This window comes from Schistocerca nitens, chromosome 4, assembly GCF_023898315.1.
Source record: "Schistocerca nitens isolate TAMUIC-IGC-003100 chromosome 4, iqSchNite1.1, whole genome shotgun sequence".
In the NCBI taxonomy this organism is placed as follows: Eukaryota; Metazoa; Arthropoda; class Insecta; order Orthoptera; family Acrididae; genus Schistocerca; species Schistocerca nitens.
The window spans coordinates 815,895,655-815,967,743 of record NC_064617.1 but is presented as its reverse complement, the minus strand read 5'-3'; positions in this window follow the sequence as shown (position 1 = coordinate 815,967,743).

Below are 72,089 nucleotides of genomic sequence, written 5' to 3'. Positions count from 1 at the left end.
ATTGTCTAACGCTTTTTCCAGGTCGACAAATCCTATGAAAGTGTCTTGATTTTTCTTTAGCCTTGCTTCCATTATTAGCCGTAAAATCAGAATTGCCTCTCTCGTCCCTTTACTTTTCCTAAAGCCAAACTGATCGTCACCTAGCGCATTCTCAATTTTGTTTTCCATTCTTCTGTATATTATTCTTGTAAGCAGTTTCGATGCATGAGCTGTTAAGCTGATTGTGCGATAATTCTTGCACTTGTCAGCTCTTGCCGTCATCGGAATTGTGTGGATGATGCTTTTCCGAAAGTCAGATGGTATGTCGCCATACTCATATATTCTACACACCAACGTGAATAGTCGTTTTGTTGCCACTTCCCCCAATGATTTTAGAAATTCTGATGGAATGTTATCTATCCCTTCTGCCTTATTTGACCGTAAGTCGTCCAAAGCTCTTTTAAATTCCGATTCTAATACTGGCTCCCCTATCTCTTCTAAATCGACTCCTGTTTCTTCTTCTATCACATCAGACAAATCTTCACCCTCATAGAGGCTTTCAAGGTATTCTTTCCACCTATCTGTTCTCTCCTCTGCATTTAACAGTGGAATTCCCGTTGCACTTTTAATGTTACCACCGTTGCTTTTAATGTCACCAGAGGTTGTTTTGACTTTCCTGTATGCTGAGTCTGTTCTTCCGACAATCATATCTTTTTCGATGGCTTCACATTTTTCCTGCAGCCATTTCGTCTTAGCTTCCCTGCACTTCCTATTTATTTCATTCCTCAGCGACTTGTATTTCTGTATTCCCGATTTTCCCGGAACATGTTTGTACTTCCTCCTTTCATCAATCAACTGAAGTATTTCTTCTGTTACCCATGGTTTCTTCGCAGCTACCTTCTTTGTACCTGTGTTTTCCTTCCCAACTTCTGTGATGGCCCTTTTTAGAGATGTCCATTCCTCTTCAACTGTACTGCCTACTGCGCTATTCCTTATTGCTGTATCTATAGCGTTAGAGAACTTCAAACGTATCTCGTCATTCCTTAGTACTTCCGTATCCCACTTATTTGCGTATTGATTCTTCCTGACTAATGTCTTGAACTTCAGCCTACTCTTCATCACTACACTAGTAATACCGTATTCGAACATAACATGTTTGATCTTCCTACTCATGCTCATTAACTTACATTTTTCCACATTTAAGGCTAGCTGCTATTCAACTCACAAACTGTAAATTTTGTCTAAGTCGTCTTGCATCTTCCTAAAATTATTCAACTTCGGCGTCTTACCGTGCATGACACCATCATCAGCAAACAACCGCAGATCGCTGCCCACACTGTCCGCCAAATAACAGGACGGGACCAGGAGAAGTTGCCCGACCGCTCGAGGGCGTCAACGGTGTTTCGCCGAAAACGACATAAGGAACTTAAGTACGGCCGCCATAAGGAAGTGCGAATAATGTGGATTATTTCGAGGTGTGCGGCTGGTGGATACTTTCAACAGCAGCAATTTTCGCATCTAAGTTCGCACTTCCACAGTCTGTCGCTGCGATTACCACTGTGACACTCTAAATTGTTTCATATATTAACTCTCCTTTGAACAGAGTGATATTTACATCTTCTTTGTTGAAGAAGAAGATGCAGCATCAAACTCCGTGATAAAGAATGCACACTAATGCAGCCATAAATAATGTGGCCGTGTGTTCCGAAGTTTAGACTCTACGGCGTATCCAGGTATCGTTTTCAGGGTGAAGCAATTTAGAAATGAAAGGAAGTGCCTCCCTTTCCAGAAGAAATATTGTAAAAACTTTTACACAAATATATACTGCTGTCTGACATACATGCAGTACGTCCACCCAGAATCACGGGCGGAAAGAGACAGATAGCTGAAGGCGAAAAATTTGATATCGTCTTAAGGAAACAATAGAATGCAGATATATATTTATCTTTCTCTTGGTATATATCTCTTTTTGTTGAGGGCATGTTTATATTGTATCCTTGCCCAGAACAGTGTTCAGGTACTTATTACATGACACGTATACTTTATGGTAAAAAAATAAGATCTATCACACACAGAAAGACAACAACAGCAATGGACGAACAACGAAGACAACACGACAGAATGACAAGTCCGGGGGAAGTGGGGCGGGGGGGGGGGGGGTCCAAATCGAGAGCCCAGACGTGGGAATGTCGGGAACCAAGCAACGCTGAGTACAATGAACAATGCGCGAGCGAATTTGGAATACGACTTGAGGTCCGGACTTTTTTTCTTTTTTTGGGGCTGGTTGTGGTACAGCGTCACCAGTGTAGACCAGTCCAAGTGTATTGATGGCGTAGTAATATTTTTCTGTCTTACAATGACGGCATCACAATGACCCACCAGGGTAGCCGAGAGCTCTAACGCGCTGCTTCTCGGACTCGGGTAGGCGCGCTGGCGGATTAACTACGAAGGCCAGTGCGCCAGCCAGTCTGGATGTGGTTTTTAGGCCGTTTTCCACGTCTCGCTAGGTGAATGCCGGGTGGTCCCCACGTTCCCCCTCAGTTACACGCCTCACAGAGATTTGAAAAACGTTCGCACTATTTCACGGTTTACACTCGTTGCAGACAGCTGGGGTTCACTGATTTCGTCCCGGGGGGTATGGGGTGGCTGCAGGAAGTACATCCCGCCACCCCTTAAAATTAACCACGCCAATTCCGTACTTAAACCTGTCGACCCTGTGCGCAATGCGGGACAAAGGCAGTAGCAAAAGAATAATAATAATAATAAGAAGAAGAAGAAGAAGAAGAAGAAGAATTACGGCATCACAATGACGTCATTGTACCGCATGTTGTAGGTGTGGCGGCGGGACTTGAAGCTGATACCATTCTCCGACGGTGTAAGATCAAGGTTGCTGATAAGGTGTGGCACTACTACAAAGGCACCTAGAGTGGTGGTCGAGCCGTTTCACAGAAAGAGTGGCCGTATTAAAACACATTATTATTGGCTGTACCGGAGTTATCACTAGCCTTGATATGAATTCGAGCCCTCGAGAACAAGGTGGCGCTGCCAGTGCCGGTGATCATGGTGCTAATGTTTTGCAGTCTACTAACCATGTCGCGCAGGGTACTACTTTGTCGTAGAGGCGCATGTCCTTCTCTCGAATAGACGTCCTTAGAGAGACCATGTTGGTCACTAATCGAGGCCCTCACAGAGGAGCCATAGGTGAGGGAAGGGTGGATAACCGTCCGGTACAGTCGGAGTTTGGTGTCTAAGATCATTTCCCTGCTGTTGAAAGGCTTTTATCAACTTCTGCCTAATTCGGGTGACGTATTCCGCATGTCGATGGAAAAGCAGTTTTTTATCCATCCAGGCACCTCGATATTTGGTGTCTGGGGACCATGGGACCCAGACGCCTGTAATAGTGATGTTGTGACGGAGGTTTGGTGAAGTAGACCCCCGTAGTTTTAGTGACATTAAGCGTATTCAGGTCCTGGCCCCTGCGCCCCTGCGCTGCCAGCTTCGCAGGGCGGCCGCGGGCGCAGATAGGCTGCCACGTGGTGCGAGGCACATAGCGCTGAGACGGCGACAGCAGCGCTCGCAAATATTAATGAGCGCCGTCTAGAGGCTGTCATCTACGTTCATGTTTTGTGGTGGGCTTTTGAACTCGGCTGGACTGGGATATCAGACGTATTGTAACAGATAAGCGGTGGTGATTTAGTGGAACTGCGTCTCTCGCTGTGTTATTTGGTTCTTTGACGATGGCGATATGGGCGTCCGTAGAAATTTATCCGAGGAGGAGAAGTCGAGCAAGTGCCTTTGTATAGGGACGCCAAATTATGAGATGAACCATTTCCAGTAATACAGCAAATGTTGGACTACCAAAATACAAAAATTTATGACTTTTTTGTTCAACCTCAATTCTCTCAACACGTTTGCGTGACTGATTCTTTGACACTCCTTGAACCAGTTCTTCATCCACTTTTTTTTCTTCTTCTTAAAATAAAGTAGTCAATTATTGCAGAAGCCGCAACATTCCGAACCACAGTGTCATTTCACGAAGTTATTGGCAATATAATTGACAATACCATTGAGTAGACTAAGGAGAACGGCAATAATATTGCACAATATTATTGAGCAAGACCATTCACCGTCCAGGAGTCGCTTAAAAAAGGAGCGTACAGTTGGGCACGGTACGGCTCTTAATATCCACAGTAACTCTTGAGAGCAGTGCGTAACGTGAATGCTCTTGCTGCTGCCACTTAGTTCCTGACGTTTCCCAGTGCTAGAGGCCTGAGTTTCGAATGGCTACATTCACTCCATACGTTATTCGTGCTCTTTACGTCACAGCAAAAGCAAACAACAAAGTTCGCAGAGCCCTAATTACGCGCAGACGAGTTCCCCGTTTCGCGAAGCGCGTTCCCGTCGCCTACGGGAACAGCGCTAAGATCCAGCTCGTGAGCGTTCCAACGGGTCGGCTTATTGTGCGAGGACGACAGGGGCGGCAGTCGGCGGGCGTGCGCTGATTTACGGGGGCGGTCGACGTCGCTACCTTTGTGGTTGCGGGGCGCGCGCGCGGCTCTCCAAAGTGGCGCTAACAGTCGCCTGGCAACGCACAACTTCCACTCGCGCCGTGAATGAGCGCCCGGGCGCCCAGTCGATACTGCGCAGCTACTGGCTGCATTCCGCTCTTCACAGGCGGCTGCGTCTTTCACGTCAGGGAGCTCTCGCAACACAAGAAGTAACAGAACACGCGAGAAAGAACCATCTTGTGGGGGAAGAACTAACGGAACATATGAGAAAGGAAGACCTTATGACGTAATAAGTAACAGGACAGAACATAAAGGCGGAATTTGCAACGCATAAGCAACGGCCCACGCAAAAAACTGGCCAGGATCAAGTAGGGTTCGTGCTCTGAGCGTTCCGTACAAAATTAAGGTATGTATTCACTGGGATGACAGATGTCATGAGACAGCGATAATCACGTGTAGAGATGACGGTGATATCGCGTATACAATGTGTAAAAGGGCAGTGCATTGGTGGAGCTGTCATTTGCATTCGGGTGATTCATGTGAAAATGTTTCCGACGTGGCTATGGCCGCTCGACGTGATGCGGAATGGTGTTTGGTACTACAAGCATGGGACATCCCATTTAGGAAATCATTACGGAATTTAATATTCCGATATCCACCTTGTCACAATGTGCCACGAATACCAAGTTAAGACATTAGCACTCATCACATACAACGCAGTGGCCGACGGCTTTCACTTGATGATCAGAAACAGAGTTTGTAACACGCCCGGGAGTACAAACGGGTGGGGGTGGTACCTTTAAACTGTTTGTCGTTTCGAGATCGTGCACCCTGTCCACACAAAAATGTTCAAATGTGTGTGAAATCTTATGGGACTTAACTGCTAAGGTCATCAGTCCCTGAGCTTACACACTACTTAACCGAAATTATCCTAAGGACAAACACACACACCCATGGCCGGCCGGGGTGGCCGAGCGGTTATAGGCGCTACAGTCTGGAACCGCGCGAACGCTTCGGTCGCAGGTTCGAATCCTGCCTCGGGCATGGATGTGTGTGATGTCCTTAGGTTAGTTAGGTTTAAGTAGGTCTAAGTTCTAGGGGACCGATGACCTCAGAAGTTAAGTCCCATAGTGCTCAGAGCCATTTGGACACACCCATGCCCGAGGGAGGACTCGAACCTCCGCCGGGACCAGCCGCACAGCCTGTCCACATCACGTACCTGATAATCCCGCGGCGGTCGTACTGTTCTGCTCCACACTGTTGTTGGCTTGCCTGAAATTATCTATCGAGATATGCGAGCGGGTTTAGGGGAGCCACTCAACGCTGAAACACAACACTGTCCTATGTCTGGTATGAACATCTATATTCTGAGACGATATGGTAACCACAGGTCGCACTGTTTACACTCTAAATCGTAAATGTTTATCCCAATTAACAATCTTGATGATTTAAGTCCAAAAGATCATTCGGACGAGCGTACGCGTAACCGACACGACGCGGGTGATTGTTGATGATGCGGAGACCGAATGATCGAACGAAAGTTCTTACGCTCGTCACACATACAGATATCTGGTACCAGTCCTCCTTGACACTAGTAATGATATAACACTGATTATAGAGTTAATTATTCAGTTCTCAGTTCTCACTTGTACGAGCGTGCGCGTAACCGTCCCGGCGTGGCTGATTGTTGATAAATGCAGAACGCGGTGACCGAACGCACGTCCTCACGCTCGCTACAAGACACTGGCACTTGAGTGCACTCTTTTATGGTAACTAATTTTTACTGATTCACATCAGTTCATTCCGGGAGACCGAACACGGCGCGGATGATCGATGCTGTGCGACACGCAACGAGAGGAAACATAAATACGTTATCGGTGGCACTGCTCATTTTTAATTACTTCTTGACGCACTTTCCTCTGAATCACTTCCATATTTCATCACTTTACTGTAATAGCACTTGTAGCAGCACTTCGACTTCCATACTAACAATGCTTCTTACATGCAGAGCTATCCACAACACAACATAACAGTTCGGTGTCTCGCGCTCGACTCTCTAGACGTGGCTGCCCGCAAAGATACTCCACAACTAAAGCAGCGATATGACACTACACTTACAAGTTGTTAGTGCTAACAGACAACACTGCGTGAAATAATGGCAGAAATTAATGTGGGACGTATGACGAACGTGTCCGTTAGAACAGCGTGGCGAAATTTGACGTTAACGGGCTACAGCCTTAGCTAACAGCACGACATCGCCGTACAGCGTCTTTCCTAGGGTCGTGGCAACATCTGTTGGGCCATAGACAACTGGAAAACTTTTGCCGGTCGTTGTGGCCGAGCTGTTCTAGGCGCTTCAGTAAGGAACAGCGCTGCTGCCTCGGGCATGGATGTGTGTGATGTCCTTAGGTTACTTACGTTTAAGCATAGTTCTGAGTCTAGGGGACTGATGACCTCAGATGTTAAGTCCCATAGTGCCCGGAGCCATTTGAACCATTTTTTAACCTTCTCCTCGCGCAGCGCTCAAGCTAAGGGTCCCAACTTCCGAAACTTGACCATTATGTACAGCATTCCCCCGAATGCCTGAATGGTCTCCGGTACTCTCAGATGATGTACCCTGTTGGTGGACTAGTAACGATGCACGTAATTTGATGCCAGAGAGACCGAAAATCCTAAGTGTGTGGAACAGTAATAATAAATTCCATTTACCTGCAAAAGTTTTACAAGCCGCTACATTTACAACAGTTACTCATAATGGCATTCCCTAGCGTCGATTCAGGTATGGCATAGTCGCACAAAATTCTGTCGTACCCGCTCTAACGTCGTTAGTGTCGTTTGAATAGTGTCGCCGGCAGCCGGCCGAAGTGGCCGTGCGGTTAAAGCGCTGCAGTCTGGAACCGCAAGACCGCTACGGTCGCAGGTTCGAATCCTGCCTCGGGCATGGATGTTTGTGATGTCCTTAGGTTAGTTAGGTTTAACTAGTTCTAAGTTCTAGGGGACTAATGACCTCAGCAGTTGAGTCCCATAGTGCTCAGAGCCATTTTTTTGTCGCCGGCAGTGAGAAATCTTGACAGAAGATCCTCTTCAGTCTCGATAGGTGTCTCGTAAAGAAGACTTTACAGGTGGCCCCACAAGAAGAAATGAAATGGACTGAGGTCAGATGAATTTGTGGCAAGGAAACAGAACCTCCTCTACCTGCTCATTTTCCAGCGAAGGTGTGATTCAGGTTTTCACGAACCCTCAATTCAAAGTGAGGTGAAGCTCCACAGCCGTTGACGAATAACAACACGAAGAGAGCCCCATAAGTTGGGATTTGTAGGACGAGCTCGAATTCCAAAACAATACCTCAGTTCGTTCTGTCTGTTTTTTCAATACGTTTCTTCCTGTGCCAGTTCCGCTTAGTTATCAACACCCTTCTGTAGCTCCACATTCCAAACGCTTCGATTGTCTTCTGTACGAGTTCTCCTGCAGTCCATGATGCACTTACATACAATGCTCTGGTCCAAACGTACATTCTTAGAAATTACTTCCTCAAATAAAGGCCAATATTTGATAGTAGTAGATTTATTTTGACAACGAATATCGTCTTCTTCTACAGTAGTCTTCTTATATGTCCTACCTGCTTCATCTGCCAGCTATTATTTTCAATTCAAGGTAGCGGAATTCCTTACGCTGTCTATAGCATGATTCCAATTGTTATATGTTTATCGCGAATCAAGTTTCTGCTGGTTATAATTACTTCCCATTCCTTCGGTTTACTTTCAGTTCATATTCTATGTTAATTAGACTGTTTATACCATTTGACAGTTTCTCTAATTACACTAGTCAACAGCCATTTTGCATCTGGGGTGTGATACATCAACTAGTGTATATTTTGGTGTGTAGAATCCGAATATACCTTTCAAAATGTTCTAGCATGTACCATTTCTGAGTTTTTATAGGTTTTTATTTTTCGTATTCATTATTTCGCTTTTTGCTGTTCTGTTTTGATGTTTAATCGTTTGTTTTTGATTTGCAGAGGAGAGCTAGAACATCCACAAATCGTTAGTAAATGGTTGGTGTGGTAATCCCGTGGTGTGGAAGGGATCCTCAGTGAGTGTTTCTTGTGAAAGATAGTGCCAACTTTTTGTGTTTGAAACTTACACTAAGAAAAATTGCAACTAGTAAACCTCGTTGCTGTCTAAACCACCCCGACAACTTTTGTTATGTGTGTGGAAAACTCACGCCAAAAGCCCAAATAAAACCAGTCACTGATTTGGTTAAGAAGGTATATGAATTGTATTTTTATTGTCCTGTTGGTGATCAAGATAAAAATGTTGCACCTCATATTGCCTGCAGAACCTGTACTACAACCTAAACCGAGTGGTTGAAAGGAAAACGCCGAGCCATGCCATTCGTTGTTCAGATAGTGTGGTGTGAGTCTAATGACCATTATTCAGACTGTTACTATTGTCTTACAAATATTTCGGGACATTCAAGAAAAATTAGGCATAAAATGAAGTATCCAAATGTATCTTTAGTGCCTTTGCCTGTGCCCTATATGAGGGGTTGCCGGTTCCTGTCTGTAACTTGAAAGTCACGGAACCAGATACCACGTCAAGTGAATCAGAAAGTATTAAATATATAGGAGAGTACTGCCCTCAATATCATGACATTTCGCCTCAGCTCTTTAATCAAAAGGAATTGAACGATTTGGTTCGCGATCTAAAACTTTCGAAAGAGCATGCTGAACTCTTGGTGTCGAGGCTGCAACAAGGGAACCTTCTAACTCCAGGGACAAAATTTTCCGGTTTCAGATCAAGAGGTGCTTCCTTCGCTCAGTATTTCGATGTGCAGAATTCGTTGTGTGTATGTAGAGATATCAATGGCCTGATGATGCAGCTAGGTGTACAACATAATCCACTAGAGTGACGACTATTTATTGACTCCAGTAAAACCAGCTTGAAAGCAGTACTACTGCATAATGGAAATGCATTTCCATCAGTACCTTTGCTTACGCAGTAGACATGAAAGAAACTAATGAAACCATGACTTTGCTGCTAGAGGCAATCAAATATAAGGATCATGAAAGGCAACTTTGCTGAGATTTAAAAGTTGTTGCACTGCTTACAGGTTTACAGGCTGGATTCACGAAATACTGCTGTTTTTTGTGCCTTTGGGACAGCCGCGATACCAAGAATCACTATACAGTCACGGAATGGACTATAAGGAAGTCATATGTTCTTGGAAACGTAAATGTGAACAATACCCCATTGGTTGAGCACGATAAAATCATTTTGTCTCCCATTCATATCATGTTGGGCCTTATGAGGAACTTTGTAAGAGCCCTAGATAAAGAAGGTGAGGCCTTCAATCACTTTAAACAAAAGTTTCCCAAATTAAGTGAGTCAAAGCTGAAAGAGGGTATATTTGTTGGATCATAAATAAGAAAATTGCTGAGAGATCCAACCTTTGATACCAAACTCACAGATATCGCGAAGGGCTTTTTGGGTAACAGGAAAGACAAAAACTATATTGCCATTGTGAATGATCTGTTGGACAATTATAAGAATATGGGTTGTAGAATGTCGTTTAAAATTCACTGTTTACATTCTCACTTTGATTTCTTCCCGGAAAATTTGGTAGCTGTAAGCGATGAGCATGCTGAACGCTTTCATCAAGACATACTTACCATGGAACACCATTACCAAGGCCATCGGAACCCTTCGATGATGGGTGACTACTGCTGGGGTCTTGTTAACGAGAGTGAAGAAACGCCAAACAAAACAAGAGCTCCGTCATCGCATTTTTCAAAAAACCAAAGACGATTTCTAAATCCAATCTATTAGTCATGTGAAAGTTTCTCAACTTTTTTTCCATTATTCCCTTTATTATTTTTGTCAGCAACTCGGGATGCATGAGCTGTTAAGCTGATTGTGCGTTAGTTCGTCCATCCTTCTGCCTGTACTACCTTCGGGATTATGTGGACGATATCGCCCTATAAGAGACCGGAATTCGTGAGGAGGGAGGTATTCAGATCCGCGTCCTGCCGCCTTGATTTAGCGTCCCCGAGGTTCCCATAACTCACTGACTGCGAATGCTGGCGCCCCTGATGGCGGCGCCGCCGACGGGGCGTTAAATTCCCATTTTCGTCGTCTCGCTTCTCCATTCTACTTTGGCCTCCTTCCCCTTAAAACTCCACAGCGTGTGTAATATTTCTGAACTTGCTTGGAGCGTGTTAGCTACAGTTCGAACGGCTCAAGCAAACGCGACGGGATTAAATCGTCAAGCCTCTGATATTTCTACATTTAACGAAATCCAATTGACCCGTTGATAACGATGGTTAATGGGGCAGTAACATGTCGCAACATGTACTGCATTTGGCCACTGTACCTGACCGTTGTCTTGTGAGGTTTTCGGGCCATACGCCAGGGGGTAACGTATATCACTCTTCCCTAACATTACTGTTAGTCCTGTCGCGTGAAAAGCGAAGTATTACACTACCGGCTACTACTCCATTAGCAGTGCACCGATAATGCTATTTCTGTGAAAGTATTTTAACTTGACCAAGATCCTACGCAAATGATTAAGGTACTGGATTGTTCTCGTTTCTCTAAAGATTTGTATTGAAAGAAAGCAGTAGCACAACAATCGGGAATCGAACCAACGTGCTATTAGCAAACACAAAAGGAAACTCGCCAGCCTAAATAGGTAAAGTTGTACCAAGTAGGAGCACGTTTCGTAAAGAAAGTTAGCTATTGTGATATAATATACTTGATAATCACATTCTGGTTTGTAAGTTTTACACTTTAGCATGCACTGTTGCAGTATGTTATGTACATAGGCTAAAGAGCCAAGTGAAAATTTGTACCGAGGCCGGGAAACGAACCCTAGTCTCCTGTTTACTAGGCAGGTGCTTTAGCCACTAAGTCATCTTGGCACAGCCGTTCACACAACTGCACGGATTATCCTGGCACTCCTTCCTCCTTGATCCAAATTCTCTCTGCGTGTTCGATTCCCAGCTTTCTTACAAATTTTCACTAGCCGCTTCAGTTTATACACATAACATCTTATTTATATGAGACAAGTAAAATCTCTGAAACTGTATTATTTCACTGTCAACGTAGTTTCGCACGATCAACGCAACAGAAATATTAACCGTTTTTGCAACCACTGGCTCTCAATAAATCTACTGTCTATATAATAATGAAGCGTAGTAATGATAATTACAAGCGAATGGAATACTTATGATGGAGCTCTACTAAGGTTCTTTTGTCAGCTGATTTATTACAAAAAAAAAACTGCTATTCAAATGGTTTTCAGATAATTATATTATTTTTACTGATTGTTATTTGTATTTTCGAGGATCTTCACTTCCATATACAGCTCAAATGAAACATGTAGTCCCTGGACCTGGTATAGTTTGAATAGCTGTAGCCAATTACTTATTACAGCACACAAATGTTAGAGAACTAACAAATGCAGTTCATTAATGCTGTGAATGTAATATGAAATTGAAATCTGGCTCATCACTTAGCGTGGGGACTCAGAAACTAATCTCTATCAGTAGACTCAGATCCAGGCTGAGCATTTTAGTCACAACATAATATGAGAAACACTATTAACTATATACACAGGAAATTATAAACACTGTTACTTCCAAACCTGCACAACAATTAATCCTTTGCTGGCCCTTCGAAGTCTATTAGCCAGTAACTATTATGAATCATCACAGATTTTGCAGGTAAGTGTAATACTGTAGTCAGATTTCAGTAAGAACAATCTTTAACCTGAATACTTTAAATATTTTCTTTGCAGTTGTAGTTCAGTCAAATTTTAAGTATCCTTTTATGAAAAATACATGGAATACTCAGAAAATTAGACACTCAGAATAATTGTGAAATCTACTACTCCACAAAGTTTATTGGGTGTAGTGAAAATTTACTGAAATTACTTTTCAGTTCAATGAAATAGGACATTCGGAAATTTCTTAGCACTTGGCATAGGACGCAAGGTAAATGACTAAGGATAAATAAGGGTGCTCATCACAGAGTTTAAAGAACACAAACTTTTTATTAGACAAGAAACCGTACAACTGGTCCATGCAACTGTGCAGTACCCACATCAGAGATGTAAGTGGCGGATGTGACGATCTTCTGTGGCTCTTCACAAAGGGCGACAAAAGTATCCATGGGTATTGCTGTATAACGAGTTCTGAATATTCCCCTTTTCGTAGTACAGAGCTAACCAACGAATTTTCGTAGTACAGAGCTAACCAACATATTCCATGAACAATGAAGCCAAAATCCTTCCTCATCCGAGGCTATGTTATATAATCCTGCTGTACTTCTTGCCTCGTTCAGTTCACAATATGCGAACACTTTGCCAGCTAGCCTCCAACTAACTTGCCAAAAAGGAACTTTGCAGGTAGAATGCCAAATACACCTTTTCTACTCCCTCCAAGTCAGTTTCATTGCAGAGGTTCTTACATAATTACAAACCTACGTCCCCTATGCATGAACCAGTGTTACAAGTCAAGTTTTAACATTTACATTCTTTTACATTGTTTATTTTAAAATTACATCCATAGATTGATTGAACTATATAAATGGTCATAAATAATTAATAAAACATTTATATACATTTTAGATGTTACATGAAAGATCTTCGTGATACAGAAGTCACGTTAAGTAAAAACACACAAAAAGGTAAGAAAAAATAGGTAATATCGACGATAGTGTTAGAAATGGACGTTTAAATAACCATTGTTCTCATCCCAGAGAGCCTAGCGTCGGTTTTTAAGGTTTTCACAACAACAACAAAAGTACAAATTTGTATAAATCCAAATCATAGATGATTATTCATATGTACCTTCTGTGTTTCAGAATGCCGGCCGCAGTGGCCGAGCGGTTCTAGGCGCTACAGTCTGGAACCGCGCGACCGCTACGGTCGCAGGTTCGATAGCTGCCTCGGGCATGGATGTGTGTGATGTCCTTAGGTTAGCTAGGTTTAAGTAGTTCTAGGGGACTGATGACCACGGCGGTTAAGTCCCGTAGTGAATTGTATGGGCACTGTTTGCGACTCGGGAAATGTCATAAGTGCATGAAATTCTTTGAGGTCACTGACACGTATCGTTCGGCAAGGCTTTGGAAATCTGTTCATTGCGTTGCCCATACGCAGGTCCGGTAAAATTCGATGCACCGAGCGAGGTGGCGCAGTGGTTAGGGCACTGGACTTGCATTCTGGAGGACGACGGTTGAACCCCGCGTCCGGCCATCCTGGTTTAGGTTTCCCGTGATTTCCCTAAATCGCCCCTGGCAATTGCCGGGATGGCTCCTTTGAAATTTGAAAGGGCATGGCCAACTCCCTTCCCCGTCCTTCCCTAATCCGATGAGACCGATAACCTCGCTGTTTGGTCTCTTCCCTCAAACAACCCCCCCCCCCCCCCCGCCAACTAATTCGATGCGGCGGTACGGAGCGGACGATTTGTGTACGTTTTCGGGCACTTCTGACTCATAGTGCCCTAAGAAACAATTATTGCGAATCTTCCTTGGAGAGATAATACAGGGCGTTACAAAAAGGTACGGCCAAACTTTCAGGAAACATTCCTCACACATAAAGAAAGAGTATCCCGTATGAAATCATGATAACGTGCTCCATTGAGCGTAGGTGGAAAAACATGGGGCCCTATCAAGACATCACCAACAATGCCTGCCCAAACGTTCACAGAAAATCTGTGTTGATGACGTGATTGCACAATTGCGTGCGGTTTCTCGTCAGCCCACACATGTTGCTTGTGAAAATTTACAATTTGATCACGTTGGAATGAAGCCTCATCCGTAAAGAGAAATGAGGATTGACACATTTTTGGATGAACCATTCGCAGAAGTGTACCCGTGGAGGCCAATCAGCTGCTGATAGTGCCTGCATACGCCGTACATGGTACGGAAACAGCTGGTTCTCCTGTAGCACTCTCCATACAGTGACGTGGTCAACGTTAGCTTGTACAGCAGCAACTTCTCTGACGCTGACATTAGGGTTATCGTCAACTGCACGAAGAATTGCCTCGTCCATTGCAGGTGTCCCCGTCGTTCTGGGTCTTCCCCAGTGGCGAGTCATAGGCTGGAATGTTCTGTGCTCCCTAAGACGCCGATCAATTGCTTCGAACATCTTCCTGTCCAGACACCTTCGTTCTGGAAATCTGTCTCGATACAAACGTACCGCGCCACGGCTATTGCCCCGTAGTAATCCATACATCCATTGGGCATCTGCCAACTCTGCATTTGTAAACATTGCACTGACTGCAAAACCACGTTCGTGATGAACACTAACCTGTTGATGCTACGTACTGATGTACTTGATGCTAGTACTGTAGAGCAATAAAGTCGCATGTCAATACAAGCACCGAAGTCAACATTACCTTCCTTCAATTGGGCCAACTGGCAGTGAATCGAGGAAGTACAGTACATACTGACGGAACTAAAATGAGCTCTAACATGGAAATTAAGCATTTCCGGACACATGTCCACATAACATCTCTTCTTTATTTGTGTGTGAGAAATGTTTCCTGAAAGTTTGGCCGTACCTTTTTGTAACACCCTGTATATCCGCTCATACAGGTCTGTATGTCTTGTATTTTTCACTCATTCAAATTCTGAAACCGCGGATAATCATGAGTAACTCTCATTACCGTGTCTGAAAGTATCCACGTTTAATATTTATACACATTTGCACACGTTCGAATCAGTTCGGAAAATATTTTTTTCCAGTTTGATGGTGGTGTTCTAAAAGCATGGTTTTGGGAGGATTCAACAGCATCTTCCTGCGATGATAGCCACTGCCTATTCATATTTTGTTTGGCAGAATCCAACAAAATGAAATTTTATAGCCAGAAATCTGATGAACAAAAATACCAAGACATTAATTAGATTCTTTCCTCCGTGAAATAATCAATTGTTGAACGGCTGTGTGACAGCTCGCATTATGTTAGTTGTGACGTATTCGGTTGTTTTTCACGATTTCGTCGACGACTAGTGGCAAAAATATATCGTTGTACATCATTAATCATTGTTTTCGGATCCTCTGAGGAACAAATGATGGAAGTAAAGCGGCTGTTTCCTTGGAAACGATTTACAAACAAACCATACTTGTCTTTATTTCGTCTTTGAACATCAAAACAATTGATAGCTACTTAGTTTTCGGTTTATACGAATATATTCAACTTTCGTCACCTACTACACAACAGTACGGATTTTGCATTTCCTCTTTCGAATATTTTGAGCATTTCCTTAAAGTAAAACGTACGAACCTGTATTGGAGTTTTTTTGAAACTGCATGACATCCATCAGTAACAGATCATTTTCACAATTAAATGTTTATGAAAAACCTAATGTCCTGCACTCACACACACACACACACACACACACACACACACACACACACACACACACACACAAAATAACTAAATCTTTGTAATACATACCAGGCCTTGACAGCTGCAGTTGATTGCTATTCTGTCTTATCAATATACAACTACAAGTATAGACCTATATTTAAGGTAGCTAAAGTCAACACACTCAACTGTGACGCACTAACATTGTAGCGCACTATTCATACAGCACAATCAATTACTTTAAGTGTATATAAAGGGTGGCTATGAAAGCTAGCATTATGTTGACAGAAGATTTTGTGGCTAGACATTTGGAAGAAGAGCAAGAAGAAATGCTCTTGTAAGCGTTTTGTAGACACTTTGGCTGAGTGGAGGGATCAGAATTACGAATGTATGCTGAGGTAATCAACCCACAACTGGTAGGGTGGCAAATAAGAAACAAAAATTCTTCCAGAAAATATTTATTAGTTTTTCGTATACTTTTCCTCACACAAAACAGTTCTTTCACATGTTTATTTGGCGTTGTTTTGACAGTATCCAGCTTAAATTTTAAGTTATAATTCAAATCCACATCAGAATCATCTGATTCTTTTTCCAACTAGTAATTTGATAAATGCAAAGGAGATACGCTCTAACATTATAGTACTATCTAATTTATTTCCTGTAAAATATCTCTTTTTATGGCTTTAACAATTAGTTCTGTTCCTTCTTACAATTCTTCTAATTGAGAGAATTCGGGGTTTTTAATGCCCTTTATTTCCTGATAACACTAATGTTAAGGCATTCCACGTCTTCTTGCGTTTATGTCGGCATCTCTTTTGTTCCGCATCCTTGGGGAATTTCTGTGTTGAATTTGAGGTTCAGAACTTTTTGAAATGGATGACTGTTAAATGTGGTTATTTCATCAGTTTTAAACTCTGCAAAGGGTTCTCTGTAGTTAGGTATACTATGTACAGTCCACCACATTTAGATCAAATACAACAATCCTTTATAAGCAGATTCAAATGGGATTGAAAGTTTATAAACAGATTTTTCATGTCTCTTTTAACACAATGAAGGTCCTCAAATCAACTGATTTTCTTAAGCACCCCAACGTATGACCACTTTCCATTGTACTTGCAGTATATCAGATAGCTTGTATTTTGCAGGCGTATTCAGGTTTTTCCGTACACTGAGTTTAAGTAATTTGTAAGCCATGCTTGCACATCTGTAGTGGCCTTCTCTTTTCCAATCGCAGTTTATATTTTTCTGCTATGAAAGCTGTTTTCGCCATATACTCCAATCTTTGTTGCCTGATCTCGTTCTCTTCCATTTCCAGTTCATGTGCTTTTCGTTGTCCTGTTCGTCCATCGTTCAAGATTTGCGACTAGTCGTGTAAATGACGTTGGCTTACTCACCAGATGTTCAGATATTCCTTTTATTTCTCGTGGAAATCTATAAATCTTGTGTGAAACCAAATGAGGGTTGGTGTTTTCATGCGTAGCTCCTTGACGTTTGAATCAATTTCAGCCAAACTAGGTACATTTATTTATAAAAGGAGGTGACTGCGGGAGTAAAATACCGATGGCAACCCTGTATTTAGTACTGGGGGTGAGGAAATTGTGACCTCCGGACGACCAGGACAAATTTTGACCGAACTTGGTACATATATATCTTTCTTCAGAAAAACAAAAGACGCCCCTGGTGGTTGGGTACTGGTTTGAAGTGGGTGACACGTACAAATAGTGGGGAATTTACCATGTCTGTGTCGAATCCAGAGTTTTCGGAGTTACTAGGCTGCCTGGTGATAGTTATAATCATCTTTAATCCCTAGACGTGGACGTCAGGATATGAAATGCGAAGCGTAACTGCCGAACGTTTGGGGTAATTTATACTAAACACGATGTACTTGAGCTGTGGCTGGCTCATGTTATGCATTGGATTAAATCTTCGTTGCTGTTCTGTGTTTAGTTCACGCGGTTATCGCGATTATGCTGTTATTCTCTCTCTGAGCGAGGTGCAGCAGCGGTGTGTATCGATATTCGCAACTTGTACTATCTTCGGCCTGGCGCTTATAGTTTTCGGCTGTGCTGCATGCGAGCAGTTGGTCGGTTGGCATGGAGCAGCGAGGAAATCTTCGCGGCGCGTACTTTGGTAGTTTGGCCGAGGCCGCTGGCGGCGTGTGGTGCTGTTCCCATTGCTACGAGGTCCGTGGGTCACCGATCCTGGATACGAAAGTTGAGTTTTGACTTAACCCACCAGCAAATCACGACTGTTCACATTGTTTCTGTAGTGGACTGACAAGGCAGCCAGTCCACAGTGAAGTAGCCGAAAGGGCACGCGTCAACTCACGCCGTCCGGCGTTAAGTCTGGAACAGGATTCGTAATGAATGTGATAAAGAAAAGAACGTAGCTACTAGAACACTTAACTTTTATATCGTCCTTTGGTATACAGCATTCTTGATGATACAAGTGAGACTATCTTGAGATACATGCAATGGTACAAATGGCGCCTTGCTAGGTCGTAGCCATTAACTTAGCTGAAGGCTATTCTAACTGTCTCTCGGCAAATGAGAGAAAGGCTTCGTCAGTGTAGTCGCTAGCAACGTCGTCGTACAACTGGGGCGAGTGCTAGTACGTCTCTCGAGACCTGCCTTGTGGTGGCGCTCGGTCTGCGATCCTGACAGTGGCGACACGCGGGTCCGACATGTACTAATGGACCGCGGCCGATTTAAGCTACCACCTAGCAAGTGTGGTGTCTGGCGGTGACACCACAGTTTCGTTTGGATTTCGTTGTCGGCTGTTGGGATATTCACACGAGTAACAACGTGTGTTTTCAAGTTGGCGAATTTTAGCCACCCTGCGGTGGAGTTTAACTGTAGTTGGTTATTTTGAATTGATATGCACCAGCGGAATCTTCTGCTCTGGCCGTTGACGTAAACTCAGGCAGTGTATTTTCCTCATCATGTTGTCGCTGTCCAGCACGGTGTGTAGTTTGACAGCTCAATGTATAATTGCTTGTGGGCGCCAATACCTGGTACGTTGTTCCATTGAACTCCCTGTTGTGTGCTGGTAGGGTGGAGCAGAGTTATCTTGTCGGTGGGTCCGATGACTGCCTGTCGGTTGGGTTTTCGTCGCATCGAGAATGGTTGGGCCGACTGCCTGTCTCACCTAAGCGAGCGTTAGTGTTTGAATTCCAGGTCGACCCTCGGAAACTCCTGAGCGCCATTGGGTGTACTGCCTTTCTTATTTGCTTTTGTTGTTTGTATTTTTATGGCTTCTAGCCGATTTTTAAATTAAGGTTATTTTGCTCTTAAGGTGTCGGATTGTTTGGGCCTTCAGCCTAATTTAAAGAACTGTTTAAGTAAGGCCTTCGGCCTTTTAAAAATTTATTTTGGTTCGAGTCTTAAGTGATTGGCCTTCTGCCGATTTTTAAATTATAGTTGTTTTGTTCTTAAGGTGTCAGATTGTTTGGGCCTACAGCATAATTAAAGAACTGTTTGAAGATAAGGCCTTCTGCCTTTTAAATTTCTGATTCTGGTTTGAGTCTTAATTTATTGACTTAGAGCCGATTTTAAATTAAAGTGGTCTTGCCCTTAAGGCATGAGATTGTATGGCGCATTCAGCCGGTAATTAAGTTCCAAAAATTAATACTGTTTTTTTTTTAAATTTTCTTGGCTCTTGTAATGTTTAGTCAAATAAATGAAGTTGTATGTTCGAGTATAACTGACAGCCGCTTATTTTGGCCCCTTTCCACAATTTAAAAGACCTGTCCTGTCCTGATTAGAAGGGAATTTCAATACTATTTTCAATTTAATTTTATTGGCCTTGTTCTGGAATGATGCACGAGTGGGATAACTAAGTACATGGGCTACGTCGGGTAGATATCGTTGTTAATGAACTAAAATTCAAGGTAGTTCAATAAGATCAAATCGCCTTTGATAAAACGAATGATATTAAACTTAACAGTGAAAATAATCGTTGCTCGCTACGTTTCGCAGCTGTGAGGAGAAAATAAGCATTTTCAGTTTATTATCTACTGCTCTTTTTTGATTTTGATTTCGAGGAAGTGAGGTATAATCACAGTTTAACATATACATTCGCGACACTTGCTGCAGTGAAAATTGTTACTGTCTGGCAGTTTGAACGACACTAATGCCCCTAGCGGCGAAAAATGAGCCACAAGATAAATGTTTGTTTTTAATTATTTTTCAGTTTAATATAGAGAAAGTTTATTATATTTTTTGCGTTCCGAACACCGGTCAATGATTAAGATACATGAATGGTGGTGAAATGTGAGGGGGAGACAAATGAAAACGCTGCTTAAGATTCACTGGCAATCCCTTACACATCTCCCATACTGTCCCGATCTCTCACCACGCGATTCCTATATGTTTGGACCTCGAAGAGAAATATTCATTGCCGTTTTGCCCCGGGCCGAAGAGGTTCATGCCCGTGTCCAGTCATGGTTCCACAGGCAACGTCAAGCATTTTTCCATGGAGGCATTGGCCGAATGTCTCACGGTGGGGTTAAATAGTATGGTTACTGCATTCCATACAAGCTTCCTAAGCTCCACTTTCACTGATCTGACTGGGAGTGTAGTGAAGGAAACTTCACGTTGTCGTGTTGATATGCGAGATCTTTTTACACAATTTTAGGTCTTCTGCTGTTTACCTGTCCTTTTTTTTCTTAAAAGGAAACGCCATTTTACAGTAAACATGTGCAACTTACAACATAATCGTAAGGAAACTGTCCTGTAAAGTATTGTTTCATGCCTCACAGGGTTCTCGAAAAACTAATGAAAGATAGATGTGGTGCCATTTTTTACTTACTGCTGATTTTTATAGCTCTACCTTATTTTACGGACTAAAAGACTCTACGAACAATTAGAGGCACCTTAATTTTTAAGAACTTTTCAAATAACATTTTTACCATTTTTATTATTCTGCAAAGCCAGACTAAAAAATTTCTTAGTTTATAAAACCTAAATGACATTTAAAGTCCCTGAAAATCATCTGAACTTCCTCCTTCTTCCTCTTTTTCCTTCTTTCTCTTCGCGTCATCGATGACCTCTTCATATATAAGATGGTCTTCACTGCCATCGAGAATGTTACTTATGCCGCACTTCTTGAAAGATTTAACAATGTCTTCCTTCACTCTAGACCACGACTATCCTGTCCACTCACACACTTGTTTGATTGCAGGTCGTTTTAAAGCTCCATTTGGCGTGAATTCGTGTTGGGTTTCATCATTAATTTGTCCCATTTCTCTCTCTAGCTACTAACAAAGATATTGTACTGTTACTGATAGCAAAAAGTACTTTCAATTGAAGTTCACTTGCACTGTAGACTGCAATGATGCATCATAGGCTAGACAGTGTTCTGGGTTTGTAATGGCTATGCGGGAGAGAGGCAGTGTTAGCAAGCTTGTGAATCCCCGCAACTCATGCTCTACGGTACATACATTTCCTATTGCAACAACTATGCTACAAACCACATAAACGATAGTGTTCACACCCATCCAATATCATATTCAGAAGTTTGGCTTTCTGCCCACTTGGAGCGCTGTTATCGCAATGTAAACAACACTGGGCAGAAGAGTCATGATTGTTTGTGTTAGTCTGTTGCATAATCACGTCTAACTCAGGTAAAATCTTGACATTAGTCTTACTCACACGGGGCAATCGCATCAAGAAAAGCTCATGTACACTCCTCAAGTTCATAAATTTCTACAGACCTACACAACTTTAAATTCTTTTTTTTTACCCCAAGGAGTGGAACAGGCTGTTCGAGATCCGGTCCATTACAGGATCGCGACTCTATTCAGCCAATTATCAGACAAGCGGATAGTAGGGCAGACGGGGGATTCCAACTGGGAATAAGTGCGAGAGACTTAACAGTTGCAACATACGCCTTACAAGCAAGGCAAACCTCTCGAAAATTTTGATCGGAACCAGGAGACTGGAACCATTTAAATATATTTCTGGGACATCAGCCTTCGTTGAGACAGTTATCCCAGCCATAATTTAAAATATTGTTTGTATGTAAAGTGTGTGTGTGTGTGTGTGTGTGTGTGTGTGTGTGTGTGTGTATGTGTGTGTGTATGTGTGTATTGAACTGGGGACCTAGAAACGACGGAGACGCTTCGTCCCGCCGTAGCCCTCAGTGATTCACAACCCCACAACAGGACACAGCAGTCCATCCACCCCACTGCCGCCCCACACCGAACCCAGGGTTATAGTGCGGTTCGGCCCCCCAGTGGACCCCCCTCCCTCCCTGGGAACGTCACATACCAGAAGAGTGTAATCCCAAATGCGTGGTAGATTATGGTATACGCATACGTGGAGACCGTGTTTGCGCAGCGGAATAAGGGGAACCAGCCCACATTTGCCGGCGCAGATGGAAAACCGCCTTAAAAACCATCCACAGGCTGGCCGGCAAACCGGACCTCGACACTAATCCGCCGGGCGGATTCGTGCCGGGGACCGGCAGACCTTCCCGTTCGGGAAGCAGCGCGTTAGACCGCGCGGCTATCCGGGCGCGCATGTAAAGTGTGTATATGGTGAATATGTTCGTGTATGTGTTACTGGACGAATGTTGTGATGTAGAATATATTTAATGATTGCTTTAGAATCAGTTAGTGGAAAATCGACTGTGAGGAAATTTGTGCGATTGCTGCAGTAAGATATTTGATTTCTACGTATTAGCTTCCGTTTACATGTGGCCGAAACAACACTGTGCGGCTAGGGAATGAGCAGCAACGTATCTTAATATATATGAAAAAAGTGCACACACACTACAGAAGGAGAAACATTTGTGAGCCGTGAGGGTTATCGCACTCCACCGAGACTACATTCAACTAAATCTGTTTCTACATACCACAATTCACTTAATAGTGTACTTTGGGTACTTTCGGTAGGACTATCATTTCCCCACTTACATGTTCCACTCGTGAACACAAAGTGGGAAGGACGAGTGTATGTTAGATTCAGCATAGACAATTTTTTATGATTTTCCTGCTGTGGTCCTTTAAGGAATTTATGTGGGAGGAAATCGTATTTAGCTTGACTCTTACTGGAACGTACTTAAAAATAACAGTAAATTTCTCCTTGAAGCACAACGTCTGTTTTCTGTAGTGTCTGCAACTGGAGTTAGATGAGCTCCTACTTGGTGCTCTTGCACTTACTAAACCAGAGAACGTTAAATTGAACTCCGATTAAAAGTACTTCACACTTGACTTCTGTCACTTGCCGCTACAGTGTTGCTACATTCTGCTGGCTACATATCGGTTATAGGTGACACACAAACATGGTCACTTTACAGGAGCTGTTATTGTATACTAATGCACCACAATAAACACTTGGCCTTTGAGGGGAACATGCGGTGACGTGACAGTAAACAAGTTACAGCTGAGACAAAGGAAAACGCATGGCATTGTCAATGCTTTCAGGTTAGTTGTGCATCAACCCCGAATGAGCACTGACTCACGATAAGTGCTCCGAATTGCCCTCACTCCCAGTTGCAATGATATTGTCGTCGACTAATAACGCGGAGCAACGTTGGAAGCGACGGCCGCCAGGTATGACGAAAATGCGAGATGATCTGTCGATAGCTGATATAATCAATGACTGAACCACGGCAGACGACATGTTTTGTACGGGAACCGAAAACATTTGATCGCAAGGTCATAGGTCAACCGATTTCTCCGCAGGAAAACACATCTGATATATTCGATACGACACTGGTAACGGCATGTGCGTCACATGACAGGAATATGTTGTCGACCCACCTAACTTGTACACTTGGCGAATGGGTAAAAAGATTATTCTACCTTGCCCGATTTAGGTTTCCTTGTGGATGTGATAATCACTCCCAAAAAAGTGATGAAAACACAATAGTTTGTCACATAAACTGAAAATAAAAAATTAAAGTTTTCACTCGATGGAGGATTTTAACCAAGGACCTCTCGTTCCGCAGCTGCTCGCGTTACCACGAGACCACGGCGCTCCTGTGTTCTTAGAGTCCTTGATGTCGCCTATCTTCCCATGAACTACTCAGTTTGTATATTTTGCTTATTTTTTCACAGTTCCACACAACTTCTTCCTGTTTTCTCAATTGATCTGTGTTCAGTTTTTCAAGGCCTATCCACTGTGCCAACTTATAACTAAATCTGAGGGGGGTGCGATGGGGAGGTTCCCTTGTTAGTCCCCACCTTTAGCGTTGTGTGTTGGCACTATCAGTCCTTCGAGGAAGCCTCAGGTGGGCACGTGTTTGGAGACACTAATTCTCCACATATTCAGTGAAACACGATATCAAAAGCAGTTGAATAATCCTGTAAAACTCCAGTGGGAGCCCGTCGGGTCCTGGCAATTTGTTAGCAGCCCCTTTACAGACGTCGTCGTGAACGTCACCTTCTGTCATTTCCTGCCACGTACGGTGGAACTGTACTGTGGAGTAATAGGGAAACGGTGGATACCGTTTTGGATGTGCATTCTCTGATGCATAGAGGCGCGAGTAATGCGCGTGGGAGGCTCCTGCAATGTTCCGTTGCACCTCTAGTAGTAGGTCGCCCTCAGTAACCAAGCGATGCACCAGCGCTCTGAAACGCTCTTTAAGCTCCAAGTTAACGTGCTGCATTGCATCGAAGGTCAGTCCTGATGTACCCGTCACGACCTCTCGCCGTTATCATGGGACTGTGTAGTTGAAGTCTTGTCAGGGAGTGGCTGTTCAGCATCTGGTGACCTGGTGTGGATGGTATAGTGGAACATTCACATAGTAGGGTACGGTAAAAGTCTACCAGTTGTTCTCTACAGGTTACTGCGTCCCTGACATATGCTATCAGTGTCTTCCGGAGAGCACTTGGTACATTTAATCCACCTAGTTGATGCCGAGCCATAGTGCTTGCGACGGCTGACAGCTTGGTACCAAGTCGTCTCCATTGCATCCATGCATACCTGTGAGGCGATATGGTCAGTGTTCATATCGACTCCTCCGTATGCGTATGGGACGGACGGCAATAACACAGATATGTCATGGTTGGCCGTGAGCCATGCTTTCGTACCACTAACCACCGCTCTTAGTGTGCGTCTGCTGTCGGAGCACAAAGAATGCGAATACATTCACGGTTATTTAAAACACTCTGAAAAGTGGGGTACCAACTGCCACATGCTATCTTCCTCAGTACATTCAAAAATTTGGCATGAGAACATATTTGTGGTTTTTTTTAACATGCAACTCCCTTCAAAGTCCCACAATCACCCTAACTGTAACTCACTCAAGCCCACTAGTCCATCACTATAAGTCGGTCATACCCATCCACTACCAGTTACCCTTCCTCACTCACACATTCAGCCCAACTCATTGTAACTGTGTCTCCCTGTCATTGTCTCCAGTGTCACAGCCACATTCCTTTCGTCCTGTCCTACTCCTTCAGTCCCCTGTCGCTATTACTGTCTCCCCCTTGCTCTCGGTTATTGCTAATATCTCATTGCTCCCTCCCTACTGATGATTTCTCATCTCATTGTCACTGTCTCCCTCTTCCTCGTCATCATTGTCATGTGCTCTGTCTTTCATTATCGCTGGTTCTCACCCGCTTCCACTTTCTCGTTCTCTTTAATGCTCCCCACCCGCTCCCCCCTTACACTCTTTTCTTAGCACTGTTCTGTCACTGTGAGCTATGTTGCACTGCCACTGTCTTCCTGTCTTTCTCTCACACTGTCATGGTCTCCTTCACTCTTTTATCTATAACAGAAGCACCGTCTACTGTCTTCCAGCATTTATTACTTTTCCGTCTCTTTGCCGCTGCCACTGTCTTCTTCGATCACAGAATAAAAAACTATGAATATGTTAGCATGCCAAAATTTTTGGGAAAATTTTTGATGGTGCTTAGGAAGGTAGAACGAAGCAACGTGTACCCTGCTTTCCAGTCAGTCTTTTAAACAAACATGAACGTATTTTTTGTGCTCCAGTAGCAGCATTTTTCCGCTTGTTCCTTTCTACCCATGGTGCAGCAGGGCATGTAACTCACATGAAAAAAAATGATTGGTCGGTAAAATTTAATTTACTTACGTGAAATTGAAATAACACAAAACTAATTTCACACCTCAGGCCGGATTTTACGAGCAAAAATGTTTTCACGGGCTTGGTACTACTCGTACAACATGTGATTCCCATAATCCTTTGATGATAAGGGACACACTTCACAGGGTATTTCCCCGTTGCTACGTCACGTTTTTGCCAGGCACCGGATTTGACGTGCATATTTTACGTCTACAAGTAGCGTACCTTTGAAGCTCTGTATTCGGAAAAGAATCAAGATACGAAGAAAATTTTCAATGTTACTCGAGATGGTATATTAGGAATACAGCGAAAAATTAGTCATTTTGGGTTTTGGTACCCAGAAAAGAAGTTCTTGGGGTGTTTCTCGATAACGGACAAAGCTTTCTCAAAACGGGAAGATGGCCCTTCTAGATAAATGCCTTTTCAATTTGAGCAATTTTCCGCGGTTATTTATTATTTGGTTGTCGCCGCATACCGGATTTTACGTGAAGATGTAGGGTAACCTTGAAACAGGGAGCAAGGAAGGGTACTAGGCACACGGTCATAGCTATTAAACTATTCTTGGGTACCTGAATGCCAGAGTCCGAACTTGCGACCCCTAATTTCCATGCAGTGTTGGGAGCGTTGGCTTGGAATATTCCAAACTTGTCTGATAATGTGTAAGAACGCAATATCTCCAGATGCCCGAGGTTTTCGCAGTAGTTGCCAAGCAGTGTAGAAACTAATGCGGCGCACGTACCTCTCTTGAACACTTGGGCATCGCCTGCTGCAGGAGTCGGCTGAGACCCCATGGCGGCGTGTTAGCGGGCGCTGAACGCGGGACCCCGGTGAGGCAGCTGTCGCGGCGTCGCCGGTGCCGTCTGCCGTGCGGCCTTCTACTCTTGCTCCTGCCGGCACTGCACTTCCTTTTCCGGTCGGCGGAGCCGAACGAGTGGCCGCTTTCTAGCCCGTCACTGCCTGCCGCCACGCTTTCGCTGTCGCGTCTTTCCCACCTTGCGAGGACGCTTGCAACACGACTCTGTTTAAAATCGTAGGTAGGACCTATCTGACAAATTCTGACCATCACGGCAGCTTCTACCGTGTATCGATCGTTACTGCAGGTTAGCCCGAAGGTGGATTTGCCCGAAAATAAACTGCTCGAAAAACTTTTTGCACCATCTACATGTCTACGAGCGTGTGCGGTGTCATATTAAAGGGGACCAGATGAGCTACCTAAGCACGATGGTCGACCAGTCGTCACTGCTCTACTTTCGCCGGGACTTCGTCTCCTACTTTCCGTACTTCACAGAAGCTCTAATGCGAAAATTGCAGAACTAGCATTTCTGGCAGAAATAAAACTGAGGACGGATTGGGTAGCTCAATTGGTAGAGCACTTGCCCGCGTTGACTGTTAAGATGGTATCTCAGACACTGTACTTCAGGATGTTTTTGTGTGACCCCTTTCCTATACACTTCGTTATTGTGGTAAACAACGGCGAAAGGGTCCAGTTTCCAGTTGGAGACATCGCACAGGACTGTTAGCAATAAACATTTTCCATTCCAGTGGTCGTATCTCGGAATATTTTCTGAAAGCAGTTAGACAGCTACGCATTTTCTGATTAGTGACTTTAGACAGCTGCGAGGCTCCGATGAAAGGAACGTTTCACCCCTCGCAAGTGTGGGTACGTTGATCGTGGGTGTCGATTGGATGAGGACGTCAAGCTGGATAACCCCAAGATGCTATTCAACCAAAAGGTGCTAGTTGCCTGCAACGGATTTCATTTTCCCCTTTTCTCTTCAATGTCATCAGCAACACAAATATACATTAAAGTCTGCAAGTACTCAGCAGGCCCACTTAATTTAAACAATTATCCTCCGCAAAGGAAATGCGTCGAGAAGTGTGAAGAAAGGAAACCTTTCAGGTCATGACACACGGGAATAAAGACGTTAGCTGCCAGTGGGCGTTGTTTTATACCAATGGGGCAATTTGAAAATTTGTGCTGGACTGGGATTCGAACTCGGGTTTCCAGCTTATTGGCAGATGCGCTGACTACTGTACTATCCGGACACAGTGGTCACTACAACCGTACGGACTGCTCTAGCACGCTTCCTGTCATACCCAAATTATCAACTTATACTAGACTCCACAGATGCAGTGCCCCTGCTCTTTAGCTTCATTACTCGCTGCATCTCGCCGATTCCCGTAAGGGATTGGAGCGTAGTGTGCATTTAAACCGAAGGGATCATTGGCCGTCGTCGTCTTAATTATATTATATTTTGAGATTGTGGCGGGATCTACTTCTTGGGGTGTCACAACCTTAATCTGCTTCCTACTTTACAGTGTTACTTGAGAAAGACTAGAAAGAGTGTTAACTAGCTACTGTAGCGATGCTGAAATACAGTAGAGTGATATTGAATTTGTTTTATCTCCCTATCTATCTACCTGCGAATGTTGTATCCTCCATGTATCAAGGACAAATCTAATAACATGACTGTGTTGCTGTCTTTGAGTGTGACAATAAGGTTTATGTAATCGATATACTCGTTGTAGTAACCGTTCTGACTACAACCAAGTAATTCAGCATCTGACTGGAATGTAATGCACTAAAATAAAATGAATATTTCAAAATGGGAATGGTGTCAGTGGAGATCGTTCAGAAGTTCTGTATACACAGTGTAATCAATATATCTTGACAACTGAAAAATCACACAGACCCAGACAAGGACTCTGATTTCCTAAATTCACGATAAGCAAGGAAACTGTGTTCAAGTACCGGGATGGTACAAATTTTCAGTAGATAGTTCTTGTGATCGTGGTAAATTTTACTATCGTTATTTTATTCAATAACATACTAGGTGTTTCAGAAATAAGTACAGAATTTTTGTGGAATGACTGGTTGGATATAGGCAATCATTTTAAGCGTACGAGCCGGCCGAAGTGGCCGTGCGGTTAAAGGCGCTGCAGTCTGGAACCGCAAGACCGCTACGGTCGCAGGTTCGAATCCTGCCTCGGGCATGGATGTTTGTGATGTCCTTAGGTTAGTTAGGTTTAACTAGTTCTAAGTTCTAGGGGACTAATGACCTCAGCAGTTGAGTCCCATAGTGCTGAGCCATTTGAACCATTTTTTAAGCGTACGAACAAGGGGTCGCTGTCGATGGTAGGCGACCTCAAAAGTCATCGGTCCGCTTGATAGTGCGATAACCGGCGGTACGTAGTCTGGATGTCTAGTGTCATTCGTATTCATTGGTACCCGCGCCCTAATAAAGAAACTCTGTACTAGTTCGCTTTGTCCTCATTTGGTGCTGTATACCTGAAGTGAACTGTCGTTTATGTACTTAAATTCCACCTCAACGTAATTCCTAATCAAATATTGTACGAAAGGTAAGGTAGTGTGTTATGGAACAATATTGTGCACTTGAAAATGTAAAAAGATTGTTTTCTCTATGCTGTCATGCATAATGTATGGAATGTTTTACGTGGAATGAACTTGCAGAGATGCACTTGACATTTGGCGCCGCAGAAACTAGGGCAGGAGCACGGCATTCGAACGCAAAACGTTATCCAAACAGATGAATACCAAAACAGAAAATATTTGCTGCTGTGAATCGTCGTCTCCGTAAAAGGGTCACATTAGAGGGAGATTTTCATGCTCGAGGTCGATCAGAGAGTGTACGCTATCCTGGTTTCGAGAACGGGTACTACAAACGTTCGACAATAATCCGTCGTATAGCATACGCTCCGTTACTCATGCTCCAAATGCTAGTTGTAGCAATGTTTGGAGAACTCTGAGTGATCACCATCGTCATCCCTACAAGTTGCATAAGGTGCAGGAGCGCAGCAAAAAATGCTAACGTTCGACTTCGTAAACATTGTTCTGTGGAGTGATAATCAACCTTCAGCCGCGAAAGAATATTCAACAGTCGCAAATCCCATCTATGGTCTCGTGAAAATCCTCACGATACAACTGTTCACAACTTTCAGGAACGATTTCCAGCTAATATTTGGTCTGGAATTATTACAACCAGTAGTGAGGAAGAATTCTTCTACACGTATTTCCCGGTCGAAGATGTGCCGTTTCAGACCTGAAGAAAAATGTTATTCCAGCATGATGAGGCGCCTCCCCATTTCACAAATCGAATGACACGAACAGAAAATAGCCTTGATGGTGGATTAGACATACTGGACATTTTCACTGGCCCGCAAGCTCTCCAGATCTCACACCACTTGATTTTTTTGTTTGGAGCTATATAAAGGCTCTTGGGTATCAAATTCCCGTAAACTCCATGGAAGAACTTGTAGCCAAACTGCTGTCGCTGCGGGAGACGTCAGAGATAGTCAATGAATCATTACCCAGTGCTCATTATTCCGTCGTTCGACGGCTTCAGTTATGCAGTCAAGTTAATGCAGTAGACATCGAATGTTTACTGCAGTAATCACTGTGCATAATGGTGTTTCCTCCAGACAAAGCGAATGCCCTTTGTTGTCTAGCTCACTAAAAATTATTCGATGACCCCAAGATCGTTTACTTAAAATGATTGCCTATAGCCAACCTACCATACCACACAAATTCTGTACTTATTCCTGAAACACTTGGTGGTCAGAAAATGGATATCCAAAACTTCTATTCTTCTGTTCTTATTCCAAAAGCGAACTCTCTTTACTCGTTGAAATTGAAATCTCTGGTATGTAGTGCTGTTAAACAAACACAGAGGTGGATGAGGGCGACATGTCTACATGTAATCTGTCGTAGAGGCACGTTGAGCGTTCGCATCGAATACAGAAAGGGTTCTTTTGTTCAGGGCGGTGATCTTTACGTAACTACTAAAAAAAAAAAGAACAGAGCTTTGAGTTTCTATAGAAAACTAAATTTGTGCAAACACCAACAAAAATTGACATTCCTGTTGCGCTGACGGTGTTCTCCGCGTTTATTTCCAGAAAAAACAATCTGGTGCGTTATTCTTCTTTGTAACAGAATGCTGTTCTTCTTGATGAATTACAGACAATTTATCCCCCTCCCTCCTCCCACATTTTACAGTGCCAGAAAGTGAATTTTTATTGCTTTGGTGGGTGCTCTACGAGCACACCGGCGGTTTTGTTTTGTCGCTATTGGTATGGCAGTGCACGGCCTCATTTATTGGCTCGACTCGAGATGAAATCTTAGGGGTCGGTCACGCACTATAGCTTTAAGCCCAATACATTTAATACAGAACTAATCCTTCACACTTCTAAATAAATAGATTAATTAGCAAATAATATATAAATACGTGAATCGGTTGGATAAATTCCGTAGGATTAATGATGTTGATGGTACTAGAAGATTATATTTCAAAGGAAATAGAAGTGGGTTCACATAAATTGTAGGTTAAAAAAATAAAAAAAATAGAACTAAGACTATCAATCGCGACGTAAACTAAATTACGATATTCTCAGAAACCACTGCGAAAACATGCAACCTGTCCATCTGAAACGAATGTAAGTATAAACTGCCGCAAATAATTGCAATTCACAGCTAAAGTTCGTAAAGTCGCGCAAAATAAAAATTGGCCAGCCACGGAAAAAACAGTAAAATAATCAAAGTCCAAGGAAAAGTTACACATAACTCATGCTTACAGGTACACTCCAATTAAAAGTTAAATTTTGTAAATCGCACGGCTGTTCGGCTGACAGTCACCTCGACAGAAGCAGAACAACCACTCACCAGTAAAACACCACCAAAGACCAAAGATCTCACGTATCCTGCAGCTTACCCTTAAATACTTTCCTCTTTAGATGGAATATCTTTTATCTTCATGTTTTATTCGTTACAATTCGCACCCCATGGTGGTTTTACACAGTTTTATTAGTAGTCATTTACATAATTCATCAATCAAAACATATCAAATAGTAAATTTTCGGTTATCATCGACAAGGAAGATTATGCAAGGATCTGGAAAACGCATGCTGTCTTAATACCACGTGTAACCGTGGAGGATTTATAATATTGGCACACTTGAATATCAGCTTTTAACGAGTACGTGTGTAATTTGTGGTGTTTACTGATGTTGTTAGCTTTCGTTTGACACTTCATATGATTATAGCCTTACAGAGGTTTCTTTATCATTAATTTTACAAGCTATTGTAATTAAATCCGTTCTAATTCTAAAATAATGCTTAAAATTGCGATCAGCTCTTCCAATAACCGCGATTTATTTGGTTTACTTGGTTTCCTGTATACTATTTGTAAGTTCTGTCATGTAGCTTAGTTGAGAATATGATATTCATCTTTCATTTGGTCTACCTTAGCTACCGTTGTGTCGTTCTACCCTTCAGTCAAGCACAATAATTCTGGCCGTGGGAAAAATTCCACATTCCGGCGCTCAGCCTACTAGCACAACCTTAAGGAATAATCTGTGCATAATAATTTTTCTCGACAGTTGCGAAAGAACTTGTTACATCGAAACTGTTTATCAGTTAACGATGTTTCTGTGAAAATATGCAGCGTAAAAAATTATTAGAGACGGTCAGTGTATCAGTACCACAACCCGTACATCAGAAGCCTGTCTTACTTCTATGTGTAACACTCCGAGAGTGACAACGATTAACCCCACACTGTTCTTCATTGATGTGACAGGCTTGTATCTGACATTTTGCAGGAAATTTAATTTTGTCATTAATGTAAGAGCGCACTGATTAGATAACTAGTATAGCAGTTCTGCTTCAGCAGTGTTGCATTCCCTTTGAAGCGTTTGGGAGATCCACTAATGTCAAACTCCGGACGAGAACTCATCTGTGATTCTATCACTGGTAATTATTTTCAGAATATGCTACTGGCTATTGCAAACCCATATCTCGCCACTGCTGTGTCCGTGTAACCAACATATATGTCTGACAAATCAATCAGTACGGTGTTCTGAATATGGAATTCAATTAGTTCAAACACGTAATTAAATTTTGACGCGATTTACTGCACTGATCTGTCCGTCAGCATTGTATTATGCTCGCTCTTCCGCACACACAATAGGTTTATTTTCCTTGGGTCCTGCAAATTTTTTTTAATGAGTTGCGTGATGTAAGGGAAACAGAAAGGTTTATTTCCATTGTTCTAAAAGTTAGAAAGTTACAAAAGTGCGGACGTTACGTTATGCAAAGTGTTTTCATTTAGCTCTTCAATTTATTTCTATGTGATTTCAACAAGTTTTCAGTTTGTGCTGGTCTCTCATTTCTGAAAACCGCAAAAATAATTCAGAAACGTAACTACTGTAAAAAATGGTTATACGAAATGATAAGATACAGTAGTCACTCAAGTACTTCTTTAAAATCTAATGAGAAATCTAGAAAGGCGTCTCTTTACGAAAATCATGGAGCTGCGCATATATTTCTTTATGAACACCTGAACATGTATCAGGCTAAAACAAATTCTAAAAGTCAGACTGGTCATAGACTGAAAAATTTCATGAAAACATATTAAAACTGAGGCCTGTTACCTTGGAAGCAAAATTATGGCTGATGGATAAAGCAAGGACGACATAAAAGGCAGACTAATCCAGGCAAAGAAGGCATTCCTCGGCGAAAGAAGTCTACAGTTCTCAAATACACAACTTCAAGTTAGGAAGAAATTTTTGAGAACGGTGCGTTTGGATCATAGGGATGTATGGAAGTAAGTCATAGTCTGTGGAGGAACGGGAAAAGAACACACGAAGCATTTGAGATTTAGTGCTTTAGAAGAGTATCGGAAATTATGTGGACTGATAAAAAAGGAGGTGGTTCTTCACAGAACCAACAAGGAAAGGAACTTGTGGAGAACATTGACAAGTACAGGGGCAGGATATCGGGATATTGTTTAAGACATCCGGTGCTTGCGTGCAAGAGCCACTTTGAGGTGAACAGTTTGGCGCAGGAGAGGAAATCGTGGTGCGCCACAAGAAACCAGTCACAAGGCTGATGAAAAAAAGTGTGGTAAGATGTGATAACGATCTGCCACAGCTAGGAATATCAAATCTCTGTCCTCCTCGGTAGGAGAAACATTCTTACATTTCACAGCTTCAGTGTTGCTTGAATCAGTCATGTAGCTTCTATCTCTGTGCTAATTTTTGCGAAGTGTCATGAAATGGAGCTTGCACACAAGGTCAGTTAGGGGAATGGCGAATGGCTGACATTGGTTTACTCACTTATTTTCGTGTCAGAAATCGATCGTTAACAACAGTTTGTACATTAACCAAAAATGGAAATGCCGTGTGGCTAGGGCCTCCCGTCGGGTAGACCGTTCGCCTGGTGCAAGTCTTTCGAGTTGACGCCACGTCGGCGACTTGCGTGTCGATGGGGATGAAATGATGATGAGACACACAACAGCCAGTCATCACGAGGCAGAGAAAATCCCTGGCCCCGCCGGGAATCGAACCCGGGACCCCGTGCGCGGGAAGCGAGAACGCTACCGCAAGACCACGAGCTGCGGACACATTAATCAAAATATCCACGGGTGTACTGCCGGTCTACAGTGTCCAACGGGCACAATATTTCGGCGATCATACATGTCGCCATCATCAGGTGAACTGACGGACTGAGCTCCTGTGAACGTGCCGGCACGGAGGTCCGTACGCTATGGCTGCTCAATGGGAACTGGGTTCGGTCGCGGCAGCGGCCGATTTAAATACCCTCCGCCCGCGGCGCGCTCCCTCCACTGTCCGCGCCCCGCGCCACGGTCGTGCGGTGGAACAGATTGCGACGGCGTCTGAGATCACGTCGGTGTCATGGCTCTGTCCACCGTGGTCGTCACAACTATACGTTTGCTCGATTTACTCTTGATAAACCCAATCGCTGGTTGCCAAGCCTTGCTAAGATTATATCCGCAGTCACGGTTTATGAGGTCGTCATTGGCGCGAATTTCGATGGCCTCTCTAACAACGCTGTCCCAGTTTCTCGACGTCTGTACCAGAATCCTCGTGCGTTCATACTCCATAGCGTGATTTTCCGACAAACAATGTTCAGCGACCGCCGACTTGCTCGGATACATCAGTCGAGTGTGCCTCTGGTGTTCACGGCATCGATCCTCGACGGTACGCATCGTCTGACCAATATACGACTTGCCACATTGACACGGAGAGGACATCGAAATTCGGACCAATGACGACCTCATAAACCGTGACTGCGGCTATAATCTTAGCAAGGCTTGGGAACCAGCGATTGGGTTTATCAAGAGTAAATCGAGCAAACGTATAGTTGTGACGACCACGGTGGACAGAGCGATGACACCGACGTGATCTCAGACGCCGTCGCAATCTGTTCCACCGCGCGACCGTGGCGCGGGACGCGGACAGCGGAGGGAGCGCGCCGCGGGCGGAGGGTATTTAAATCGGCCGCCGCCGCGACCGAACCCAGTTCCCTCTGAGCAGCCGTAGCGTACGGATCTCCGTGCCGGCACGTTCACAGGAGCTCAGTCAGTCAGTTCACTTGATGATGGCGACATGTATGATCGCCGAAATATTGTGCCCGTTGGACACTGTAGACCGGCAGTACACCTGTGGATATTTTGATTATCAAATACGCCGGGAGAAACTCAAGAATCACAGTTTGTACATTATTTGATCATCAACACCCCACGTCGGCTGCATTCGGTGTCGCCCTAATCAGGTTTCTCATGGTGCATCGTGCTGGAGATGGAGAACACCGTATTATATGCTTCTTAGTCTGCGCAGCACCGCACTTGCAAAAAAAGACTCCACAGGCAGGTACCACTAGAGCGTATTCTCTTAAGAGCCTTCCATGTTGTGCACTTCTCCGAATGACCAGGACGGAGCTCTTCCTCCAGAATCATCCATTTCTCCAGTGATGATATTTCCGCCGCCACTGTGAGATCCTTGCTTGCTGTTGTGTTCCTGTAAGAGTTTAAGAAGTTGCCAAGATGCTCTTTCTTGATTTCAGCCGAGGATGCGCTGGCTGACGGCCGTATAAAGCGTGGGCTTCCGCAGCCTCGCAACTAGCGGTTATCACGCTCTAATTTCAGACAAGAGAGTGGAGTTTATCTACGGGTGTAGGTCTTAAACAACCCGTGATAATCCGTTTTCGTTAAGTGCCACATCTATCATTCTGGCATGACTGGACTTGTACCATGGAGAACACGCATATTCAACACTGGGGTTCTCACGGTGTATGGGCGTGTTCCGCACGTTTGTCAGTTTCTGCACTTTGTTGTTTCTGTTTCATGTTCAGGCAGTGTTTCTTATATGTAAGTGTACGGTCCAGGGTCTCTCCCAGATATTTTGGAGTCGGATTGTGTTCAAGTGCAATTCCTTCCCAGGCAATTTGAAGGCTTTTAGTTGCTTGTTTGTTCCTCAGTTTTGTCAGGATACGGCTTCAGACCTTTTTCATCCTAAAAGACGGAAAATTCTTCCAGGTTTTAGGTGACGTTTGTTCTCCTTTTCAAAACTATCGGTTTGAGCAGAGATTGCATAGTCATCATCATAATAAAACTTGCTTCAGGCAATGGATGATGTTGAATAAAAATGGTGCGAGCACGTTGCGTTGCGGTGACTCATCCTTCTGTGTTCTCCATTTGTGACAGCCTGCACAACTATTCTGTTGCTTCTCCAGTGCTTCTCAGATAATAGCTGTACAGACAAGACAGGAAATTCCACGTTCGAGGTTTGGTAATTCCCGTTGTGCGACCATAATCGCGTCGGAGAACTTTCCACGTGAGTCACCAGAGTACTAATGGCAGCTCCGCCAATGTTCTACCCTTTCATACCGCGTGCACGCCATACCACCGCTATCTGTATTTATCGCTGTTCCATGACATTTGTCACCAAAGTGTACGTCTACAAGCTGTACTTGACTGGAACTGCCAAAGCTACCCACTAGAGATTCTAACACCATACATTTAACACAAGTAACGCATCCATATAATTTCCTATTCTGCATTGCTCACCATCCACTCTCTCGGTCTACGCTGGCATGAACTATACTTAGGTTTATTTTCTAGCACTGAATTGGGCCCGAGTTGCCAGATACCTAATTCTACATCTCCCACTGATAGTCTTTCATTTGGAGACATTTTGTCTGGAATTAAAGGTATACATCTTCACTGAAGGTCTGAGTTGATGTTACGGTGTGGATAACAAGTAAAAGCCTTACAAAATTTTATTATGTTAATATGTAGCACAAAAAACACGTTACTGAATGAAATCAATACGGTTGCCATTTGTGTTCCGCCACAGTTATTTAAAAATAAATTACAGTTCCGTCTCTAGCGGCACACATCAAACGTTCACCATCCCTATTGTAAGGCAGAGCACTTGTTCCCATCCACCTTTGGATGAAGCTAATATGGGCTCAATCAAGCCATCCCTCATAATCACCACGTGTTCAAGTGATTTTTTATGTGATTTAACATTACGCAGAAAGTGAATTTTGTGGAAGGTAAGCCAAGCGCCAGCACTCGTAGACTGTATAGTTTGTTTTTCCTTACTCGAATTTTTATGTTGTTCACAAATTGTGACACCTTACAAAATTTTCAAGCTAATGAAGGCCATACAAACATGGTCTTTTTCCGAATACACTTCTGATTAAAGAGCGATTCTGGTCGATGGAGTTCAAGGTTTAAGTTAATCATGCCCTTTGCGTTCTTGTGGCGATATTTCCATAGAACACTTCATCTCTTAACACACATTTCTGTATATCCAACCGAAAACTGAAATACAAATTTTCATAGATTTAGATTTAATTGTTTTCAATATAACGAAATATTTCTTTTATAATTTTATACCCTATTTCATCCACTTAGGGAGTGAATTTCTAGAAAACAGTGCAATACAGGGTTTTTTTCTAACAGAGAAGCCAAATACAAATTTTCAGAGATGTGGCTTTGAAAATGCTTTCATAATGAAATAATGTTGCGTAACTTTTCATCCCCTATTACACTCCCGTATGAGGTTGAATTTCCAAGAAGACTGAAACACGTGTTTTTTTAAATTTCTGAGAAGACAAATTCAAAGATTTAGCTTTGAAAATGCTTTCGTAATGAATTTTTCATAAGACATTTCATCCCCTATTTCACCACCTAAGGGGTTGATTTTCCAAAATGTGTTATTTTATTTCTAACCGAGGAGTCAAATACCAATGTTCATAGAAGTAGGTTTAATAATACTTTACTATTTCCTTAGTAATTATCTATTTCAAAAAAAAAAAAAAAAACTTTAACTCACTTATCACTCCCATAGAGGCCAAATTTTCAAAAAAATTGAAACATGTGTTTCTTTATTTCTGACCGAGAAACCAAATACCAATATTTTCAAAAAGCCTTTCAAGCCCTTCTTCACCCACCCAGGAGTAGAATTTCGAACAGTCCCTTCTTACACGGTGCCTACAGTATAAGGTCCAAACAATCTCCATATTTCAAGTTTCTAACCTTTGCGGTTTTGGTTGGATGATAATGAGTTTCTGGTCCTATTTCACGCCCTTGGGGTTGAATTTCCAAAAACTAAGTAGCTTGTTAACGTGCTTTGATACGTTATTAAGGACGGCTGGTTTTACAGGACATTGAAAAAGAAACGTGCTGGAGGCTGCAAAACGAAAACAGCTGAAGGGATCGTAATGCCTACGGAAAGCCGTGTGGACCCTAAAAGACCGCCGAGGCTCCAAATACGCCGCTAAAGGGACAAACGTGCACGCCCACTTGATGACAGAGACGAGCACGTGCTCTGGCCGACCATCCACTGCAATCGGTATTGCTGAAGGCACAGAAAGGGAGGCTTCAAAAAAGTGCAATAGTAGTGACCATGACAGTACTATTATAATAATAATAATTATTATTATTATTACGGTTATTAGTATAGGTACAAATAAAACTGCAACTAAACGCAATAGCACGATAACACTTTCGTTTATACTACAGTGCACATTCACGCTATTTTCATTTAAGATATGCTTGCCGAGCGTGACATGTGCTCTAAAATATTCGATAACGTTCTGGGCAATATTAGGTGTGTCGCGGAAAGTAGACGTCGCGTTGGAAAACGCTGTGAATACATCCTTTGGGCTTCAGCTGCATTGCAGTGGGTTTCCCCATAGACCAGTAAGTTATCGTGAAATGCCTGGGCTACCAGGACAGAGCGGATTAGGTTGTGGAAAGGGGCCAAAATAAGTTGCTGTCAGTTGCACTCAACATACAAACTTTATTTATCAACACACAATATTACAAGGATGCAAAACACTCAAAACTTTAATCGACCTCCTTTGATTTATTTTAGATCGTCTGAAGGCCACTCTCAAAATCAGACACATGGCCTAAGCAAGAAACTGAAATACAAGGTTCTTCTGGAGGTTTCACCCAAGAATATATTCTAAATCTTCAATCTAAACAGGCTGAAGGCCTTAGCAATTTAATTTTAGTGGAACTTAGCTGAGGGCTGCATATTAAGCAATAAGAAGAGTTTTAATCAAAAGGCAGAAGGCCTTAAAACATTTCATGCAAAATTCAGTGCTCGGCAGAACCGAGCGGTCACTCATCCACGTACTAGCCAAGCACGGCAGTGCTGAATTTCGGTGAGCTGACGGGAACGGATGTTACCAATGTGGCAAGGCCGTTGCAGAAATGAGCGCGTTACATCGTCTGAATCCCAAGATGGTTGGAGAACCTTGCCCATAACACTCCAAAAGTTCTCCACTGGGGCGAGATCCGCCGAACGTGCTGGGTTCGGCAAGGACGAAGACAAGCTGTAGAAAGTTTTTGTACGTCCATCCTTGTGCCAGGAGGGCTGGGGGACTACGGCTGTTCTCCTTTGCAAGAAAATGAAACAACTGCAGCCGTCCTTATGTTGTCGTTTATTGTCTAGCTACCAGTTTCGGCACTTCAATGCACCATCTTCAGGCCTTATCTGATGCTGAAGGGATTACCACGATCCATATGCATCAGTGACCAACAACTGGTTTACGCAGACTGCCTGTAACATCGTCTTTCCAACCATCAACTGTCAACAACCAGTTGTGGGCCACTGATGAATCGTATACATGAATCGTGAAAACACCAACATCAACGAAGGCCTGAAGATAGTGCACTGAAGCGCCGAAACTGATAGCTACACAATAAGTGACAACGTAAGGACGACTGTAATTTTTTCATTATCTTACAAAAGCTGTAGAAACTCTCTCCATGTGCGGGCGGGATTTTTGTAACCGAAATGTAAGCCCAGCATGGCTTACAAAACGGGGCGTACAATATCGTCGACGGACTGCTGACTTGTAAGGCTACCGTGGATGACATCCGAAGAGGTCCTGCTACGAAGAGAAATGGCACCCTAGACCATCACTCCTGATTGTCGGGCTGTGTGATTGGCGAGAGTCAGGTTGGTATCCCACTGCTCTCTGGATGTCGTCAGACACGTCTTCGGCTTGGAATGTCATTGATTGGGACAGAATTATCTTCACTGATGAGTCTCGCTTCGAATTGTGTTCCGATGAGCAGCGGAGTCCTGTCTGGAGACGCCCCAGACAGCGGTGAGGTCCCAACATGACTGTAGCCGTCGCACGATGCGGTAACCAGGAGTGATGGTCTATGGTGCCACTTATTTTCATGGCAGGACCCCTTTGGTTGTCATCCGCGATACCCTTACAGCACAGCGCTACATCGACAATATTTTACGTCTCTGTTTGCTACTCTTCATGGCAAGCCATACTGGGCTTGTATTTCAGCGAGAAAATGAACTCCCGCACACACAGAGAGTTTCTACTGCTTTTATTTGTAATTGCCCAATCCTATCTTGGCCAGGAAAGTCGCTGGATCGCTCCCCAATTGAGAAGGTTTGGAGCATTATGGGCAGGACCCTCCGACGAGCTCGGATATTGACTACCTAATGCGCCAACTGGACAGAGCTTCGCACGATATCCCCCAGAAGGACACCCAACAACTGTAATACTCAAAGCAAGGCCGAATAACGGCTGGCATAAGTGCCATAAGTGGACCAACGCATTATTGACTTTCACCGTTTGTGAAGTTATTTGTTGTTGTTGTGGTCTTCAGTCCAGAGACTGGTTTGATGCAGCTCTCCATGCTACTCTATCCTGTTTAAGGTTCTTCATTCCCCAGTACCTACTGCAATCTACATCCTTCTGAATCTGTTTAGTGTATTCATCTCCCTCTACGATTTGTACCCTCCACGCTGCCCTCCAATACTAAATTGGTGATCCCTTGATGCCTCAGAATATGCTCTACCAACCGATACCTTCTTCTAGTCAAGGTGTACCACAAACTCATCTTGTCCCCAATTCTATTCAATACCTCCTCATTAGTTATGTGATCTACCCATCTAATAATCAGCATTCTTCTGTAGCACCACATTTCGAAAGCTTCTATTCTCTTCTTGTCCAAATTATTTATCGTCCACGTTTCACTTCCATACAGGGCTACGCTCCATACAAATACTTTCAGAAAAGACTTCCTGACACTTTAATCTATACTCGATGTTAACAAATTCCTCTTCTTCAGAAACGCTTTCTTTGCCATTGCCAGTCTACATTTTATATCCTCTCTACTTCGACCATCACCAGTTATTTTGCTCCCCATGGATTTTAATTCCAACTCCGAATTTTTCTTTTGTTTCCTTTGCTTGTTTCCTTTTCTTTTGTTTCCTGAAGTTATCTTCAATAAATCATAAAACATTTCTGAAATTGTGATCATTTGTATGACTGTGTATGTACATCTCATCTAACGATTTCCGTTCTATTCGGATAACTCCTTCGTGGTGTGTAGCTTTTTTTTTTTTTTTTTTTTTTTTTTTTTTTTTTTTTGTCTTGGCGTGTATCTTTAGCTAAACTGGTTGACTCAGTTTATAGTTTGACTTTTGCTATCACATAACATAACTGATATATAAGACATCCGGATAACAGTGTGACTGGACTATGTATTAAATATTTGACAAACTGCCTATTTGCTTCTCTCTCGGGTTCTTCGTCCGACGTTCGTCTGATGATTTTACTGACGTTTCGCCAGTACGAGTGGCTGGCATTGTCAAAGCTTGACCCTCCATTGCCGGTGGTGAACAGGAGCCGAGCTCGCGACCGCAGCCTATATGTACCTGGAGCGCCAACGTCAGAGAGCTTCTCCGACGTCATTTCCGGTGCGGTTCTCCTCTTGCTTCCTGGCTTCCCATACTGCAGCGAACGTCCGTCGCAGGTAGCAAGAGGAGAACCGCACCGGAAATGACCTCAGAGAAGCTCTCGGACGTTGGCGCCAAGTACATATAGGCTGCGGTCGCGAGCTCGGCTCCAGCTCACCACCGGCAATGGAGGGTGAAGCTTTGACAATGCCAGCCACTCGTCAGTAAAATCATCAGACGAACGTCTGCCGAAGAACCCGAGACAGAAGCAAATAGGCAGTTTGTCAACAAGTGGCCACGAAAGCCTTAACAATTTTGTATTAAATATTTCTTTACTCTATTTAAAATATTCAGAATAATTATTTTTACTCATAGTCTGGAATTCAGTACTTTTTATAATTTTTCAGATATTGTTTACCATTTTCGATCTGTAATGGTTTGCAGCTATAAAACCATGATATAGAAGTTACTTTTCCATTACCTTAGAAGCAGTGCTTACCTTGATTTGCGGAATATTTCTCTGTTGGACTCTATTTAATTTTAATGTTTTGCGAAGGTTTAGACAATATGCGTCGTTCAACGATATTTACAGTAGAAGGGGTCTACCGATTGTCGTTGTCTACCACGTGTCATTTAGCAAATCAGACACCCCCTCCCCTCCCCCCCCTCCTGCTCCCGCCAATCACCATTCGACAAGATCCTACCTACGTCCTTGCTCCGCGATCGGCGAGTAAAAGTTGAAACCTTCCCGTCTCCTGTATATCTCTTTTGTGTTACGCAATCTTCCCTTTTACAATAACCTATGAAACCTTCCCTTTCGATTTCTACCTCTTGCTTAATAATAAATGAAATATTCCCTTTGATATTAATTCTGTTTCTCAATCTGCGCATACAAATTTAAATGCTGCTTATTGAAAGTTATTTTCTGATTATTTCGACAAAACATAGTATGTGTCGTCGTCGTGACCCTCAGTCGTTACCTACAATAACCCAAAACTGTTCCTTACCTTTCTCACTGTTACTGGATCGCCATCTGAATGCTACATCGAACTGCGACATGAATATACTTACTCTGGTTTACTATACTCTATTAACTGCTGCTGGGCTGTCATAATAAGTGGCTGTATTTATTACCAAAGCTGACGTTATTCTTTAATAGCAAAGCTGACGTTATTCTTTAATTAATTTGACTCAAGTTACGTAATTCGTAGTTAAACTTTTTCTTGACAACAATAAAATTTTGCGAAGTTTTACGTTGATGGTTTTTGAGATGAATTATAATCATTAATGCAATATTGCTGGCAAAAATTAATTATATTCTGAATGAAATGATTTACAAACCTTCAAATACGACTTACTTTTTACAATAATCTTACAACTAGCAATGCTCAGACATACCTTCAGTAGTTTCTCAAAAAATCAATTCAATAGTATTAGTTCCTCTTATGATAATAGTTAGCTGATATCTCTGTACATCCGTTTATAATCTCTTGTAAATCATAGCTAGTGGCTCCTCTCAACCTCTCGCTTCAGACCTGCTACCGACTCGCTTCACATCTCGTTTACTACTGACTTCTAAGAACGCTATAGTGCGATTTCTCCTGCCATCAATGCTTTCTTTCCCGCTCTTTTCTTAAAATGTATCCATACGCTGTCTCTCCCGTCCTTTTTAAAATTATATCAATGAGCGGTCTCTCTTGCCAACAATACTTTGGTACAGACATTCCCTGCTACCACAGTTATTTCCAACATGACAAATATTAATTATTTCTACTTAATGCTATTAATAAAATACAAACATCTTTCGTAAATTGTGGTTAGACAATAGACAATAGAAATATACACTTCTTACATAGTGCATTCTATAGTGGTTTGTGTGCAAGACATTAGCGACAGAAATGTGTGTGTAAAGAATGATGTAATCATACACATAAGAACGTGGATTTGTACAGCAAAAACTACGTCTACCAGCCAGTGACCAAAGAAATGATATTATCGTCTGGAGAAACATAAACTGAGTTAGATGTGAAACTACTACTTTTTTACTTAAACCGCTGAATGCAACTACTGAACCTTAAACTGCTGAGTGCAATTGAACCTACTGACTCGTTACTTATTTTTTATCATTTCAACACTGACTTACAGAATTTTCTCTGACAAATACATCTCAAACTTATTCTGTTCATTTATGACCCACAATATACAAACGCAACGCAATCTGACTGCAAATAGTTCACGCTAAAAATGGCCGTGAATTAGAGGAAATCCCTAGAATAACCCATAAATTCATAATTCACTTTTCCTCACAGAAAATCTTCATGACACAAACTACAGCAAATACAGCAAGCATACAGCCAGCTAAATAAAAAGATTCTAACTACAATAGGCTCTAATTACTAATAGGCATGTGGTTAGCAAAGGAATGGTTTTGTTGCGAAGCAAACAATATATTTTACCTTAACCCCTTACTGCATGATTTTTTATTTTTCTGAAAAAAATGTTACATGTTATGTTCGATGTTCTGATTTCATAAAAAATGCTAAAAAAATTCTAAATCTTATGTAGGGGCGGTTATTTTAGAATTAAGGGTTTGTGTCATATACGGGACAGCATGCAGTAACGACTAATACGATGTGATACCAGTTTTGGGATTGATGATGCACATTATGGAAAATACACAGTAAGATACGTACATGGACTAGCAGAAATGTATTTATGTAAAACAATTACACTTTCTATTCATTGCAATACACGTATTTTGAGAAAATAACACATTCTGTTTCCATTTTTCTCTATTCATTATGAAACTTCATGAAGCAATTTCTCTTCTTATTCAAGCACAATGTTGTAATGCACTTCATACACGCTATATAGGATTTTCCCTTGCATTCCGGATACTTGCAACGACCACAGTTTTCTAGCCAGATAGGCATGTGATGTATCCCATCCAGTCGCACCTGACACTGTAAGATCTGCTGTAGGGCCTCTCTTCTTCTTGCAGTCAAGCTGTTTTTGTATTTCATTGCTTGGCCTACCACGTTTCTTGGATAGGGATTTCCCAATTTTACAGAGGGCCTCTGCAACTGCGACCTTGAAATCAACAAGGGGAATGTAGTCCGTATTTCTTCTTCTCCATAATAGCCAGCTGTTCACACAAGCCAAGTCAACTAGATGAAAGAATATCTTCAAGTACCATTTCTTTGATCTGATTTGAATTCTATAATATCCTAGCATAGAATCTAATAGATCGACACCCCCCATGTAGTCATTGTAGATCATCACAGAGTGTTGACAAGGTACCATTTTATATTCTTTTTCCTCCCTGAAAAGCCTCTTGATCTCGCCTTCTGGTTTGCATCCAACGTAAGTTGACAAAGTGTTGACTACTTATTATCAAACCAGGAGACTACTGACAGTTGCACACCGTCTACTGTTGCTATCTTTTCCTCCATGCTGCCTCGACCATTCATCTTCATTGCTGCCTCCTTAGGTAAAATGCAACCACGTACTCGATTGGACCGGACTGCATGTTGTGCCATATCCGTCACAGACCTATTTTTCAGTATTATGTGTATTCTAATGAACAAATATATAAACTTACCTCTTTATAACTGTCCACAGATGTCCTTTTTCCTCTGCAAATAATATAAACACTGAAATCACTCGTTTACTTTACCTGATTGCAACTGTTTGTGTGACCAAACTTGGATGTAAACAGCTAGCAACACAGAGCAAAGATTCATAACACGTAATTCCTTACTCTCCCTACAGATGGCATACACTACTTGCACAGCTGCTCTTGACTGTGTGCCATATCTGTCCCAAGATGCAGTTTGGAAATATATTCTCAGATATGAGATTGACAAAGAGAAAAGCAGTATGTGCCATATCTGGCACATTATGCGGTAAGGGGTTAATCATGTGACATCCAGTTCCAAAATTATATAATAGTTAAAAGTTCCATTTCCCACATTAGGACATACATGAATGATCATTTAAAATCCATTTCCTACCAACACTAAATCTATATTTCCAGATCGTCAGCTCGCGGTAACATTGCTCACCTCTAACACTGCCGGCCGAAGTAGCCGTGCGGTTAAAGGCGCTGCAGTCTGTAACCGCAAGACCGCTACGGTCGCAGGTTCGAATCCTGCCTCGGGCATGGATGTTTGTGATGTCCTTAGGTTAGTTAGGTTTAACTAGTTCTAAGTTCTATGGGACTAATGACCTCAGCAGTTGAGTCCCATAGTGCTCAGAGCCATTTTGAACCTCTAACACTGTTAACTATTAACTTCTAACTGCGAGGCAGACCAGCAACGGAGTTTCTTACAGAGGGCGCACAGCGGGGGTGAGGGGGGGGGGGGGCTGCCAACATCATCATCATCAACCAATTCAATCATTAGATGATGTGGCCTCTTCGAGTCGTGGATTCAGGTAGGCTTTCAGAAGTCTTCTCCAAGTGGGACGGTCTTGGGCAGTTCTCTGCCAGGTGTTACCAGCGGTTTTCTTGATGTCTTTGTCCCATCTGTCTGGTGGTCTTCCTCTAGGCCTCCGGTGCTCTCTCGGACTCCACTCCAGTACTAGCTTCGTCCATCTGTTGTCTTTTCTTCTTGCAACGTGGCCAGCCCACTGCCATTTCAAGGAACCTACTCTCTCTAAGATGTCATTAACCTTCGTCACAGACCGGATGTCATCTGCCCTTTTCCTGTCCTTTCTTGTACAGCCCAGCATTGATCTCTCCATGGCTCTCTGTGCTGTCCTAAGTTTCCCTTTTGTGAATGAGTTCAGTGTCCATGTCTCGCAGCCATACGTCATCACAGGAAGAATGCATTGATCAAATACTGCTTTCTTCAGATTTACTGGCATTTTTGATCTGAATACTTTTGAATTCTTCCCAAATGCTTGCCAGCCAAGCTTGATGCGTCGATAGATTTCTGGCCTTATGTCTCCCTTCATATTTATAATCTGGCCAAGGTAGACATATTCACTGACCCCTTCTAGTAGACTGTCCTTGACTTTCACATCTCCAGCTAGGACCCATTTGTTGGATATTACTTTTGTTTTGGAAAGGTTCATGTTCAAGCCAACCAGCTGACATTCCGATGCAAGCGTGGTGGCTGCCAACATACAAACATATAAACAGACTACTTACAGATAATGTACTCATTGTGATTTATTGGTTGAAGGAGCTACAATAATTACGCCGCCAGCATCACCGAACCGCTGCTAACGTCAGAACGTATCGTCTACAAAAAAATAAGCTGTAACAAGGCCTCTCACCACTGTAAAGACTCAAAGGACTTTGTGTACTTTGGAATGTCATTTATTTGTCTTTTGATGACAAAATTTTCTCAGTATTTGTTCTCATTAGGAATAAATGCAATTTCAGTGAAGCGTGTTTACTGTCTATGCTGGCATTGGTGATCTACCATTAACAGTAGATATTGCAGTTTACCACCAGTATCTTATTCATTTATTTTATTGTCGTTGTTATTGCATGTGTCTTACGTATTCTTTTGGAGGGATATGTTTCCATGGATGTGTGTACTGGTGGGGGGGGGGGGTATGTAAGCGTATCATGTTAATACCTGTTGTAAACAAATGAACTTCACCGATTCCTTATGCCTGCTTGTGACTAGAACGTCGATTGGTGGTTCGACCTCTCCGCGAGAACTCTTCCTTGCCAGAGCGGGCCTGCTTTTTCGGTGGCTACTTCGTCAGCGATGCGATATGTGGAGAGTGGAATTCCTGGCGGTGGGCGTGGCCCCGTTCTCCCCCCACCTTATAACCCCCTTGTCACATGCCGCGCACTCCTCGCTTCCCTAAAGGGTTGGTCCGGCGCGCCAGCCGGTTCGTATCGGAGATCGAAGAGCCAGGCCGGAATTGGACGAGGCCTCGCACAGAGCTCATCCTCCGATATCGTGGCCGAAGCACACCCGCTGGCTTGGGCGACTGCTCTCCGTGAATCGACGCTGGGCAACAGGCTTTTTCCTCACAATCACTGGCAACCTGCTTAAATGTTGACAAATGTAAAACGGTGCGCGTCACAAAATGCTGGAACTTGCTGTCCTATACGACTACAATCAGTATCAACTGTCACTCTTAGAGATACGAACACACTTTTATATTTCTGTTTATGTCCATCTTTTTAGAGATGGTTGCGGGACTCGGCTGTTAGATAGAGGATGTTAAATAACACCTGTCAAATTTCCAACCTTATTTTATTTGGCAGCCAGTTTCAGCGCTCTACTACGCCATCTTCAGGGCCCTGACCGACGCATAGGAGGAATCTACCTGGCTTGTGATCAAATCAGGGGCCAGAAATACTGTTATTAGTAGATTTTTGCTATAGTGCTCACTTCCTCCGTCACCTGGCGACCTGCCTACCGAGTAGGCAGGTGATGGTGGAAGTGAGCACTACAGCAAAAATCTACTAATAGCAGTAATGCTGGGCCCTGGTTTGATCACAACCCAGGTAGATTCCTCCCATACGTCGGTCAGGGGCCTGAAGATGGCGTAGTAAAACGCTGAAACTGGCTACCAAATAAAAAAAGGTTGGAAATTTGACAGGTGTTTAATTTGACATTCTCACACTTTTGTATTTTTTTTTAGCGTGGAAGCATAAGACTCCGAATGCCTCTGCGGTCAGTAACTGAAGACCATCCACTAACGTAGCTTGATGTGGATGCTGTACGTAGGGGCATAGTCTCAGCACACCACTCTCCCAGCAGCTATCGACTTTCAGACCTTGCAGCCACTACTTCTCATTCAAACAGCTCTCCAACTGGCACCAAGAGGCTGAGTTCACCCCCCTTCCAATCCTCCTACCAAGGAAAAATCCCTGGCAGTACCGTGAAATGATCCCAGATGTTCTCAGTGAGAGTCACTAGTTGACGACTCGGATACTCCCTTCTTATATGGTATATTCACCTATCACTTAGCTATTATATTACATTCAGGTATGCATGTCGTGAAAGTTACAAACTTGGTCATAAATTCCGAAGTCCGTCCTGATTCAGATCCTTCTGCAATGTTCCTTTTTTTGTTGCAACTGTTTATAAACGAAGTCAAATCATTTAAATCCTATATCAACATCATCTGATTGAGACTCTTCTGTTCTCAGGTTTCTTCTCCTTCTACTCTTGTCAGCAGCACGTCCAGTTACAACTGCAGAAGCAACTGTCATCGACGCCATCTTCTCACGAAGTGGTGCTATCAGACTTTCAATGTTCTTCCCTTTAAATTCACTAATAACTTTCTTCACTCTCTCGTCGTTAGCTTCACTACCAACGGAACCGAGCATCTTCTCAATATCTGCAGATGCTGAATTTTCTTTCCCGCAAAAAAGTGGCAAGCAGGCAAGCGGCAACGTAACGCATTCTTTAACACCCTTCCATCCGAAACGTGTATCCATTTCCTCATGCTTGCCGTGCTACGGAGGCCGACCCCCAAATGTCGTCTCGAGGAAATTCTTATCATGTCTTGAAAACGTGGAGTGTCGGTTAACAAAGACTCCTCGCTTGAGGCCTAAACATACTACACTATCCCTACAATATCAGTGACTCACGAATTGAGCAAGTTCTGTGGATGTAAAATGGAACGAACGCATACGCGGGTCTAGGTAATGCAAGTAGCAGAAGTGGGTACGTAGGCATGACACTCCGAAAATGCAGTCTACAAAGCAGTTTGATTTTGGGGACTAGTACGTGAATAAGTATAAAAAATCGATTTTTTAATGTTTGTCTCAAAAAAGTCACTGTACGTAGTTTTCAAAACTTGAAAAGTTTACAGCAAGCAAATTGTACCGAAGAAAGCTCCAAAATCAGAGGAATTTAAAAGTGCACACATGACGACCATCTCACGTCACGCAGACATCTGGGTTAGAAACAGAAATTTGTTCTCAAGTGTTTGTTTTTAGGAATTTTTAGTCTCTAATGTCTTAGTGGCCCAAGATAGAGAAGCAAAGACGTAGTAGAACTGAAAACCCAAATGTCCGTTTTAACTACTGTATATGGGAACAGATACCAAAAACTGTTACAGTAGGAGTAAATATTTTGAAAGTAGGTGTGCTGGATGTTCTACTACGTTTCAGTGATGGTAAAGTGTCAAAACTTAAGATTATCGACTAAATACGAAAAGAACTTTAATTGCCATTGATCGCAGCGGTAGTCGTTCTTGGAAGTCACCAAAGAAGCAAGAACAAATAGAAGAGGTCTGAAAAAGAAAAGAACCAAGATGAATACTGACATACGATGCGTTAGTGTTATGCAGTGTAGGTAGAGAAACAACTTGGCTTTCCCGGAAGATAACTTTTTTTATATTCTAGTACACAATGGTTAAAAATTATTAAAGATACAGGGCTGAAATTTTGTATGCTGTCTTAATACATACTGAACTAGAGAGCAGACTATTCTCATAACTTAAATTTGAAAATAAAGACTTTTTCGAAAAAAAACAAGAGTTAATTTCTGAAATAATTGATTATCACTAATAAAACTTTTTAAACAGTAATTTATGCTAGAAACATCTTTTTAAAAGTGTACTTTAAACATAACTGTGGAAAGAACGCCCAGGAAAAAAATCAAGCTTTATTTCGAGATATGTGTACCTATGTTGTACACTAAATAATTAAAATGCTTTGTTTCACTTGCAACACTAAATACAATTCAGAAAAATGTGTTACACCTAAAGCGGTGTTCTCAGAATGTCTTTTATAAAGTAGTAAGCATAACATGGCCTTAAAACTTTCTTTGACCTCCACTATATGGAAAACTGACAAATTTTCAAGGTTACTCCCTTGTGCTCACGAACTAGTCCCCTTAAAAATATCTCGTGTGAACCATCCTAAAACATTGCTCAAATGTGTGGAACCCATATATGAAATGAAGGGTAGTTACTGGTTTGGTTAACAGAGTGAGAACGTCACAGAAATTCTAAAAAACCTGAACCAGCAGACACTTGAAGATGGTCTAAAACTATCTTGCTGATGCGTACATAGAAAGTTTCAAGAACCGCTATTAAATGAGGAAACTAGTGATATTTTACAGCTGTCTACAATTATCTACCGTATGTAACACAAAAATAAATGCAAAATTAGATTAATTACAATGCCGGTAGAGGCATTCAAACAGTTTTTCTTTCGCGTTTCATACACTACTGGCACGGGGAAAGACTCCGATTCATGTTACAAACAGAAGTACCTTCTTCAGTCCTTTTCACAGTAATTTGGAAAATGAAGGAAGAAGGATATGAAAGACATGCTCGAACTGTGGAAGGGTGGGGAAGGAATTCGACTGTGCCCTTTCAAAGGAACCATGCCGGCATTTGCCTGATGCGATTCAGGGAAATCTAAAAAAACTACATTTGTATGGTCGTACGGGGATTTGAACCGCCGTCCTCCCGATGCGAGTCCACTGTAGTAACCACTGAGCTATCTCGCTCGGTACTGTTTTGAACAGTATGGATGTAGATATAGATGGTCAGTCACTACAACCGTGACGATGAATCATATCAATAAATCACTCTTGTTCCAGAAGGCACGCTTCACTCACAGTGAACTTCTCACGGTCGCGTTTGTCGAGAGGTCCAATGAATATTATAAGAATCGCTTTGTTCAAGAACCACAGACTCGAATAAAACACACAGGAATGTAAACAAAATATGAAGAAACTCAAGACTTTGCAGTCTTGAAGACATTTTAGATTACTGGAAAATATTTCCGATTTCGGCTACACAGCGACTTTCTCTTGCCGACCTCTGGTAAGCCTTGGTCAGCTGTAGAAATGGTGTTGCGCCAGCGACTGGCTGGAAAGCAAGGGTTATTAACTGTACTTCATATCGACGTTGGTCTCAGCTCATACTTCCTGACTTAACGGGCACCGGGGGATAATGGTGGTGGTGATGGTTGCCTCTACTAATACCCGAAAAAAGATTTCACCAGCCTCAAAGAGGTCATTTTATTGACAAGTGAGTTGACAGGTAGTTCATCATTGCAAGAGTATATGATGACAAAATTAGTGAACAGTGAAGCATACATGTCACAGTGAAAGGTGCCCAACCAGTGGCATCAGTACACAGTGTATCCTCCTCCTCTGGCGGGAACGCAAGCTTTTATTCTCGCATAAAAACGGTCATAAGTGTCCCAAGTATCTTGTACATTTCGTTGCAATTCAGCAAAAGGTTCTTGCAAGCCGTAGAGAACGAGTAAGTTCCCACTTTATGATGTCCCACGTCTTCAATTGGGGAACTGGGTTGACATCTGGTGATTTTTCTGGCTATACTGTTCACCACGGAGAACACACTGTGTCGCAGCAACCGAATGTGAACGTGCATTGTCCTCCTGAAAAATCGTCACCTTCCTGCCGAAGATATGACAGTTACAAGGGGATAACAAGTCGTGAAATAAAGCGAACATTGGTTACCTTATCCTGCAGAAGCACAAAAGCCATGACTGTGGGTTACAACTGATGGTCCGCCAACACTATGAAGCCTGCGATGGGGCCTGTGTATCGTAGGTGAATGCACTCAGGAATAGGCAGCTCGCCATATCTACGCCATACGCGTTTATGTCCATTACTCGCACACGCACAGAATTTACTCTCATCACAGAAGAGCGCCGTCCCAACTCCAGTCAACTATTTAACGACACCACATTTGCCATGCTGGGTGGTGTCTTGGTGTCAGTCGCAACTTGGCCAGAGGAACACGTGATCTGAATCATGCTACAAGCAGAGGGTTACCAATGGTCCGTGATGACACAAAGTTGCCGCATGTTCCAAGAGTTCGTCCCTTGATGATATTCGGTCGGCTACCGCTGACCGCACGACTCGTCCATCTTGACATGCATCTATACTACACGGACGTCCAGAACCTGGACTAGAGGTATGGTAATATTTCACAGACCGCTGTTGACAGCAGCAGCACACGACCGATACATTGTGCCCAGTAAGTGTAGCAACCTGTCGATACGCTCATCCAGCTTCCCGCAGACCCACAGTGCGAGCCGTTTCGAAGCTGTTGAGCATGAGTCTCTACTTGTCTGTGAGACACGTTGCACCGTGGAATGAATGTTGCTCTGCTCGCCTCTAAACTCATTACACTTACTGGCTGCAGAGTCAGAACAGACGGTGCACTGACAGTCCTCCTGAGTGCCATCTGATCACAGATGACCGTGACAAATTAAATCACTAACACTGCAGCCACTCAGTATGCGGTCACACAGTGTACTTAAAACTATCCAAAGGAGATCAAAGAGACGAAACATATTGTAGAAATTGCTACGATGTGTGAACACTCACTTATTTATTACCGCTGTATTGTTCTTCCATAAAAGTGTAGTTAGCACCTAAACCACTGGAATTTTAAGTATGATACCATAGCGAAGACTATCACATTGAGTTGTGGATGCTAAAGTACTGCTATAAAGGTTTGCGAATTGATGTTCACTCCAAACCAGTCGGTAAAGAGAGAATTACGCTTGTTATCATGCAGTTTACAACTAACTGACTTCTTCAGAAAACAGAAATGAAGGAAAATGCAGTCATTCTCACGGCATACTTTAACCTGGCATTATTGGACCCAACGGAAATTTTCTTTGTTTCATATTTCTTTCCTCCAACGTAATTTACAGTGTAATTGCAGCGAGTTACAACTGAATACGCAAAAATATTATAAGAAACTAAAATTATTATTTTTGCCTTCGGTATGTAACTGCGTGGACGTGGTTTGTCGAAAAGATGCTTTGATCAGATAATGGAGTTGTGCTTTATGAAAAATGCCATATAGCACCGCTGCCAAGGAATTAGTAATGACTGCAAGTAGAGAGCGGCAGCGGACCTAGAGAAAAACCATCATCGAAGAGGTACTTTCGATTTTACGCAGAACAAGTATGATCTCAAGGAATTTTGATAAACGATTGTTGTTGGTTTGTTCTAAAGAAATGGTCTTAAGAAATATCAACGAACTTTAGCGGAGACTGAATACGTTAGTAAACAAATAAGTGACTGGTAATGATATGTAATATATGAAAATTGTGGCCTTTTTATTTTATTTACAATGAAGAGCCAAAGAAACTGGTACACCTGCCTAATATCGTGTAGGGCCCCTGCGAACACGCAGAAGTGCATGGAGTCGACTAATATCTGTAGTAGTGCTGGAGGGAACTGACACCATGAATCCTGCAGGGTTGACCATAAATCCGTAAAATTACGAGGGAATGGAGATCTCTTCTGAACAGCATGTTCCAAGGCATCCCAGACATGCTAAATAATGTTCATGTCTGTGGAGTTTGGTGGCCAGCGGAAGTGTTTAAACTCAGAAGAGCTTGAACAATTCTGCAAGTGTGGGGTGTTGCATTGTCCTGCTAGAATTGTCCAAGGCCGTCGGAATGCACAGTAGTCATATCTAGTCGTATCAGGGGACCCACATCACTCCAACTGCACACGCCCCACATCATTACAGAGTACCCACCAGTTTGATCAGTCGCCTGCTGACCTGCAGGGTCCATGGATTGAGGAGTTTGTCTCCATACCCGTACACGTCCATCCGCTCGATACAATTCAAAACGAGACTCGTCCGACCAGGCAACATGTTTCCAGTCACCATCGGTCCAATGTCTGTGTTCACAGGCATAGGCGATGCGTAAAGTTTTGTGTCGTGCAGCCATCAATGGTACACGAGTGGCCCTTCGGCTCCGAAAGACCACATCGATGATGTTTCGTTGAATGGGTCGCACGATGACACTTGATGACCCAGCATTGAAATCTGCGGCAATCTGTGGAAAGGTTTCATTTCTGTCACGTTGAACGATTCTCTTCAGTCATTGTTGGTCCAGTTCTTGCAGGACCTTTTTGCGGCCTCAGCGATGTCGGAGATTTGATGTTTTACCAGATACCTGATATTCACGGTATACTCATGAATTGGTCTTACGGGAAAATCCCCACTTCATCGCTACCACGAAGATGCTGTGTCCCATCACTCTTGCACCGACTATAACACCACGTTAAAAGTCACTTAAATCTTGGTAACTTGCCATTATAGTAGCAGTAACCGATCTAAAATCTTCGCCAGACACTTGTTCTCTTAGATATGCGTTGCCGATTGCAGCGCTGTATTCTGCCTGTTTACATATCTCTATATTTGAATACGCATGCTTATACCAGTTTCTTTGGGGCTTCAATGTATTTACAGATGAAAGTTTTAAACAGCTATATCGGTAGTCAGAATCGAATTGTAAATGATACGCTTTAATTTTTGTTTTAATACGGACCAACTTAGTAAGTAAAGTATCAAATAAACCGAAATTTCATACATTTTTCTTATTATGTTCGGAAACTACGAAGAAATTTTCATACCAATGCACTTGGTGTCCGATGAATTAAAGTGAATATGATCTAAAAACAATCCCATGAAATACATCCTTCTAACGCAGTACGGGTAGATATGAACGAAGTACGATCAAACTACACACTCGTCCTCGAACGGTTGAAGCAGAGAGTAGAGTAACCGTGATTTGATACATCGCACCTGAAAATGCAGTGTTCATTTGGCGCTTACGTCGAAGTGACAGAGGCCAAGTTCAGACAAAATCGGTCACAATGGCGTCAAGTTATTTTTCCAGCTGTGATTGTCAAGCGCATTACGTAACCGCTGGAATGGTTACAAATTTATCACGATTTTGGCAGAGACGTGATACCTTGCCTGAAGTATACCTACTTACAGATACAATTCGGGGCCTTGGTCCTACCTACATGGCCATCGAACAATTACGAAAGGCATAATCCATGATCAGTACGGAACACCTGTTATTACTGAAGTCCTTAGCTGCAGCAACTGTCTGCTGTGCACCGCACCTCTATAAGCATATATCTCGCGACGATGATTAATGGAGACATGACACGGGCGATTCATTTAGCCGACCGAACATATTGTTTTCTCCCGGGTTAACTGTGGCCCTCTCTTTGGATCACATTCTTTTCTCTTCTGTTTCTTTAAACATCTAGTATTATTTCCAAACGTGCTGCTACTAGGGGAAATTATTTGTGGCCCCAGATATAGTTCATTTTTCATGATGGTCATGTAATATGGATAAACGAATAGTACTGCTATCGGACTCTGTGTTGCAGAGAAACTACACAATATCCCTCCCTCCAAAAGTCTTAGGAATGGCTTGAGTGCGCTACGCTCGTCACGTTGATCCTTCGGAACTGCCATACAGGAAAAATGAATGGTCAATAAATAAAGACGTGAGTCTCCAATTCGACCACTAAAATGTTTTACTTCACGAGGATATCAGTTGAAAATTAAGATTTTCCTTATATTTTAATTTGGTTTTTTGCATATAAAGATTTCGAAAATCTGATTAAAAATAAATTTTAGACTACAGATTGATAATAAATGTAGTTTTGTCCGAAGAGGACACTTAGTTTTTCAATTAAGGGGACGCTGAGTCACTGTTTTTTAAGATCTTTAATATCTTTTTAAGATATTTAATCTTGAAACAGTTTACCTTTTCAAATAAACTGCGCTATGACCAAGACAGCGATTTCTGTCGTTAATATGCATAAGGAGGGTACCAGTCTTCTCCAAGTGACAAACTGACGTCATTTCACAAAGAACTGACGTTCCTTCCTTTGTGTATCCATCTGATCAATTTGAAGTAAACAGCAGTTCATTTTTACTCTTTATTAAGCTACCGGTCTCGATGTTACATTGCATCGTCAGCAGCCTTTTGACAAAAGTAGATCGGATGGAGACCAGCCCCATGTAGTCATTGTAGGAGCCACAATAACTGGCGTCCACAGATTTCAACTCTTTATTTAGGTACTGGTTTCGACGTTACATTACAACGTCATTAGTCCATTAGCAAAATTAGATAGGATACACCGGTGTCTGCAAATCTGTAATAAAAACGACGTGATCCCTCTGTGCATCTGCTGATCTTTAATTGCTGAACGGAAAGGATCACGTTGTTGAGGATACGGGTACCAGTTACTTAATGCCGACCCCAATTTCGACTTGCACGCGAGACTGGATTACTACTACACTTTGGTCGAGGGTCCTGACGGTGGCGCAGTGAAACGCAGAAACTGGTCGCATAAACAAAATTAAATTTAAAATATATAAGGCTAAAGGTTTTTTTAACTTTACATTTTGCGATATGGGGATGTGAGTTATTAGGAAGCAGGAGCACCCGTTGTCGCAGTTTTTGCGGACCGTAGTTTCCGCCAGACATGCTCCCTCATTCATATTCCTAATTCTCCGATGGCTATCGACCGGTGTTTGTTCTTCGACAGCCATGAAAAGAATAACAGCACGTTGGTCCTGTTTGGACGCGTTTGGTAACAACGTCGGAATATTTCACGTTTCCGCATTTACTTCATGCACGGCGGAAAAACACGAATGCCACACTGATAATTTGCCTAAATTTCGGTGCTTGTATATACCCTGATCGGAGTCGCGTCACGTTGCATATACGTTCCAGCAACGGCCCCAAACAGAAAAACTAACCTAAGGACATCACAAACATCCATGCCCGAGGCAGGATTCGAACCTGCGACCGTAGCGGCCACGTGGCTCCAGATTGAAGCGCCTAGAACCGCACGGCCACCCAAACAGAAACTTTTTGGTCGTCCCTTATAATAGTTCTTGAAGAAATCGTTATGAAAAATAATTCAAAGATTATCATTGAAAGAGTCAGCTGTACAGGGAACGATGTAATTTTGTTTTCTGAAGGCCAAAGAAGTAAATAAAACAAGGTCTGATTTTGTTTTGCAGCTACGATCATTTCAATTAAAAATTTTCAGGAAGGTTACTAAAATAATTTCTGTGGCCTTCTTAATGATAAAAGGACCTGCAACCAGAGCAGACTTTTTTGGAATATTAGAAAGTGAATCAAAATATCCCTAAAGTGGAATGGTAAAACAGGGAACACTACGATATTGTGTTGTTGCTACTGGTGACACCGACTTAACACTTAACAGGTAGTAATGAAAAAGTCAAGCCTTATCGTATCAATCTGAAAAAAATATTATTTCATAACTTCATAGTAACTCTTCGACATGTACCTGCAAAAGAAATAAAAAAATGATTGTGAAACTTTATATTTTAGATGTGGCAAATAAAAAAAATGGTTCAAATGGCTCAGAGCACTATGCGGCTTAACTTCTGAGGTCAGCAGTCGCCTAGAACTTAGAACTAATTAAACCTAACTAACCTAAGGACATCACACACATCCATGCCCGAGGCAGGATTCGAACCTGCGGCCCTAGCGGTCGCTCGGTTCCAGACTGTAGCGCCTAGAACCGCACGGCCACACCGGCCGGCTTAGATGTGGCAGTTACAAATTTATATGAATACCCTTCAAAATGCTAATAGTTCAGAATTTAAATGCTTCCGATAGAGATATGTCTCAGACATAGAGGCAAGGGTTATCAGAAATTTATCTCGTTCACGATCCTTTTGGAAGAAGGAACTATACACAAAATAATTCGTTGTCACGTACAATCATACTAATGTCAAGCCAAGTGATTGGTTCCAGCCGCCTTTGGCCTCCTCAGATCATAAAACACATACTTTGGTACAGTCCCTCCCTTGAGGATATCATATTGATTGAAAATATTGTCTCTGAAGTGGCGAAAGTGTACCAGAGCATGTGCTTCACGATTCGACGACGGCCGATGCTGGCCGAAATCAAACAGGTCACTTTAAATTTGTATGATTATGATGGACAATAAATTATTTTCAAACCAATCAGCCACTTTTATTTCGTCTCTACGGAAATCTCGTTACCCTCCGGCCTCGCACACGTTACCCTGGTAACTAATTTCTGGCTCCTTCACGAACACCCAGTTTAGTGAGCAGATAAGACGTCGGAACGCATCACTTAGAGGAACGGAGGGTCGCGTGGTAGGCAGTGCGTGGCCAGCCCGCGGCACGTGGACACGGCACGCAGTCGGCACGTGGAGTGGCGCGTGGCGGAGTGAATTATGCAGGGCGGCTGTTTCCCCTCGCGGGCAGCGCGCCCATCAATCATTGACGCTCGCGGCACTCGCCGCTGCGATCCCCACGCCGCCGCACGTTAGGATGCCTACCTGTCAGGGGTGCACGTGGCTGCACGGCCACCGATGTTGACAGATACCTCACGAAAGTTCTACTCACGCCCCAACCTGAAACACGTCTTTCTCTAATCCCGTACTAAACTGCCTTCTTTTTAACTCGTCTAAGGTATTCGCCATACTTGAAGTTCGTCAAAAGTTCCATCACACGGGATATCAAGTGAAGTTTCGAGTGAGGACTTTTCATAGGGAGGACGCAGCTTGTCATCATGGATGGAGAGTCATAATCAGATGCAGAAGGAACTTCATATCTGACCCAGGAAAGTGCGTTGGGACCCTTGATGTTCATATTGTATATTAATGACCTTGCGAAGAATATTAATACTAACAGCAGAATTTTTGCAGATGACGCAGTTACCAGTATGGAATGCTGTCTGAAAGAAGCTATATAAACACTCGGCCAAATCTTGATAGGATTTCAAAGTTGTGTAAAGATTGGAACTGGCTTCAAAGGTCCAGAAATGTGAAACAGTGCACTTCACAAAATGGAAAAACGTGCACTATGTGATCAAATATATCCGGACACCTGGCTTAAAATGACTTAAAAGTTCGTGGCACCCTCAATCACTAATGTTGTAATTGAATATGGTGTTGGCCCACACATAACTCTCGCTGGCATACGTTCAATAAAGTGCTGGAAGGTTTCATGGGGAATGGCAGCCCATTCTTCACGGATTGCTGCTCTGAAGAGAGGTACAGATGTCAGTCGGTGACGCTTGGCACGAAGTCGGAGTTCCAAAACATGCCAAAGGTGTTCTATAGCGTTCAGATCAGGACTCTGTGCAGGCCAATCCATTACAGGGATGTTATTGTCTAGTAACCACGTCACAGTTCGTGTATTATGAACAGGTGCTTCATCGTGTTGAAAGATGCAATCGCCATCCCCGAATTTCTCTTCAACCGTGGGAAGCAAGAAGGTGCTTAAAACATCGATGTAGGCCTGTGCTGTGATAGTGTCACGCAAAACAACAAGGGGTGAAGCTCCCTTCATGAAAAAGACCACCACGCCGTAACACCACCGGCACCGAATTTTACTGTTGGCAGTACACGCGCTGGCAGATGACGTTCACCGGGCATTCCCCATACCCACACCCTGCCATGGGATCGCCACATTGTGTACCGTGATTCGTCACTCCACACAACGTTTTTCCACTGCTCAATCGTCCAATGTTTATGCCCCTTACACCAAGCGAGGAGTCGTTTGGCATTTACCGGCGTGATGGTTGGGTTATGCGTATCCGCTCGACCATGAAATTCAAGTTTTTTCACCTCCCGCCTAACAGTCATAGTAGTTGAGGTGGATCCTGATGCAGTTTCGAATTTATGTTGATGGTCTGTATATACATCTGCCTATTACACATAACGAGCCTCTTCAAATGTTGGCGGTCTCTGTCAGTCAACAGACGAGATCGGTCTGTACCGTTACGTGCTGTACGTGTCCCTTCACGTTTCCACTTCACTGTCACATCAGAAACAGTGGACCTAGGTATGTTTAGGAGTGTGGGAATCTCGCGTATAGACGTATGACACAAGTGACACCCAATCACCTGGCCACGTTCGAAGTCCGTGAGCTCCGCGGAGCGCCCCATCTGCTTCTCACGATGTCTAATGACTACTGAGGTCGCTGATATGGAATACCTGGCAGTAGGTGGCAGCACAATGCACCTAATATGAAAAACTTTTGATTACGTAGTGTAACATCCTATGACTAAAATATCAATGAGTCACAGGTGGAATCCTGCAAATGTCTGGGTGTAACGCTTTGTAGGGATACGAAATGAATTGATTACATAGTGAAATCAATGTACACATGAGAATGCTTACAGATGCGCGTGTCACGCAATCTAGAATATCGCTCAAGTGTGTGGGACCCGTAGCAAATAGGACTAACAGGGGGTAGTGAATGTATACAGAGAAGGGCAGCACGATTGATCACAGGTTTGTTTGATCCATGGGAGAGTTTCAAAAGAGATACTGAAGGAACTGAACTAGAAGACTCTTAAAGGTAGACGTAAATTATCGCAAGAAAGTCTATTAACAAAGTTTCAAGGATCAGCTTTAAATGAGTCTAGGAAGATACTACAGCCCCGTAAGCATCGCTCACATAGGGACAGTGAAGAAAAGATCAGAATAATTTCAGCACGCACGGAGGAATTCAGACAATCGTTCTTCCCCGCGCTCTATAAGACAATGGAACGGGAAGAAACCCTGATAACTGGTATAATCGGACGTACCCTCTGCCATGCCCTCCAAGATTCTCTGCAGAATACAGATGTAGATGAAGGTGTAGTACAGTGTCTGTGCTCGCTCTACTTAAGCGAGGAAGTAAAGAGAATTAAAAAAAAATCATCCAATTTCACAATAGCATTACTTTTCTCTGTTTGAATGATCGCAGAAATTTGTGGCAAATTTCTCGCTTACGTCTACACAGATTTTATTTTCACAAGAACCTGTGGCTTAAGGGTAGCGACTGAGATTGGTAAAGTCCCGGTTTTGAACCCAGCCACTGCTTAAATTTTGAGTAAAAATCTTCAGAAATGGTGACTGAAAACTTCCATCATAAGGAGTCACACTGGCCCTGTTAACGGGGTTGTCGAAGAGGGCGGAGGAGCAGACCGAGGCACAGGGCATTCTCTTGCCCTTGGCATGGAAAACTGCCCATAAAAGGCAGAAGAATCAGCAAAGACTAACGGAATGAGGATGCAGAAGACAATGGAAATCACTGCATTAACGACACATAATATGTATCTACAGGACATCTCTACATTGTCAGAGATTCCTGATTAGACTCCCTTTTAGATCACCGGAAGGAGACTGCCACGGGGGAGGTGACCACAGAAAAAAGATGAGACAAGCAACGAAGGGAGAACATACTACGAATCGGAGCATAGAATGTCAGAAGTGTGAACGTAGCATGAAAGGTAGAAAATCTCAAAAAGGAAATACAAATCGTCAATGTAGATATAGTATGTGTCAGTTGAGTGAAATAGAAAAAAGATAGAAATATCTGGCCAGATGAATACAGGTAAAATCAACAGCAGCAAATGGAATAATCAGAGTAGGTTTCGCTATGAATAGGAAAGTAGAGCAGATCGTGAGCTACTGCGTACAGTCTTATAGTTGTTTTCGTCAGATTCGACAGCAGACCAACGCCGACAACATCAGTTATAGTATTCATGCCGGGATCGCAAGCAGAATAATGAAGAAACAGAAAGTATACGAGGACATTGAACGGGTAATTCAGAATGTAAAGGAAGAAGAAAATCTATTAATCGTGAGGACGAGAACGAAGTTGTAGGGGAAGAAACACAAGAAAGGGTTCTGGGAGAGTGAGAGCTAAGCAGTGAGAGTGACAGAGGAGAAAGACTAATTGAGTTCTGCAATAAATTTCAGATGGTAATAGTGAATACTCTACTCTGAAATAACAAGATAATGAAGTATATTTGAAAATGGTCCAAGACACATCAAGGTTACATCGTGGTCAGAGATTCTGAAACTATTACAGCACTGTAAGGCGCACATAGGAGAATATATTGACCAAGATCGTAATTTAGTAATGATGAGTACATTAATGTTTAAGAGAATCGTACGGAATAATCAACGGAGAAGGAAGTGGGATACTGAACTGAGGACAGATGATATGCGTTTGGAATACGCTAAGGATGTAGATACTGCGATAAGGATGTAGATACTGCTATAAGGATGTAGATACTGCTATAAGGAATATCACGGTGGCAGTTAAGTTGAAGATCAGTGACATCTCTACAAAGGGCAATTACAGATGTTGACCAACCAAGGTAGCTCAGAAGAAACCTTAGGTAACAGAAGAAATATTAAATTGATCGATGAAAGAAGTAAGTAAAAAAATGTTCAGGAAATACATGAATACAGCAATATAAATCACTCAGGAATGAAATAAATAGAACGTGCAGGACAATCAAGACGAAATGACTGCAGAAAAAATGTTAAGAAATCGAAAAAGAAACTGTTGTCGGCAGGTCTGACTCAGCACATATAAAAGTCAAAACAACCTTCGGTGAAATTAAAAGCAAGTGCGATAAAATTGAGCAAGCGTGGGAATTTCACTGTTACACTCAGAGGAAAGAGCGGGTAAGTGGGAAAAGTAAAGATAATGCCTTCATGAGAGGGAGGACGCATCTGCTGAATTGATAGAAGCAGAAAGGAAGACGTTATATATCCAGTAATAGTGTCAGAACTTAAAAGATCTCTGTAAGACTTGAGATTCAATAAGGCAGAATAGGGAAAGTGGCAACCTAACGACTATTCATACTGATGCGCAGAACCTATAAGGCTGGCAACGTCCCATCAGGCTTTGGAAAAAATATCATCCACACGACTCCGAAGATAGAAAGGGCATAAAAATGTTGTGAGACAGCGATGCACTCTTTCGCTGGTTGGTCGGTTGGTTGATTTGGAGGAGAGAACAAAACAGCGAGGTCATCGGCCCCTATCGGATTAGGGAAGGAAGTCGGCCGTGCCGTTTCAAAGGAACGATTCAGGCGTCAGCCTGAAGCGATTTAGGGAAATCACGGAAAACGCTGTTCAGTGTACACTGGAGGAAGAAAAAATCGCAACACCAAGAGGGAGTTGTGCGTTATAAATTAAAGTTGGTTGGCTTGTTCCTATATCTGAAAAATGATATCTATTAAAATTTCGCGCCATTCGCATAAGAGTGGAGCTAGTAAAGCCACTATGAGGATCAAATCAGGTTTGCTTTAAATACACGAGCAATGGTCGTGGTGATAGTTATCTTTGGACATGTTGAGTTGAAGTTAGGTGAGAATGCGTTTAAGGCGACAAGGGCGCCATTATCAACACTTCGCTGAATTTGAACGAGGTCGTGTGATAGGGCTACGAGAAGCCAGATGTTCCTTCTGCAATTTTTCAGAAAGACTTGGCAGGAATGTAGCCACGGTACATGATTACTGGCAACAGTGTTCACGAGAATATACAGTCAAAAGTAGACTCGGCTCCGGGCGGCCATGTGACACCACTAAGACGGAATACCACCGTGCTCAGCGTATGGCTCTGGCGTATTGTAATGCATCTGCAGCAGCAATCTGATCAGCTGTTGGCACCATAGCGACACAACGAACTATTACAGAGTGATTTCTTCGACGACAGCTCCAGCCAGGTGCCCTGAGCATGCATTCCACTGACCCCAAACCACCGCCATTTTCGACTAAGATGGTGTGGAGCGAGAGCTCCTTGGAGGGCAGGGAGGAGGCCTGCAGTGTTTTCTTATGAAAGCTTGTTCTGCCTAGGTGCCAATTATGGCCCTGTGTTGGTTAGAAGAATGCTGGCTGACGACCTGCGACTAACCTGTCAGCTTGCTAGACACATTCGACCTCCTGGAGTTTCTGTGTGGGTGCAATTTCGTATGATAGTAGGAGCACTTTCGTGGTTATCTCACGCACCCGGACAGAAAAATAGTACGTCAGTCTGGTGATTCGACCTGTTGTGCTGCCATTCATGGACAGCATTCCAAGGAATGTTTTCCAACAGGATAACGATCGCCCACATACCGCTGTTGTAACCACATCCACAGTCGGCAATAACCGTCCCTATATTGACAGACTAAGTGCAACAAATATGAAACCCTATCCCACAAACTGACATCCGGTACTTTCACAGCACAATGCCTGCACGTTTGCATGCTTGCATTCAAGTCTCTTGCGGTTACACTGGTTGTTAATTTCACATCTGCAATTGCGCATCTTTCCCTTACATTAAACTCACTGAAACATCTTACCTAGACAAATTATTTCATTACTCAACTGTAATGTTGATGCATTAAGTTATTCTGAAAGCGGTGCTGATATTCAAGATAATAAAAGCGGATTAAAAGCTGTGAGCTATCTGGGGAAGTTATCCTTGCATTACTGAGCAACTGTTTCACCAGGTATCTTACGACAACTGGTGCGCTCTCTCTCTCTCTCTCTCTCTCTCTCTCTCTCTCTATATATATATATATATATATATATATATATATATATATATATATATATATATAATTTAAATAAAAAGAAATAAATCAGTTTATATTTAGACATTTATTTTAACATTGATCATTGTACCCTTAAAATTTCAGCATATTAAACTTGATTCATAACTAAACTGGTGCCTTATTTAGGATTGTGAAAATGTGAGTTTGTAATCTTACGGAACACATCAAATATGGAGCCAAGATTGGGAGACTGCATACAGCACTGCATTCATAAAATAACACACGAAGAACGTTGAAACATACGCAAGAGGAAATTAACCACAACCAACCGATTCAATTTTCACCCAAAGAAGTTACGGTCATAGCGCAATCCTGTCCGTCATGAAATTACCACACACTGGTATACTAAATTCATACTAATTGTCTGTGAAATCTTCTCGAAAAGAATAGCTGAGGGCTTCTTTGATGATAACACCACATGCTTCCCGTGGTTAACTTGATTTACACAAAGAGTGTAACTCCACAATAATTTTGAGAATTACATTAAATTACATCGTAAAGAAAAACCTCGAACTGGTTAATATCGTCATACTATTAACCTGATGGGTCAAACAATTCTATAAGCTCGTGGTACTGGTCTCAAAAAGTACGCTCCACGTGGGTTGAACATAAAGAGAAGCTGCAATGTTGAAAAATATTGTCAAGACGAGACGTTATAATCTCACGCACATTCGCATTTAAGATTGATGATCTTAGTTAGAGTTACATATCAACACGTGGTTCCACTTTGCTCACAAAGTAGTGACTAAGCAGCTACTGGAAGATATTCTGAACTTCACACTCGAATTACACTGCGTTGCATTTTAAGATAACATTAGATATTTTAGATCTAAACCTGAAATAAATGTGATTAAATTTTCAGTTAGGCTGAACTTACGAAATCCATTGTCCTACGGACTTAGCAGAGACGCGCTTAGCCGGAGATCTTACCACTTCAGACGCTCGCCGCGGACAGACTGGCGTGGGCCCCTACCGAGCGTGCTTAACAGATACAAACGGAAGTGACCGGAGAGGCAGCTTCCTATACCAACATGACAAGGGACGGACAGGACCATACTAAAAATAGAAACCTTCTCTGCTTTTAGAAAGCTTAGCTACCTGTTCCGAAATTGGTCCTACTGTTCTCTAGCAGACAGGCTTGTCTGCTACCATCCAGCATGCAACTATAAATACATTTGCTCATTCATCCTTTCACACAGAAGGGAAGGGGGATGACAGTATCTTATCATATACAGTATATAAAAAGAAAGCGGATGTAGGTTCCGTATGAGACTGTGTGACATGAATTACATATAAACTGTGTTTTAAAGTGTAGTAGTGTGACAGATAGTTGTTGATTACGTGTAAAAGTAACATGTTCCACTGCTCAGTCTCCTCCCAGATAGTCAGAAACACCACAGAAAATTTAGAAATGGAATGTATGCCGTAAATGACAACAGATTTAAGAAATTAACATGAAAGGAATCCAACAGAGACCTTTCACAACATTAATTATTTTTTAATGCTGTGATATTATTCCGTCAGTGTGTATATCGAAGATGTAAAGTCAGAAGTAAAAGAAAGTTTCACGGGTGGAATTAAAATTGAGTGTTGACGGATATCAACGACAAGATTCACTGATGAGATTGCTGCCCTCAGTGAAAGTGAGGAAGAATTACAGGATCTGTTGAACAGAAGGATTAGTCTAATGAGCGCAGCATATGGATTGAGAGTAAACCGGAAGAAGATAAAAGCAATGAGAAGTAGCAGAACATCAAAACTGGTGGTCATGTAATAGATGAAGTTAAGGAATTTCGTTACCTCGGAACCAAAATAACTCAAGAGGGCGATGCAAGGAGGTCATGAAAAGCAGACTAGCACAGGCAAAGAGAACATTCCTGGCAAAGGGAAGTTACTGGTCTCCAACATAGACTTAAGTCGAGAAAGAAATTTATGCAAATGTACTTTTGGAGCATAGCACTGTATGGCAGTTAAATATGGACAGTGGGGGAAACGAAATGGTTGACAGTCGAAGCCTTTTAGTTGTGGTGTTACAGAAGCATGTTGAAAATGAGGTGGACTATTTAGATAATGAATGAGAAGCTTCTCTGCAGAATCAGAAAAGAAAACACTGGCAGGAAGACGGGACAAGATGCTAGGACTAGTGTTAGGGCACCAGGTATTAACCTCTATGGCATTAGAGGGAAGTGTACAGGGTTAAAAATTGTGGAGGAAGACAGAGATTGGAAGGCATTCACCAAATAAATGAGGACATAAGGTGCAAGTGCTACACTGAAATGGAGAGTCTGGCGCAGGAGAAGAATGCGTGTTCGTATCAGTGTCTTCGTTTACCTTTCGGAAATTTTCATTTTTCCTCGTATAAGTTCACTACTGTTTAATTAGTAGCACAGTGAACATGCCTTCGTCGTACTCACTTTTAACAGCAACCTCAAGCCCTGAACTGATATTACCGTCATTATGAGTGATTGCCTCCCCCCCATGAACCATGGACCTTGCCGTTGGTGGGGAGGCTTGCGTGCCTCAGCGATACAGATGGCCATACCGTAGGTGCAACCACAACGGAGGGGCATCTGTTGAGAGGCCAGACAAACATGTGGTTCCTGAAGAGGGGCAGCAGCCTTTTCAGTAGTTGCAGGGGCAACAGTCTGGATGATTGACTGATCTGGCCTTGTAACATTAACCAAAACGGCCTTGCTGTGCTGGTACTGCGAACGGCTGAAAGCAAGGGGAAACTACAGCCGTAATTTTTCCCGACGACATGCAGCTCTACTGTATGATTAAATGATGATGGCGTCCTCTTGGGTAAAATATTCCGGAGGTAAAATAGTCCCCCATTCGGATCTCCGGGCGGGGACTACTCAAGAGGACGTTGTTATCAGGAGAAAGAAAACTGGCGTTCTACGGATCGGAGCGTCGAATGTCAGATCACTTAATCGGGCAGGTAGATTAGAAAATTTAAAAAGGGAAATGGATAGGTTAAAGTTAGATATAGTTGGAATTAGTGAAATTCGGTGGCAGGAGGAACAAGACTTTTGGTCAGGTGATTACAGGGTTATAAATACAAAATCAAATAGGGGTAATGCAGGAGTAGGTTTAATAATGAATAAAAGAATAGGAGTGCGGGTTAGCTACTACAAACAGCATAGTGAACGCATTATTGTGGCCAAGATAGACACAAAGCCCATGCCTACTACAGTAGTACAAGTTTATATGCCAACTAGCTCTGCAGATGATGAAGAAATAGATGAAATGTATAACGAGATAAAAGAAATTATTCAGGTAGTGAAGGGAGACGAAAATTTAATAGTCATGGGTGACTGGAATTCGTCAGTAGGAAAAGGGAGAGAAGGAAACATAGTAGGTGAATATGGATTGGGGGGAAGGAATGAAAGAGGAAGCCGCCTTGTAGAATTTTGCACAGAGCATAACTTAATCATAGCTAACACTTGGTTCAAGAATCATGAAAGGAGGCTGTATACATGGAAGAAGCCTGGAGATACTGACAGGTTTCAGATAGATTATATAATGGTAAGACAGAGATTTAGGAACCAGGTTTTAAATTGTAAGACATTCCCAGGGGCAGATGTGGATTCTGACCACAATCTATTGGTTATGAACTGCAGATTGAAAGTGAAGAAACTGCAAAAAGGTGGGAATTTAAGGAGATGGGATCTGGATAAACTGAAAGAACCAGAGGTTGTAGAGAGTTTCAGGGAGAGCATAAGGGAACAATTGACAGGAATGGGGGAAAGAAATACAGTAGAAGAAGAATGGGTAGCTCTGAGGGATGAAGTGGTGAAGGCAGCAGACGATCAAGTAGGTAAAAAGACGAGGGCTAATAGAAATCCTTGGGTAACAGAAGAAATATTGAATTTAATTGATGAAAGGAGAAAATATAAAAATGCAGTAAATGAAGCAGGCAAAAAGGAATACAAACGTCTCAAAAACGAAATCGACAGGAAGTGCAAAATGGCTAAGCAGGGATGGCTAGAGGACAAATGTAAGGATGTAGAGGCTTGTCTCACTAGGGGTAAGATAGATACTGCCTACAGGAAAATTAAAGAGACCTTTGGAGAGAAGAGAACCACTTGTATGAATATCAAGAGCTCAGATGGAAACCCAGTTCTAAGCAAAGAAGGGAAGGCAGAAAGGTGGAAGGAGTATATAGAGGGTTTATACAAGGGAGATGTACTTGAGGAAAATATTATGGAAATGGAAGAGGATGTAGATGAAGATGAAATGGGAGATAAGATACTGCGTGAAGAGTTTGACAGAGCACTGAAAGACCTGAGTCGAAACAAGGCCCCGGGAGTAGACAACATTCCATTAGAACTACTGATGGCCTCGGGAGAGCCAGTCCTGACAAAACTCTACCATCTGGTGAGCAAGATGTATGAGACAGGCGAAATACCCTCAGACTTCAAGAAGAATATAATAATTCCAATCCCAAAGAAAGCAGGTGTTGACAGATGTGAAAATTACCGAACTATCAGTTTAATAAGTCACAGCTGCAAAATACTAACGCGAATTCTTTACAGACGAATGGAAAAACTGGTAGAAGCCGACCTCGGGGATGATCAGTTTGGATTCCGTAGAAATGTTGGAACACGCGAGGCAATACTGACCTTACGACTTATCTTGGAAGAAAGATTAAGAAAAGGCAAACCTACGTTTCTAGCATTTGTAGACTTAGAGAAAGCTTTTGACAATGTTGACTGGAATACTCTCTTTCAAATTCTGAAGGTGGCAGGGGTAAAATACAGGGAGCGAAAGGCTATTTACAATTTGTACAGAAACCAGATGGCAGTTATAAGAGTCGAGGGGCATGAAAGGGAAGCAGTGGTTGGGAAAGGAGTGAGACAGGGTTGTAGCCTCTCCCCGATGTTATTCAATCTGTATATTGAGCAAGCAGTAAAGGAAACAAAAGAAAAATTCGGAGTAGGTATTAAAATTCATGGAGAAGAAGTAAAAACTTTGAGGTTCGCCGATTAAATTGTAATTCTGTCAGAGACAGCAAAGGACTTGAAAGAGCAGTTGAACGGAATGGACAGTGTCTTGAAAGGAGGATATAAGATGAACATCAACAAAAGCAAAACGAGGATAATGGAATGTAGTCAAATTAAGTCGGGTGATGCTGAGGGAATTAGATTAGGAACTGAGACACTTAAAGTAGTAAAGGAGTTTTGCTATTTAGGGAGTAAAATAACCGATGATGGTCGAAGTAGAGAGGATATAAAATGTAGACTGGCAATGGCAAGGAAAGCGTTTCTCAAGAAGAGAAATTTGTTAACATCGAGTATAGATTTAAGTGTCAGGAAGTCGTTTCTGAAAGTATTTGTATGGAGTGTAGCCATGTATGGAAGTGAAACATGGACGATAACCAGTTTGGACAAGAATCGAATAGAAGCTTTCGATATGTGGTGCTACAGAAGAATGCTGAAGATAAGGTGGGTAGACCACGTAACTAATGAGGAGGTATTGAATAGGATTGGGGAGAAGAGAAGTTTGTGGCACAACTTGACTAGAAGAAGGGATCGGTTGGTAGGACATGTTTTGAGGCATCAAGGGATCACAAATTTAGCATTGGAGGGCAGCGTGGAGGGTAAAAATCGTAGAGGGAGACCAAGAGATCAATACACTAAGCAGATTCAGAAGGATGTAGGTTGCAGTAGGTACTGGGAGATGAAGAAGCTTGCACAGGATAGAGTAGCATGGAGAGCTGCATCAAACCAGTCTCAGGACTGAAGACCACAACAATAACATGAGTGATTGCTAAAATCTTGAATAATAATAGTTCAAGTTTCATGACATCTTAGAATTTATCGTCAAATATGTCGCCATGACAAATATATCTTTCAAATAATTACGTGCACTAGCAGCGATATGGCCCCCAGGTGTGTAAAATGGTCGGCATATTTCTGCGTAATTCCCGACATCGTTTTGTATTTCCCCTGTGATCTACGTAGTATCCACATTCAAGCCTTTGACGTGGCCATGCAACTAGCGTCCATATTCCGTCCCCAGGCTTGACAGACTGCAAACGGTTCATTCAAATAATGCGTATTGTACGCACTATTCGTGGTGCAGTTCAGACGAAACCAACGGCAGAAGAAAGGTAACAAATCCCCTGGCTAAGGTGAGAAGTACGCTCACAGTATCCTTGCAAGCACTCAACATTATACAGATTAGAAAATTCCATCGACTGGTTTATTTGTACGTAGGGCATTATGTATTAGCATATTCTACAATGTCCTTTTTTTAATGTCAGGAAATATGACTTAAAGTGTATTTATAACGCCAAGTCAAGATCTAAGTAGCACTGCTATCAAAGACGCCAAGCGCGAACCCCACTTCGGCCTGAGCCACGGATTAATTAGGGTTCAAAGACAAACCTCGCGTTACAGAGTTCCTTTGTGTCAAACAGTCTTAGTAAACATGTCTATTTCTAAACGTTTGTGCGATGGAGGGTTGAGTTATTTGAACAAATATTGGTCGATTTTAATTAGTGCAGTTGGAGACTTTCAACTTGAATTCGGGTGTCGTTTTGGGACTCTGGAAATGCTATACATTCTTTGGGTATTGATTAAGCGATGCCATGATGTTGATGTCGATGTTTATGCTTGTTTCATCGATTATGAAAAACTACGAAATTGATTTGCAAATTGCGAAAGCATTCTGACGTCATTTGTAGTATTTATTAGTGACAGATGAACGTATCTGCTGGATCGGTACTCGAACCCGGATTTGTTGCCAATAGCGATGTGCTTGATGTGCATGCATGTCTGAGGGACACTGTAATGTGAAGACACAGACATTGTATAAACACACATTGTAACCAGCAATAATGTCTCCATTCCTCGACGGGCTACAATGACGATAAAATATCTGTCTCTCCCTTAGCGGGAATGAAGAGCTGTGAGACCATAATAGTTGTGGACTCCGTGACACATGGAAGGTTAGGTCAGTCATGAAAGCGTGCTCAGACAGCTGAAGTTAAGGTGACCACTCGCG